The sequence below is a fragment of the Phyllobates terribilis genome, unplaced genomic scaffold (assembly GCF_046119375.1).
Source record: "Phyllobates terribilis strain yellow unplaced genomic scaffold, ASM4611937v1 Scaffold_36__1_contigs__length_13169755, whole genome shotgun sequence".
Classification (NCBI taxonomy): domain Eukaryota; kingdom Metazoa; phylum Chordata; class Amphibia; order Anura; family Dendrobatidae; genus Phyllobates; species Phyllobates terribilis.
The window spans coordinates 4,313,764-4,385,852 of record NW_027362796.1 but is presented as its reverse complement, the minus strand read 5'-3'; the positions used below and the strand labels follow the sequence as shown (position 1 = coordinate 4,385,852).

At 45.2% G+C, this 72,089-nt stretch overlaps 1 protein-coding gene across 1 annotated transcript; it reads left to right on the top strand.

The window, feature by feature from the left end:
• The first annotated feature begins 20,701 nt into the window (after positions 1-20,701).
• On the top strand, positions 20,702-61,626 carry LOC141182797 (uncharacterized). The gene is made up of 8 exons (XM_073660909.1): positions 20,702-20,787; positions 25,225-25,321; positions 49,774-49,923; positions 50,053-50,232; positions 50,315-50,438; positions 50,522-50,619; positions 50,818-50,908; positions 57,699-61,626. The coding sequence occupies exons 3-8, from the start codon at positions 49,846-49,848 to the stop codon at positions 58,706-58,708; spliced, it is 1,581 nt and encodes a 526-aa protein (XP_073517010.1). The 5' UTR covers positions 20,702-20,787; positions 25,225-25,321; positions 49,774-49,845; the 3' UTR covers positions 58,709-61,626.
• Positions 61,627-72,089: the final 10,463 nt, after the last annotated feature.

The window sequence follows — 72,089 nt, the reverse complement described above, 5'->3', positions numbered from 1 at the left end:
AGGAGCTGTGGGGACCATCATACAGTGTGTAGGGAGCTGTGGGGACCATCATATAGTGTATAGGGAAGTATGATGACCATCATACAGTATCTAAGGAGCTGCGGGGACCATCATACAGTGCATAGTTAGCTGTGGGGATCATCATACAGAGCGTAGATAGCTGTGGGGACCATCATACAGTGCATAGGGAGCTGTGGGTTCCATCATACAGAGCGTAGATAGCTGTGGGGACCATCATACACTGCATAGGGAGCTGTGGGTTCCATCATACAGGGCATAGGGAGCTGTGGGGACCATCATACAGAGCATAAAGAGCTGAGGGGACCATTATGCAATGCATAGGGAGCTGTGGGGACTATCATACAGTGCATGGGGGAGCTGTGGGGATCATCATACGGTGTCTAGTGAGCTGTGGGGACCCTCATACAGTAAGGAGCTGTGGGGACAATCATACAGTGTGTAGGAAGCTGTGGGGACCATCATACAGTGTCTAGGGAGCTGTGGGGACCATCGTACAGTATCTAAGGAGCTGTGGGGACCATCATACAGTGTGTAGGGAGCTGTGGGGACCATCATACAGATCGTAGGGAGCTGTGGGGACCATGATACCAGTGCATATGGAGCTATGGGTACCATCATACAGAGCAAAGGGAGCTGTGGGGACCATCATACAGTGCATATGGAACTGTGGGTACCATCATACCGGGCATAGGGAGCTGTGGGGACCATCATACAGGGTATAGGGAGCTATGGGGATCATCAGACAGCGCATATGGAGCTGTGGGGATCATCATACAGTACGTAGGGAGCTGTGGGGACCATCATACAGTGTCTAGGGAGCTGTGGGGACCATAATGCAGTTTATAGGGATCTGTGGAGACCATCGTACAGTGCATAGGGAGCTGTGGGTACCATCATACAATATACAGGGTGCTATGGGGGCACTCAGGACATTATTTCTTTTAAATGGGTGCATCATCAGAAATTTCTTCTTTCACCACCCCGAAATCATTGTCCATAGACTTGAAGAAGAACTTTGTAGTTGGGTGCAGTTTGATTGTGGCTTTAAGGGGGCATTATTACTTAAAGGGGATACTCAACGGTATTTGTTGCTTGGAGGGAACACTTCAGATATTGAAACTTTCATAAGAGCATATCTGGCATTATTACTTGCTAGGCAGCACAGTGGGGTCTTTACTACTTTCTATGGGACGCTATTATTTTTATAGGTCCCCTCTATCTGGCACACAGTCTTTGTAGCATTAATTGGTGGAGGGTAATCATAGTAATGACATAATTTTTGAAGTATTGAGGTTCCTATTCCACGTCGGAGGAGCAGGCAGCATGGGGAGGTTGTGCAGGGTGGGAATAGATGGGGACGGTGCTGGAAATGTGAGAAGTCAGATGGTCTTTGTACAGGGTGTTTTTTTATGTAAAGGCAATGGTCATATCATAATACTATGTACTCACTGTACACAGAAAGGCCTTCATATTATATATAGTCGTGGCAAAACGGCAATTAAAAAATACATGGCTAATAATTGCCACAAGCCTACTCAACATAAGATGTAATAACAGGAGAAACAGAGTACGTATGGGCATAAAAACATAATAACTTTATTAGATAGCAAATATAAAAGCAACCACTGAAGGTGGTAGCATAGAACAAACAATAGAGTTACAAGGTGCAGCACATGGTAATGTATATACGGAGTGTATATACCAAAAGAGATTCCCTCAGAGTGGAGGGAAAAGAGGCAAGCACAAGAGGTACCAATAGTACACACCATACATATGCACAGATCAGCACGGATACACAGGTGAGTATACAATGACAATATAGATACAAGATATCGCTTACCAAATATAAATATAGATACAAGTAATAGGCAGGCCAGGGGCCAGAAGAACTGGGGATACCAAGTGGCCCTAAATAGAGGCAATGGTCATATCATAATACTATGTACTCACTGTGTAGTGTTGATGGTAGAGGGCATTATTATTGCCTTGTATAGAAGTAATTTTGGGAATATTGGTCTTTCAGTTGTGTATTTTAGGTTAGCAACAATGGTGTACTGTAATTATATATGTATAGGTCCTCTTTTAAGTGGCGCGGAGGTTGTATGGGGAAACACCTACTTTGGGGCTTTGGCCCCTGATCTTTTAGGACCCTAGCAACGTCCCGGCATACAAGGGATATCGGGGGGCACAAAGTGTTCTGGATGTTTCCTTTACAGTATGAAGCATTTTCCACACTGTCTCCTTCCTCTGTAATATACTCCAGGACTGGTGAGGCGCACTGTCGCTCCCTATTTCGCCATAACTCGGCCTCAGCTCTGCAGTGCTGATCAGCAGGTCGGCTTACTTGTTCTTCGGTTTCGCGCACTATGTCTTCCACTACTGGCGCCCTTGAACCCTTGCACTCGTGACTCCCACTAGTACATCATATTCAGTGCTGCTTTGGGGTCCATAACTCGGCATCCAATCCAAGGACCCTTCTCTGTAAGGCCACTCTGTCTCATCGGTCCAAAAAAGTCGGGCGCACTTCATGGCCGCCTCATAGAAGGAATGGAGCAGCATTTTAGCATGCGGACCACCGTTCCAATCTAAAGGGGATGAAGGTTCCTGTAGATTGGAGCTTGTTTTCATTGGACAACCCCTTTAATTTTTCACACCCTGTTTCTGCATTTAAGTCTATTTTTTGGTAAATATTCGATGACCTGGTGTAATTTGTGATATGTTGTTGTTCACATGAGGTTGTATTGACCTCATTTTATAACTTCTAAGGACCAGACTTTTTTTTAATATATCCTGAATAGAACACAATAGAATTGTATGGAAAACATTATTGTGTTCTTCACAATTCAAGGCAACGTGTCCTTATGAGATCTTTTTCTTGAAGGTATATGGCCCTCAGGTTCTTTATCACCATGCAATCTGAAGAGCCAACTTAGACTAAGAGTGGCCACCACTGGGCATACACCATGGTGCAGCAAGGACGAGCAATCTGTCCCTCCAATTGTGTGGGTACTTATTGCTTAGGGAATGTCAGTCCAATTCTTCTTTTTAAGAGGGTTCACTGTCTGTGCATCTCTGTGCCCGAAGAATATTAACCTGGTGTTACTGTATTACTGCTGTTCCAAGTGGCAAGCACATGGTTCTCTTAGAGACAGGACCCTTGTTTAACCCCAAGTAGACTTGAATTGGAAAGGCCACTGGTCTGGACCAGGACTCTGGTTGTGGACGGTGATGGCGGCATGCACGGTTTCTATGTACGTGTCTGTGTGTAGTCAGAAAAGCATCTCAGTGGTGGCCTAATAACTGCAAGGAGCGACGGAGGTGTTGGAGAAAGGTAAACGAGTGGCTGCAGAGCGGTTGGTAAATGTGGGCCACTTCATGGGAATATTGGCCACTGATGACTGAGGCCCCCCTCCTGGTTTGGTCCTGGAGCCCCCCGGCCACTTGTTGAGCATCTTTCCTGTTTTTTACTGTTACACAAGACCCTGTGTCTCCTGTATTCTGCAGCTGCGTCCCGCTCTTCAGTCTTCTTTCTGTAGCATGGTGTGTACGACGTCCTGGATACAATGTTACTGCTCCATCACAGACTGAACCCCAGAACAATTGTCATGGAATTTGGTACCAGAGTTCTCTCTGTGTATGGAGCCCCCATATTTTGTGATTACTCTTATCATTCTCACTGTGTAAGGTGAAATCCAGGAAAAAAAACACAAAACAATATATATATATAATTATTTTTTTTATTGAAATAGCAATAAGCAACATTGTAATGAAAATATTACTGGTCCTTTAAGAAATTAAACTATGGTCACAGTCACTCTCAGATTGGCCCCAGTGGAGACCACAAAACGAGCTGCGGTCATTGGGGACCACCTGAGAGTCATTGGGACCCAAAGATCCAGAAGAAGGCAAAGAAACCCCCCCAAAAGAATTCTGATTCAGGGGGGAAAAAAATTCCTTCCTGACCCCATTTCTGGCGATCGGATATTTCCCTGGATCTCGTGTATCCTGCTGCATATTGCTGTATATAACATAGGCTTACGTCATGTGAACAATGGCCAAATAGCTGTTGGCTGAGAACTCGTCCTGTATGATAAAATCTGCGATGGAGGTTCCTAATACGGCTTCCAACGAAGATGTGACATCATCCAAATGTGTATAAGAACTAGCGAGTGATAAAGGAGACAATGGCTGGTAGGTAATAAGTCATTACCTGTCTGCCAATATCTTCTTCTGGAAGACTTCAAGATATCATGTATTACATATTACATATTATTCTGAAAGAGCACCATGTAATACCACATGTGTCCTGGAGAGGCCACTACGTCCAGCAAAACACAGCTGATTGCTGAGGGGGTTCACTGCCGGACCCCCGACTATCAACTGATCGCCTGCAAGTCCTCATTTGGGGACAGGAGTTGTTCACACTTGGCATATTTTGTGATTCATGAGGGGGGGACAGTAGCCGGATATAGACTTTTTCTATAAAGTCAGATTAAAGGGGTTTTCAGGAATGTTTTTATGTAATATATAGGAGGTTCCCAGTGGTAGAGAAAACACACAGAGCTTTACTTTCTCCTGCTGCTCCAGCTCTGGATCTTCAGCGCTTCCTGTGCTCTATTGTGACAGGCTGCAGGGGTGATGGCTCAACTTCAGCACACATCATTGCTGCAGCCAATCACTGAGCTTAGAAGCTCTGTCAGCGTGGGCCACTGAGCCTAGTGATTGGCTGCAGAGCTGCAGTCATGATGTCACCCTTGAAGCCAGTGACTAAAGATCAGCGGCAGCGGTGAAGTGCTGGAGCTGGAGCAGGAGGTAGTAAAGCTTCATCTGTTCTACTTAAGTGACGATTTATAGGATTTATATTTAAGTGATGAAAAAAAAATTCAGAAATTTGTAAAAATAATTTGCTTGTGTCGCCACTTTCCGAGATCTGAAAGCCGCGGTGTTTTCATGTTTCGGGAATGGGGCTGCGTGAGGGCTGTTTTTTGCACCACAAACTGATGGTTATATTGATATATAATAACAGACAATCAAAACATTGTATATACCGCAAAATGATATTTTTTTCTTGTTGCAACGACTGAAAATCTGTAATTCTGGCATTTTATTTAATGTTCTAGTTACGCCGTTTACTAAATGGATTAATTTATTTTATATTTTGATGGATCTGACTTTTACAAGCGCAGCGATACCAAATATGTGTATTTTTTAAATGTTTTATATTTCTTAATTTTTAATGGGGGAAAACTGGGATGGTTTGAACTTTTATACTTTTTTCATTTTTTTTTTACTTTTCACTGTATTTGTTCGTCTCTTTAGGGGGCTTGAACCTGCTATCATCTGATTGCTTGTGCTATATACAGCATTGCTATATATAGCAGAGATCACGGTCTCCTATGAACACTAGCAACAGGCTGGCTGTCACAGGAATCCAGTGATGACAGACACAGGGATCTTCAGAGATCAAGTCACGGGTGCGCCAATGAAGAGATGGAATGGTGCACCCCCTGCTGGCGCACATTAAATGCCGCTGTCACACACTGATAGCAAGATTTAATAGACTAACTGTCGTGGGCAGAGCTCCGCTCAACCTGCGACTGTTAGAGGCATATGATTGCTGAATAACACAGCCATCATCTGCCGAGAAAGATGCAGACTCGGCGTGTGAGCCTGCAAGAAATGCGGGGAGCAGAATTATGACGGATATAGTCCTTCATAAGTTAAGATGCATTTCTTAGTTAAAGAGTGACCGTCATTAACTGTATTTTCTAGACTATATGACGCACTTTTTAACAACAAAAAATCTTGCTCAGTATTATGTGCGTCCTATAGACCAGAAGCAGCGTCCTATCAAGTATGCTTATCATGTGTCTGGCAACTGCCGGAGCAGATTTCAGCTGATCGTGGGGGTGCCAGGTGTCAGACCCTCCGATCTCATACTGATCAGCTATCTTACAGATAGGTCATCAATTCTTAAGTCCCAAATAACCCTTTAAGGGGACTGGGAATGAAATCACCACCAAGGCACCAACAGAATAATAAATATGTCCTTGTATAAACTGTTGGTTCATTATAAGCTCATTTTCTACACAATGCAGAAATTAATGATTTATACAGGGGCATCTTTATAAACTCATTACACAGTGGTATTTCACAATGGTGGTGGTTTAGGGGCCTGAAATGAAGTGATGGGTTACCTTAAATACATATATGAACATTCACACACATACACACTCACCTCAACACACACATACATACACACACAGACACAAATACACACTCACCTCTATACACATACAATAAACACACGTGCACACACCCCTTCAGTGCTGCAGTGCTCGGTACACAAACACACAGACCAGGGACACACAAACCATCACACAGCCTCCCCGTTATTGATGGGGTCACAGAGACACCCCTTCATTTCTGGGGTCACAGACACACATCCCTTTGGTGCTGAGGTCATACAAACAGACACAGACACACACCTTCAGTGCTGGGGCCACACACACAGCCCTTCAGGTGACATGTACACGTGTGCCAAACACATGTGCACACACCCCTTCAGTGCTACAGTGTTGAGGACACAAACACACACCCCATTAGTGCAGGGACACGCAAACCATTACACAGCAACCCCATTATTGATGGGGCCATAGAGACACAGCCCTTCATTGCTGGGGTCACAGACACACATCCCTTTGGTGCTGAGGTCACACAAACAGACACAGACACACACCTTCACTGCTGGGGCCACACACACAGCCCTTCAGTGCTGAATTTAAGGTGACATGTACACATGTGCCAAACAGACGTGCACACACCCCTTCAGTGCTGCAGTGTTGAGGACACAAACACACACCCCATTAGTGCAGGGACACACAAACCATCACACAGCCACCCCTTTATTGATGGGGTCACAGAGACACCCCTTCATTTCTGGGGTCACAGACACACATCCCTTTGGTGCTGAGGTCACACAATCAGACACAGACACACACTTTCAGTGCTGGAGCCACACACACAGCCCTTCAGTGCTGCATTTCAGGGGACATGTACACGTGTGCCAAACACACGTGCACACACCCCTTCAGTGTTGCAGTGATGAGGAAACAAGCACACACCCCATTAGTGCAGGGACACGCAAACCATCACACAGCCTCCCCGTTATTGATGTGGCCATAGAGACATACATCTTTATTGCTGGGGTCACAGACACACATCCCTTTGGTGCTGAGGTCACACAAACAGACACAGACACATACCTTCAGTGCTGGGGCCACACACACAGCCCTTCAGTGCTGCATTTCAGGGGACATGTACACTTGTGCCAAACACACGTGCACACACCCTTTTAGTGCTGCAGTGTTGAGGACAGAAACACACACCCCATTAGTGCAGGGACACGCAAACCATCACACATCCACCCAATATTGATGGGGTCACATAGACACCCCTTCATTTCTGGGGTCACAGACACACATCCCTTTGGTGCTGAGGTCACACAAACAGACACAGACGCACACTTTCAGTGCTGGGGCCACACACACAGCCCTTCAGTGCTGCATTTCTGGAGACATGTACATGTGTGCCAAACACACGTGCACACACCCCTTCAGTGCTGCAGTGTTGAGGAAACAAGCACACACCCCATTAGTGCAGGGAGACGCAAACCATCACACAGCCTCCCCGTTATTGATGGGGCCATAGAGACACACATCTTTATTGCTGGGGTCACAGACACACATCCCTTTGGTGCTGAGGTCACACAAACAGACAAAGACACACACTTTCAGTACTGGAGCCACACACACAGCCCTTCAGTGCTGCATTTCAGGGGACATGTACACGTGTGCCAAACACACGTGCACACACCTCTTCAGTGTTGCAGTGATGAGTAAACAAGCACACACCCCATTAGTGCAGGGACACGCAAACCATCACACAGCCTCCCCGTTATTGATGTGGCCATAGAGACACACATCTTTATTGCTGGGGTCACAGACACACATCCCTTTGGTGCTGAGGTCACACAAACAGACACAGACACACACCTTCAGTGCTGGGGCCACACACACAGCCCTTCAGTGCTGCATTTCAGGGGACATGTACACATGTGCCAAACACACGTGCACACACCCCTTCAGTGCTGCAGTGTTGAGGACACAAACACCCACCCCATTAGTGCAGGGACACACAAACCGTCACACAACCACCCCTTTATTGATGGGGTCACAGAGACACCCCTTCATTTCTGGGTCACAGACACACATCCCTTTGATGCTGAGGTCACACAAACAGACACAGACACACACCTTCAGTGCTGGAGCCACACACACAGCCCTTCAGTGCTGCATTTCAGGCGAAATGTACATGTGTGCCAACACACGTGCACACACCCCTTCAGTGTTGCAGTGATGAGGAAACAAGCACACACCCCATTAGTGCAGGGACACGCAAACCATCACACGGCCTCCCCGTTATTGATGGGGCCATAGAGACACACATCTTTACTGCTGGGGTCACAGACACACATCCCTTTGGTGCTGAGGTCACACAAACAGACACAGACACACACCTTCACTGCTGGGGCCAAACACACAGCCCTTCAGTGCTGCATTTCAGGGGACATGTACACTTGTGCCAAACACACGTGCACACACCCTTTCAGTGCTGCAGTGCTGAGGAAACAAGCACACACCCCATTAGTGCAGGGACACACAAACCATCACACAGCCACCCCTTTATTGGTGGGGTCACAGGCACACATCCCTTTATTGGTGGGGTCACAGACACACATCCCTTTATTGGTGGGGTCACAGACACACATCCCTTTATTGGTGGGGTCACAGACACACATCCCTTTAGATCTGGGGTCACACAAACCTTCAATGCTGTGCCTACACACACAGTCACATGCACGCACACCTACCTTCTTGCTGAATCCCAAAAAGTCTTCTCAGTTGATAATTACCGGACGTATGATAGTTACTCCACAGATCTGAGAACAGCCTTGAGGAAGGTCAGGAAGAAAGAAAACAATGCAGCTAATAATCATCTGGAAATATCATGGGGATGAGGACACAGTCCATACAGCGCACACTGCAGATCTCTTCCTGATCCTACTCTGCTGTTTGTGCTGTGACACAATGCTGTGCAGCCAGTCCTCCTCCCTTTCCGATGTGACCCGATCCCCAGCGTTCAGTGATGAGCTACTTACCTGGACTGGTCCTCTTCAAGCTGTGACACAAGATGGCTCAGGAATAGAACTTTGTACATTCTGTAGCAGTTATGATGTCATGTGAGGTCTATGATGTCATGTTCTCGGTGCTGTCATGTGCTTTGTGATGTCATCATAACGGACACTGCTGTTTTATGTATCAAGTTTACACTTCAGGAAATAAATTACTAAACAATAAAGTCACAGACTGCAAATATCCCACAGCCCCATGTTATAATTCATGACAGCTATTTAAATGAACCTTTATTTTAATCCATATAACCTACTGCTATATGAAAAATCCTCGAGACCTGAACTGGAATTTAAATTGTCGTGCATGCAGCATGTAAGAGCATGTTCACACATGGCCACTAACCAGAAAAAAAACTAAGACAGAAATACAATACACAAACACCCTGCAGTAAATAAATAAATCGCAATAGTGCATGAAAAAATAAAGCGTGCTTAGTTAATAGAATTTTGATCGAAATAATGCGAAAGCCATCCTGCATCGTCACAGCGACCCTTATGGGACAGTCCTAACTCTAATATTTAAAACTTTACCGTTTGTCAAGTGACGTACATGTGGATAAGGGACGAGAGACTGAACCAAAACAGTGGACACGGAGACATGGGGGCAAGATGAATAAGCTTTCCAGCTCAAAGAAAGCATCTTGCGCCCCATGTCTCTATGTCCACTTGACAAACGGTAAGGTGTTAAATATTAGAGTTAGGACTGTCCCATAAGGGTCGCCGTGACGAGGCGGGATGGCTTTCGCATTATTTTGATCACAATTCTGTTAACTAAGTCCCCTTTGTTATTTTCATGTACTATTGCGGTTTATTTACTGCAGGGGATTTGTGTATTGTGTTTCTGTCTTTGTCTTCTACTGCTATGTGAGTTACAGGAAAACACTGGACTAAAATCACTGACTGCGGTGGAATCCCCAATAAAATGTACATTTTATTTCCTTAAATAACATTTTCCTATACACACCTTACCTAATAATCGTGACATTTTGTGGAGCGTGCCAAATATTACCCTCCATTTAAAGTCTGCCAGCTGTGTTTTGTTGAACCTATTCACACTTGGTCGCAGACCAATACCACACTACAAGGCCAGTGCCTAAAACCGTGGTCATCAGACGTGATCCCATATCACTGCCGTAAAAATCCTGAAATTTTTGGGAGCTGTCAAATATTATACTCCATTTAACCCCTTTAACCCCTTAATAACATCTGACGTACTAATACGCGTCTGTGCCCTGGGACTTAAGAGCCAGACCCGTATTAGTACGTCATCGCAATCGCGCGCGCACACAGGCTGTGCGGGCGCGATCGCCGCCGGGTGTCAGCTGATTGTCACAGCTGACACCCGGTACTATGTGCAGGGAACGGTCCTGCACCGCTCCCAGCACATTAACCCCCGCGATGCTGCGATCGAAGTCGATCGCGGCATTGCGGGGGCAAGGGGAGGTGATCGGCGATACTCACCTCCTCTTCCGGCTTCCAGCGCAGTCTGCAAAGGCTTCCCGGGTGTTGCCATGACGACCCGATGTCGTCATGACAACATCCGGGTCACCAGAGAGCAGGAAGATTGCTTGGACATGCGCAGTGCATCTCCAAGCAATCTTCACACTGTGCACTTCTGACAGCCTTCATGGCATAGGGATGGTGCTCCATTCCTGTGCCATGCAGGCGATCAGAAAAAAAAAAGTGAAAGTCCCAGAGTGGGACAAAGTAATAAAGTGTATAAACTGTGTGAAAGTGGAAAAAAAAAAAAAAAAATGTGCAAAAATATTATAAAAAAATAAAAAAAATAATACACCAAAAATAAAAATATAATGTACCCATCAATAAATATTATTATAAAAAAAATAAAAAAAAAAACAATAAAAGTACACATATTTGGTATCGCCGCGTCCGGAACAACCTGACCTATAAAACTGTCCCACTAGTTAACCCCTTCAGTGAACACGGTAAAAAAAAAAAAAAAAAAAAACGAAGCAAAAAACAATGCTTTATCACCATACCGCCAAACAAAAAGTGGAATAACACGCGATCAAAAAGACGCATATAAATAAAAATGATACCGCTGAAAACGTCATCTCGTCCCGCAAAAAACAAGCCGCCATACAGCTCCATCAGCCGAAAAATAAAAAAGTTATAGCTCTCAGAATAAAGCGATACTAAAAAATATTTTTTTCTATAAAATAGCTTTTATTGTGTATAAGCGCCAAAACATAGAAAAATGATACAAATGTGTTACCGCTGTAAACGTACTGACCCGAAGAATAAAGCTACCTCATCAATTTTACCACACGCGGAACAGAATAAAAAAAAAAAAAAAAAACAATTCCTGAATTGTTGTTTTTTGTTTATTCTGCCTCCCAAAAATCGGAATAGAAAGCGATCAAAAAATGTCACGTGCCTGAAAATGGCACCAATAACAACGTCAAGTCATCCCGCAAAAAACGAGCCATCACATGACTGTCTGCCAAAATCTGGAAAAATTATAGCTCTCAAAATATGGCGATGCAAAAACTAGATTTTACAAAAAATGCGTCTTTTAGTGTGTGACAGCTGTCAGTCATAAAAACCCCATATGATTCTGGCATTGCTGTAATCACACCGACCCGAAGAATAAAGTCGTCTAATCACTTATACCGCACAAGGAACGGCGTCAAAAATAAACTCTTGGGTTAGGATTGGGCTAAGGTTAGGGCTGGGTTTGGGGCTAGGGTTGTGCTGGGGCTAGGGTTGTGCTGGGTCTAGGGTTGTGCTGGGGCTAGGGTTGTGCTGGGGCTAGGGTTGTGCTAGGGTTAGGGCTGGGGTTGGGATTTTTTTCAAAAGTAAGAAAAAAAGATGACGATATGGCGACTAGTGTTGAGAGCAAGTGCTCGCTACTTGAGTTTGCATCGGGTGCTCTGGTATGCATTGAGTATCGTGGGTATTTGAGTGACATGCTCGAGTCTCTGCCCCATATGCTTCGCGGCCAAAAAACTTTACGGGGATTGCCTGCTATGCACGAGTGATCCCCGCATGGTTTTTTTTGGGTGTCTAATAACCGTGAAACATGCGGAGCAGGGACTCGAGCATGTCACTCGAGCACACGCTGTACATGGTGCATACCTGAGTACCCGATGCAAACTCAAGTAGCGAGCACTTGCGCTCAAGAATAATGACAACTTATTCAATATGATGACCTAATGTAAACAAATTCTGTGCTCAAGAATAATGACAACTTATTCAATATGATGACCTAATGTAAACAAATTCTGTGCCGTACCTCTGGGTTCAAAATGTTCACTATACACCTTAATAAAATCCTTGAGGGGTATAGTTTCCAAAATGGGGACACTTGTGGGGGAGCTCCACTGTTTAGGCACATCACGGGCTCTCCAAACGCGACATGGTGTCTGCTAACAAATTGAATGGAAAATCGGCTCAAATTGTTAGCGGACGCCATGTTGCGTTTGGAGAGCCCCTGTGTGCCCAAACATTGGAGCTCCCCCACAAGTGACCCCATTTTGGAAACTAGACCCCCCAAGGCACCTATCTAGATGCATAGTGAGCACTTGGAACCCCCAGGTGCTTCACAAATTGATTCGTAAAAATGAAAAAGTGAAAAAAAAAACACTTTTTCATTTTTATGAATCAATTTGTGAAGCACCTGGGGTTCCAAGTGCTCACTATGAATCTAGATAGGTGCCTTGGGGGGTCTAGTTTCCAAAATGGGGTCACTTGTGGGGGAGCTCCAATGTTTGGGCACACAGGGACTCTCCAAATGCAACATGATATCCGCTAACAAATTGTCGGCTCAAATTGTTAGCGGATATCATGTTGCATTTGGAGAGTCCCTGTGTGCCCAAACATTGGAGCTCCCCCACAAGTGACCCCATTTTGGAAACTAGACCACCCAAGGCACCTATCTAGATGCATAGTGAGCACTTGGAACCCCTAGGTGCTTCACAAATTGATTCGTAAAAATGAAAAAGTGTTTTTTTTTTCACTTTTTCATTATTACGAATCAATTTGTGAAGCACCTGGGGGTTCCAAGTGCTCACTATGCATCTAGAAAGGTGCCTTGGGGGGTCTAGTTTCCAAAATGGGGTCACTTGTGGGGGAGCTCCAAAGTTTGGGCACAGAGGGGCTCTCCAAATGCAATGTGGTGTCCGCTAACAATTTGAGCCGATTTTCCATTCAATTTGTTAGCGGATACCATGTTGCATTTAGAGCGTCCCTGTGTGCCCAAACATTGGAGCTCCCCCACAAGTGACCCCATTTTGGAAACTAGACCACCCAAGGCACCTATCTAGATGCATAGTGAGCACTTGGAACCCCTAGGTGCTTCACAAATTGATTCGTAAAAATGAAAAAGTGTTTTTTTTTTCACTTTTTCATTATTACGAATCAATTTGTGAAGCACCTGAGGGTTCCAAGTGCTCACTATGCATCTAGAAAGGTGCCTTGGGGGGTCTAGTTTCCAAAATGGGGTCACTTGTGGGGGAGCTCCAAAGTTTGGGCACAGAGGGGCTCTCCAAACGCAATGTGGTGTCCGCTAACAATTTGAGCCGATTTTCCATTCAATTTGTTAGCGGATACCATGTTGCATTTAGAGAGTCCCTGTGTGCCCAAACATTGGAGCTCCCCCACAAGTGACCCCATTTTGGAAACTAGACCCCCCAAGGCACCTATCTAGATGCATAGTGAGCAGTTGGAACCCCCAGGTGCTTCACAAATTGATTCGTAACAATGAAAAAGTGTTTTTTTTTTCACTTTTTCATTTTTACGAATCAATTTGTGAAGCACCTGGGGGTTGCAACTGCTCACTATGCATCTAGATAGGTGCCTTGGGGGGTCTAGTTTCCAAAATGGGGTCACTTGTGGGGGAGCTCCAATGCTTGGGCACACAGGGGCTCTCTAAACGCAACATGGTGTCCGCTAATTATTCAAGCAAATTTTACAATCAAAAAGTCAAATGGCGCTCCTTCCCTTCCGAGCCCTACAGTGTGCCCAAACAGTGTTTTTTCCCCAAATATTGGGTATCTGCGTGCCCAGGGGAAATTGCACAACAAATTTTGCGGTCCATTTTTTCTTGTTACCCCTGTGAAAATAAAAAAAATTGGGTCTAAAGTAACATTTTTGTGAAAAAAGTTAAATGTTCATTTTTTTCTTCCACATTCAAAAAATTCCTATGAAGCACCTGAAGGGTTAATAAAGTTCTTGAATGTGATTTTGAGCACCTTGAGGGGTGCAGTTTTTAGAATGGTGTCACTTTTGGGTATTTTCTGTCATAAAGACCTCTCAAAGTGATGTGGTCCCTAAAAAAATGGTTTTGTAAATTTTGTTAGAAAAATGAGAAATCGTTGGTCAACTTTTAATCCTTATAGCTCCCTAACAAAAAAAAATTTTGGTTCCAAAATTGTGCTGATGTAAACTAGACATGTGGGAAATGTTATTTATTAACTCTTTTGTGTGACATATCGCTCTGATTTCAGGGCTTAAAAATTCAAATTTTGAAAATTGCAAAATTTTCAAAATTTTCGCCAAATTTCCATTTTTTTCACAAATAAACGCAAGTGATATCGAAGAAATTTTTCCACAATCATGAAGTACAATATGTCACGAAAAAACAATCTCAGAATCAGGGGGATCCGTTGAAGCGTTCCAGAGTAATTACCTCATAAAGTGACAGTGGTCAGAATTGTAAAAATTGGCCCGGTCATTAACGTGCAAACCACCCGCGGGGCTTAAGGGGTTAAAGCATGGGGCGTAATAGTACGCACCAGGCTATCACCCCTGGTTCAGTGAGGGCTCCGGCGCTGAGCCCGCACAGAACCGGGCACATGTCAGCTGATTTATACAGCTGACATGTGACCCCAACAGCCGCGGGTGGACTCACGATCCACCCACGGCTGTTAACATGTTAAATGCCACTATCAATCTCTGACAGCGGCATTTAACAGCGCCGCGCCGGAAGTGCGTCACTTATCCCGCCCATCGGTGACCCCGTCACGTAATCGCGAGTCACTGATGGGTGGGCATGACAACCCTGGGTCTGCAGCAGACCCCAGTGATTGTCATGTACTGATGCTATGAGCGCCACCTAGTGGTCGGCGCTCATAGCACAGGAGCATTTCTGATACATAGAGCTGATCTGCTCATCACCTCTATGTAGCAGAGGTGATTGGACAGTTGCTGCTTCTAGCCTCCTAATGAGACTATAGAAGCAAGCAAAAAGTGTAAAAAAAAAAAAAGTTTTTAAAAATATAAAAAAATTTGAAAATATATAAAAGTTTAAATCACCCCCCTTTCGCCCCATTCAAAATAAAATTATAAAAATACCACCCACATACACATATTTGGTATCGCCGCGTTCAGAATCGCCCGATCTATCAATATAAAAAAAGAATTAATCCGATCGGTAAACGGCGTAACGAGAAAAAAAATTCCAAACGCCAGAATTACGTTTTTTTTGTCACCGCAACATTGCAATAAAATGCAATAACGGGTGATCAAAACATCGGATCTACCCCAAAATGGTATCAATAAAAACTTCAGCTTGGCGTGCAAAAAATAAACCCGGCCCCAGATCCCGAAAAATGGAGACGCTACGGGTCTTGTAAAATGGCGCCATTTTATTTTATTTTTTTTAGCAAACTTTTAGATTTTTTTTTCACCACTTAAATAAAAAGGAACCTGTACATGTTTGGTATCTACAACCTCGTAATGACCTGGAGAATAATAATGGCAGGTCAGTTTTAGCATTCAGTGAACGTGGTAAAAAAAAAAAATAAATAAAAACATCTGTGGTATTGCACTTTTTTTGCAATTTCACCGTACTTGGAATATTTTTCCCGGTTTCCGTACATGATATGGTAAAACCAGTAATGTTGTTCAAAAGTACAACTCATAACGCAAAAAATAAGCCCTCACACGGCCATATTGACCAAAAAATAAAAACGCTATGACTCTGGGAACAAGGGGAGCAAAAAATGAAAATGCAAAAACGGAAAATCCCAGGGTCCTTAAGGGGTTAAAGTACAGCGTATATAGTGTGTGTGTGGTGCGTACGGCATATACAGTGTGTGTGTGGTGCGTACAGCATATACAGTGTGTGTGTGGTGCATACGGTGTGTGTGTGTGGTGCGTACAGCGTATACAGTGTGTGTGTGGTGCGTACGGCGTATACAGTGTGTGTGGTGCATACAGTGTGTGTGTATGGTGCGTACGGCGTATACAGTGTGTGTGTGGTCTGTACGACATATACAGTATGTGTGTGGTGCGTACGGCATATACAGTGTGTGTGGCATACGGCGTATTTGCATATAAAGGATGTGATGTGATGTCATGTTTTGTGTGTAACACAGACCTGTAGACGCGTCTTCACGGGAAACAGCTGTTGTCGGCTTTTTTCTTCCCCGCTCGCCGGACTTTTTATCCTCATGGAATAAAGATTCTGCTTTTAAGGACTGGTGAGTGCAGCTCATTTTTCTTTCTTATGGTTATTTTGGAATTATTGACAAGTTTATTATGACATCATAAAGGTGAGTGCAACCAGCACTTATGTAATATAGATTTGAATCTTGATACTGCACTCACAATCTGTGTTCTCTCCCCTCTACTTATTTTATAGTATGTTTTTGGAGTGTGGGAGGAAACTGGAGAACCCGGAGGAAACCCACACAAACACAGGGAGAACATACAAACTCCTTGCAGATGTTATCCTTGGTGAGATTTGAATCCAGGACCCCAGCGCTGCAAGGCTGCAGTGCTAACCACTGAGCCACCATGCTACCCTACCTTTCCACACCTCTTTGTTACTTCGGGAGCCGGGCTAACTATGGGGCAGCCCCCACTGGCCGTTGAGCACTGGTCAGCTGCCCATATATTGATAGATTGGATGATTCTAAATGCAGCGACACCAAATATCTGTATATTTTAATTTTTTTGTTATTGTTTTGAATGTGGTGAAAGGGGGCGAATTAAACTTTTATATTTTTTTAATATTTTTATAAACATTTTTTTTTACTTTTCACTTCCTTCAATAGTCTCTATGGGAGAGTAGAAGCTGCGATCATCAGATCACCTGTGTGTAGCAGAAATGCTCACTGGCTATAAGCGCCGACCGCTAGGCGGCGTTCATAGCATCCTGGCAATGACAACCGCAGGGGTCTCCTGCAGACCCCAGGTTGTCATGCCAACCCATTGGCGATTCACGGTCATGTGAACTGGTTTTAGCTCCCATTCTTGAGAAAAAATACTGACCAAAAACTGATAGTGGGGCCATAGCCTTAATTTGAGGGTATTCACATCCTAATTGAAGGGTTTAGGAATTACAGCTCTTTAATATGGAGCAGTATCTTTTTCATGGGACCAAAGTAATTGGACAATTATCTCAAACGCTCTTTCATTGACTACATGGGCTCTTCCCTCATTAATCCATCATCAATTAAGCAGGTAAAAGGTCTGGAGCTGATTCCAGGTGTGGCATTTGTATTTGGAAACTGTTGCTGTGAACCCATAATGCGGAAAACAGCTCTCATGGAAGTGAAACAGACCATCATTATATTATATTAATATTAAAGTGTAAGAAATGCACAGTGGCATAAAGTAACCTCACCAGTCAAAAGGGAAAAACATACCCGACGCACGTTTTGCACCTGGCTTCGTCTTGGGGAGATGGTGGACTGAACAACCAGGCTATTTACATGTAGGACCCAATCAAAAAAGTTGTAACGCATGTGGATTCCTGCACATACAAAATGAATGGAACATCATCCAAGAAGCGGTAGTGACTTCAGACGCTATCTTCAGATGGCCCGCCCACTGAAAACAAGGTGCCTGTGCGCATGATTGATGGTGCTGTTTTCATGTGATGCGACAAACACATGAGAGGAAGCAGTCATCTCACCGGTGACGCGCCAATACTGGAAGTGCTGACGTAATCGGCACATAAAAAAAAAAATAACATGATAATGAATAATGTGGTGGCAGAACGGGAAGTGATGTACGATCACATCATTATAGTCACGGTCATGTGGCTGGGCGGAGAAGATCACATGGACAGCAGTCACATGATCAGTTCTTCACAATACAGATGGACAATGACCCAAAACATAGTGCGAAAGCAACCCTGGAGTTTTTTACTGTAAAGAAGTGAAATATTCTGCAATGGCGCAATGGTCACGTCAGTCACCAGATCTTGACCCCATCGAGCTGCATTTCACAGGCTGAACACAAAACATAAGGGAGAAAGACCCACAAACAAGCAACAACTGAAGTCACTGCAGTAAAGGCGGCAAAGCCTCACAAAGGAGGAAACCCAGCGTTTGGTGACGTCCATGGCTTCCAGACTTCAGGCCGTCATTGCTGCAAAGGATTCTCTACAAAGTATTAATGAGCATTTTATTTATGGTAAAGTTAATTTCTCCAATTACTTTTCAGCCCCTGAAATGAGGAGGCTTCGTAGAAAAATGGTTGTAATCTCTAAACGTTTCACAGGAGATTTTTGTTTAATCCTTTTAATTAAACCTGAAAGTCTCCGCTTCAATTACATCTCAGTTGTTTCATTTTAAAATCCAAATTAGTGGCCTGCAGAGCTGAAATCACAAAGATTCACTGTCCAAATATTTCTGGACCGAACTGTATTCATATATTTACACTATATGGACAAATATTGCATCTCTTGCCCCCAAAACAAAACCCAAAATGTTCTCCTGCCCCTTTTCCTAACTCCTAATCCCCAAATAGACAAGGACATTCGGAGTTTCCAATCCTCCCTCTTTGGTCACGGCCCCACTATCAGTATTCGGTCAGTATTTTTTCTCAGGAGTGGGAGCCAAAACCAGGTGAGGAACAATCAGAGAAAAGGTATAATAGAAACAAGTCACCAATTCTGCATTTATCACCCACTCCTGAGAAAAAATACTGACCAAATACTGATAGTGGGGCCTTTTGTAGATAAAGCATCTTCAGCCTCGGCTCTTTACCTCCTACAGACAAAATGGTGGGAAAACGAAACACTTTTTATTAATCCGTTATATTTTATTACTGGGAAATTACAATAAAATGTCCCCAATCCCTTTTCCCTTCTCCCGATCCATAATGCTGGGGTAAGATTATCTCTACAGAGACCCCTGTACAGGAATATTAGGGCTCCAGCGACATCACATCTATTATACAGAGAATAGCGCTATCTCCATAGCTCTGTACACAAGGACATAGAGATCAGACAAGGTCCTCATATTCAGGCAGCTTCTATTTTACTCCAACCCTCTTTATAAGAACAAGATCAGAGTCTCATTATACCGAGCAGAGAAGCTCCAGGGACAAAGACCCCGTCTGCTCCTAACACGCTGGGGGTCCGGAGTATCCAGCCACGGGGCCCGGATTCTCTCATTTGTGGCTCCAGCGTTTCTTGTAGAATAAATCCCTTTCTCATCCAGTCCTGTAGTAATGACTTTGTTATCAGGTTTTGTAGGAGGGTTCGTCTGACTCCATCTTATGTTATCAATATCTGTGCGAGAAACAAGAGACGTCCGAGCGCAGTTTTACCGAGTGTCCAGCGTCAGTTCTTCTACAGTCTGATAAAGAGCCGCGGTGTCTGCAACCGAACTTGGGGAGTATACAGCTGTATACAGCGTACACACACGGCTCTGTACACACACGGCACTGTACACACACGGCTCCGTACACACATGGCTCCGTACACACACGGCTCCGTACACCTCGTACACGCGCGACTCCGCCCCGTACACCTCGAACGCGCGGCTCCGCTCCGTACGCCTCGTACACGCGCGGCTCCGCTCCGTACGCCTCGTACACGCGCGGCTCCGCTCCGTACGCCTCGTACACGCGCGGCTCCGCTCCGTACGCCTCGTACACGCGCGGCTCCGCTCCGCACGCCTCGTACACGCGCGGCTCCGCTCCGCACGCCTCGTACACGCACGGCTCCGCTCCGTACGCCTCGTACACGCGCGGCTCCGCACGCCTCGTACACACGCGGCTCCGCTCCGTACACCTCGTACACGCGCGGCTCCGCTCCGTACGCCTCGTACACACGCGGCTCCACTCCGTACACCTCGTACACACGCGGCTCCGCTCCGTACAACTCGTACACGCGCGGCTCTGCTCCGTACACCTCGTACACACGCGGCTCTGCTCCGTACACCTCGTACACACGCGGCTCCGCTCCGTACACCTCGTACACACGCGGCTCCGCTCCGTACACCTCGTACACACACGGCTCTGCTCCGTACACCTCGTACACACGCGGCTCTGCTCCGTACACCTCGTACACACGCGGCTCTGCTCCGTACACCTCGTACACACACGGCTCTGCTACATCCACACTGTAAACCCCTCCTGACCCCACACATAAACTTCAGCTCATCCAGCACCATGACAACCAGCACAGCAGAGTCCTGCATCCACTGAGGCCCCTGATCATGTGACCCCTGACTCCTCCCCTCCTGTGACCTCATCACAGCTCCTGTGCGCACAGAGCAGCCATATATGTGGAGGCGGCTCTGCAGGTGGAGGTATGTGGAGACCCCCATTACTGGGCGCAGGGGGCATTAACCCCTTCAGCACGGAGACTCTTTTGGGGTCTTGTGTTGCCCCTTTATAAGAATCATAAGGTTTCTGTTCTGTTTCCTGTAATAGATACATACGACCCAACTATGGAGACAGGAAGGGAGGAAACGTATTGTTCTCATAGTACAGGACCCCTTTACTGCCCCACAGTGTAATGCCCCCATTATGCCCCTTATGCAGGATGTATGATGCCCCCACACAGTGTAATGCCCCCATTATGACCCTTATGCAGGATGTATGATGCCCCCCCACAGTGTAATGCCCCCATTATGCCCCTTATGCAGGATGTATGATGCCCCCCACAGTGTAATGCCCCTTATGCAGGATGTATGATGCCCCCACACAGTGTAATGCCCCCATTATGCCCCTTATGCAGGATGTATGATGCCCCCACACAGTGTAATGCCCCTTATGCAGGATGTATGATGCCCCCACACAGTGTAATGCCCCCGTTATGCCCCTTATGCAGGATGTATGATGCCCCCATACAGTGTAATGCCCCCATTATGCCCCTTATGCAGGATATATGATGCCCCCACACAGTGTAATGCCCCCATTATGCCCCTTATGCAGGATGTATGATGCCCCCACACAGTGTAATGCCCCCATTATGCCCCTTATGCAGGATGTATGATGCCCCCACACAGTGTAATGCCCCCATTATGCCCCTTATGCAGGATGTATGATGCCCCCACACAGTGTAATGCCCCCATTATGCCCCTTATGCAGGATGTATGATGCCCCCACACAGTGTAATGCCCCCATTATGCCCCTTATGCAGGATGTATGATGCCCCCACACAGTGTAATGCCCCCATTATGCCCCTTATGCAGGATGTATGATGCCCCCACACAGTGTAATGCCCCCATTATGCCCCTTATGCAGGATGTATGATGCCCCCCCACAGTGTAATGCCCCCATTATGCCCCTTATGCAGGATGTATGATGCCCCCCCACAGTGTAATGCCCCCATTATGCCCCTTATGCAGGATGTATGATGCCCCCACACAGTGTAATGCCCCCATTATGCCCCTTATGCAGGATGTATGATGCCCCCACACAGTGTAATGCCCCCATTATGCCCCTTATGCAGGATGTATGATGCCCCCACACAGTGTAATGCCCCCATTATGCCCTGTAATCAGGTGACTGGATACAACGCACAGACATACACAATGTGGGAGTAACAAATATAATTATTTATGTCCCTGATATGGGGGAATTGTGATAACTATAGCAACAGTGAATAATGCAGAACAGGGAGATTACAAGGTGAAATCTAGAATATCAGATATACAATGAAATCTCCGGCTCACTCTAACTGTAATCGCAGCCTCTGACCGTATGTTACTTTAGCTATCGACAAGGGTGATGGTCCCGACAAATATATATATATATATATATATATATATATATATATATATATATATATTTACACACACACACTGGGTATGGAAAGTATTCAGACCCCTTTAAATTTTTCTTTCTTTGTTTTATTGCAGCCATTTGGTAAATTCTAAAAAGTTCATTTTTTCTCATTAAAGTACACTCTGCACCCCATCTTGACTGAAAAAAAGACAGAAATGTAGAAATTTTTGCAAATTTATTAAAAAAGAAAAACTGAAATATCACATGGTCATAAGTATTCAGACCCTTTGCTCAGTATTGAGTAGAAGCACCCTTTTGAGCTAGTACAGCCATGACTCTTCTTGGGATTGATGCAACAAGTTTTTCACACCTGGATTTGGGGATCCTCGGCCATTCTTCCTTACAGATCCTCTCCAGTTCCGTCAGGTTGGATGGTGAACATTGGTGGACATCCATTTTCAGGTCTCTCCAGAGATGCTCGATTGGGTTTAGGTCAGGGCTCTGGCTGGGCCAGTCAAGAATGGTCGCAGAGTTGTTCTGAAACCACTGCTTTGTTGTTTTAGCTGTGTGCTTAGGGTCATTGTCTTGTTGGAAAGTGAACCTTCGGCTAAGTCTGAGGTCCAGAGCACTCTGGAAGAGGTTTTCATCCAGGATATCTCTGTACTTGACTGCATTCATGTTTCCTTCAATTGCAACCAGCTATCCTGTCCCTGCAGCTGAAAAACACCCCCATAGCATGATGCTGCCACCACCATGTTTCACTGTTGGGATTGTATTGGGCAGGTGATGAGCAGTGCCTGGTTTTCTCCACACATACCTCTTAGAATTTTCACCAAAAAGTTCTATCTTCGTCTCAGACCAGAGAATCTTATTTCTCATAGTCTGGGAGTCCTTCATGTGTTTTTGAGCAAACTCTATGCAGGCTTTCATATGTCTTACACTGAGGAGAGGATCCGTCGGGCCACTCTGCCATAAAGGCCCTACTGGTGGAGGGCTGCATTGATAGACTTTGTGGAACTTTTTCCCATCTCCCTACTGCATCCCTGAAACTCAGCACAGTGATCTTGGGGTTCTTCTTTACCTCTCTCACCAAGGCTCAGTTTGGCTGGATGGCAAGGTCTAGGAAGACTTCTGGTGGTCCCAAACTTCTTCCATTTAAGGAATATGGAGGCCACTGTTTTCTTAGGAACCTTGAGTATTGCATAAATTCTTTTGTAACCTTGGCCAGGTCTGTGCCTTGCCACAATTCTGTCTCTGAGCTCCTTGGGCAGTTCCTTTGAGCTCATGATTCTCATTTGGTCTGACATGCACTGTGAGGTCTTATATAGACAGGTGTGTGCCTTTCCAAATCAAGTCCTATCAGTTTAATTAAACACTGCTGGACTCCAATGAAGGTGTAGAACCATCTCAAGGAGGATCACAAGGAAATGGACAGCATGTGACTTAAATATGATTGTCTGAGCAAAGGGTCTGAATACTTATGACCATGTCATATTTCAGTTTTTCTTTTTTAATAAATTTGCAAAAATTTCTACATTTTTTTTTTTTTTCAGTCAAGATGGGGTGAAGAGTGTACTTTAATCAGAAAAAAAATAAACTTTTTTAGAATTTACCAAATAGCTGCAATGAAACAAAGAGTGAAAAATTTAAAGGGGTCTGAATACTTTCTGTACCCACTGTATATAATATTTTCCCTAGCGGGGGTTTCCGGTTCTTCCCCGTAGGATGCAAGTCCTCCTGACAAAGTTTATCAAGGCTCGCTGGGCCGCCATCACTTCAACCAGCCTTGCCCTGCTTGTTGTAGTAGCCTGGACCAACCCCTGTAGCATACGTCAGTGCTGGAAGCAGCAGCCTGGCTCACTTGCGCCTCCCACTCTTAACTGTAGCCGTATACTCCCGAGAGGAATCTCCTCGCGGATCTTCGGTGCTTATCCAACTGTGGGCATTTCTCATACCCGAAGTACTGGGGTCTAGTTCTCTGGCCTTGACTGGCGTAGCTGCGACTTCGGCTCTTGACCGGCGCAGGTCTGGTTCTTGGGCTTTAGCTAGCATAGACTGGATTCTGGGACTCATCTGGCACCGGCCGGGTTCTGCTTCCCGGCGCACCACAACGCGCTGCCTTGGGTTTTACCACGGCCTGGTTCCTCGGCTTCAGATTCCCCTGCACATATCGTGCTCGATTCTTTGCTTGGCAACAAATCTGCTCCCATTTTGGGGAGCTGGCCTTTTATGTCAAGAAACTGTGTCATCAAAGTCACTTTACCCGGTGAACCATCTAGACTCCTTCCTGAAACTCGACCTCTTCCCATTGGTTCTGGAGGGTTCCGCTTGGACGACAGATGGCAATCTTCTTATACAAATGCTGCACAACACTGAGGATTTTCTCTTTTTATGGCGCACAATCTTACACTCCTTATGCAGTATGTATGATGCCCCTCACACAGTATAATGTTCCTACAGTACTGCCATCTCTCATACAAAAGATAATATTTCCATAGTTCCACCATCCGCCCCACACACAGTATAATGTTTCCACTGTACCACCATCCCTCACACACATTATAATATTCCCACTGTACCACCATTCCCACCACACACAGTATAATGTTCCCACAGTACTAGCATTCCCCTAGCACAAAGTTTAATGTTCCCACAATACCACCATCCTTCCATGCACATTATAATGTTTCCTGAGGACTGCCATCCCCCACTAACAGTGTAATGTTCCCACAGTACTGCCACCTCCCAACACACAGTAAAATTTTCCCACAGTACTGCCTCCTACATACACAATATGGTACTATCTACCCCACGGCTAATTAATAAATACTTACTTAGCCCCATTCTTGGTGCAGATGCTAATAAACCCAGGACCTATGAGATATTTGCGTATTACCAAATTACTGTAGGGGTAAATAAACCCTAAATAAAGGATTAAAAGCATTAAAACATGATTTATCTTTAAAAGTGGTAGATCAATTTAAAATTTCGCCATATCTCCACTATGACTGCAGGAAGAAAGAGCAAGAAGCTGTTAAGATTTTGGACATAGAAGTGGCCAATTTATTGGTACCTATTGGACCTATGGTGCTAAAGCAAAGGCTTTAAAAGGTAAGTGACTCCATTTTTTATTGCATTATAACTAGTGTTGAGCGATACCTTCCGATATCGGGAAATATCGGATCGGATTGGATCGGACCGATACCCAAAAAGTATCGGATATCGCCGATTCCGATACCGGAAACCAATGCAAGTCAATGGGACAGAAATATCGGAATGAAAATAAACCCTTTCTTTCCTTGTAGGTTAATTCTACATGAAGGAAAACAACTAAGAATAATGTAGAATGTATTGGGGGAGGTGGGGGAGACAATAAAGGCATGGAGGTTTAGCCCAATCAAATGGAATAGCAGGAATTAATATATTTTTTAAGACGTTCTGAGTTACGAAATATTGACTATGTTAAGTATTTTTATATTTTGTCAGATATTTATGTTTCATTACTTCCATGCTCTTCACCTTCTTTTTTAGTTCTCCCACACTCTCTCCTTCATCATCCTCAGCATCAGCATCTTTTTCATCTTCTTCTTCTTCACCTTCTTCATCTTCTTCTTCTTCACCTTCTTTTTATTATTCTTTTTTTTTACATTCTTCATATTCTTCTTATTCAACTATTAATCTTCTTCATATTCTACTTCTTCATCTTCATCATATTCTTATTTGTGGCAGGCATTCCTGTAGTTGTTATCTATAAAAGTTTGAACATTACACCTTTCGTTCTGCGTGTCACAAAAGATTTACAACAGGATTTGTCTGCGTTCAGTTTGGCCTGCAGCAGCAGGTCTTTTCCAGGGGCACCACGAGGAGAAACGGACTCACCCCCATACACTGCTTAGTCATCTTCTGCTTATAATTTAGATATTATCTTTTGTTCTGATTTTTTGTCTTATGCTTAATGTTCTTCCGCTTTTTGTTCTGCAGCTTCTTGTACTTCTGCTTCTTGGTTTTCTGTCTCTTGTTCTTCTGTATCTTGGTGGTTGTCTTCTTCTTCTTTATCCTCTTGGTCAACTTCTTCAGGGTCATCTTCTTGGTCTTCTTCGGGGTGGTCTTCAGGGTCGTCGTCTTCGGGATCCTCGTCTTCAGGGTCGTCGTCTTCGGGGTCCTCGTCTTCTTCGGGTTGGTCTTCAGGGTCCTCGTGTTCAGGGTTGTCGTCTTCGGGGTCCTCGTCTTCTTCGGGGTCGTCTTCAGGATCCTCGTCTTCAGGGTTGTCGTCTTCGGGGTCCTCGTCTTCTTCGGGTTGGTCTTCAGGGTCCTCGTCTTCAGGGTCCTCGTCTTCAGGGTCCTCGTCTTCAGGGTCCTCGTCTTCAGGGTCCTCGTCTTCAGGGTCCTCATCTTCGGGGTCCTCGTCTTCGGGGTCCTCGTCTTCGGGGTCCTCGTCTTCAGGGTCCTCGTCTTCTTCGGGTTGGTCTTCAAGGTCCTCGTCTTCGGGGTCCTCGTTTTCAGGGTCCTCGTCTTCGGGGTCCTCGTCTTCTTCGGGGTGGTCTTCAGGGTCCTCATCTTCAGGGTCCTCGTAAGGGAGATCCAGAGTGATTACCAAGAACCATTTCAAAAAGCTTGAACTTGGAAATGTAGCAGAAGGTACAGCTACCGAGGACCAGCTGACGGTACTGGAATTCAGTTACTAAGCAGGAGGTACCTGTGCCAGAAAGCACTACCAAGGGCCAGCAGACGTTGGTGGAACTTGGATACCGAGAAGGAGGCACCTAAGCCAAAGGCACTGCCGAGAACCAGCTGACGGTACTGGAACCCGGATGGGTAGTAGAAGGTACAAGAGCAAATGGAACTAACGAGGACCAGCTGACGGTACTGGAACCCGGATGGGTAGCAGAAGGTACAAGAGCCAATGGAACTACCGAAGACCAGCTGACGGTACTGGAACTCGGTTACTAAGCAGGAGGTACCTGTGCCAGAAAGCAGTACCAAGGACCAGCAGACGTTGGTGGAACTTGGATACCGAGAAGGAGGCACCTAAGCCAAAGGCACTGCCAAGAACCAGCTGACGGTACTGGAACCCGGAGGGGTAGCAGAAGGTACCCATGTAAAAAAAAAGTTTCAAGGCCGCAAGCCGGCCGCAGTTACCAAAACCCACAGTCCTACAGGGGGTGCTTGTCCTATTGGCACTATGGAACCAGCCTTCATTGCCAGATCCCGCAGCCCACATAGGAGTCACCTAAACTGCAGGCACCATAGAGTCGGCTAACCCGACCGCAACACGACAGGACAATGCATTGGAGGCAAAGTGACGTTGACACTACCCGGAAACAGCTGGCGTGCTGGAACCAGGCTGGGCAGGAGGGAGTACCCGTGCCAAAGACACTGCTGGGAAACAGCTGGAACCCAGGGTAAATAATAAAAACAGAGTGGAGCCAGAGGCGTAATTGGAGCAACTTTAAAATCTGTAGTAGCGTGAATGTGGACAGAGCAGGAGAAATTGCCGGACACACAGCTGGGGATCAGCTGACGTTACTGAACCCCAATAACACTGGAGCAAGCGTTGACTGTGCAGACGGCACTTCTGAGCAGCAACTAGCGGTATTGGAGCCCAGGGTAAATACTAAAAACAGAGGAGCCAGAGGTGTAATTGGAGCAAGTTTTAAATCAGTAGTACAGTGGATGTGGACAAAGCAGGAGAATTTGCCGGACACACAGCTGGGGATCAGCTGACGTTACTGAACCCCAATAACACTGGAGCAAGTGTTGACTGTGCAGACGGCACTTCTGAGCAGCAACTAGCGGTATTGGAGCCCAGGGTAAATACTAAAAACAGAGGAGCCAGAGGTGTAATTGGAGCAACTTTAAAATTTGTAGTAGTGTGAATGAGGACAGAGCAGGAGAAATTGACGTCCGCACAGCAGGGGTACAGCTGACGTTACTGAACCCCAATAACACGGCAGCCAGTGTTAACTGTGCAGACGGCACTTCTGAGCGCCAACTGGCGGTGTTGGAGCTCAGGCATAATACTGAAAACAGAGGAGCCAGAGGAGTAATTTGAGCAACTTTAAAATCTGTAGTAGTGTGATTGTGGACAGAGCAGGAGAAATTGACGTACGCACAGCAGGGGAACAGCTGACGTTACTGAACCCCAATAACACGGTAGCCAGTGTTGACTGTGCAGACGGCACTTCTGAGCGCCAACTGGCGGTGTTGGAGCTCAGGGATAATACTGAAAACAGAGGAGCCAGAGGTGTAATTGGAGCAACTTTAAAATTTGTAGTAGTGTGAATGAGGACAGAGCAGGAGAAATTGACATCCGCACAGCAGGGGTACAGCTGACGTTACTGAGCCCCAATAACCCGGCAGCAAGTGTTGACTGTGCAGACGGCACTTCTGAGCGCCAACTGGCGGTGTTGGAGCTCAGGGATTACAGTTCAGGTGGTAGAAACATGAACACAACAGGAGACCTGGATACTGTTGCCAACCAATTACTTATTCTGGAAGAGGACTGGCAAATTCATGAGAGATCCAGGCCTTGTTCATTTTGAGAAAAGTAAGCCGGTCAACGTTATCGGAGGATAGTCGCATGCGACGGTCTGTTAGTACACCACCTGCGGCACTAAAGACGCGTTCCGATAATACACTAGCAGCAGGGCAAGCTAGCACCTCCAATGCATACTGACTAAGCTCTGGCCATGTATCCAGCTTACAGACCCAAAACTTGAAGGGAGAAGAGCCGTCTGGGAGTACACTGAGAGGGCAAGACATGTAGTCTGTCACCATCTGACGAAAACGTTGCCTCCTGCTGACTGGAGCCGTCTGTGATGGTGTAGACATTTGTGGCGGTGGGGACACAAAACTTTGCCACATTTGGGCCATACTGGTCTTGCCTTGTGCTGAGGCTCTGCTTCTGCTCCCTCTTTGTGCAGAGCTTCCTCCACTGCCTCGAAGCACTGAGCTGCTTTGTAAAGCACTAGCAGCACTGCTCTCGGTTGGAATGGAGAACATGATGGAATGCACCAGTGCGTCTTGGTACTCCCGCATTTTACGCTCCCGGTTCAATGGTGTTATGAGTAGTGTTGAGCGATACCTTCCGATATCAGGAAATATCGTATCGGATTGGATCGGCCGATACCCAAAAAGTATCGGATATCGCCGATTCCGATACCGGAAACCAATGCAAGTCAATGGGACACAAATATCGGAATGAAAATAAACCCTTTCTTTCCTTGTAGGTTAATTCTACATGAAGGAAAACAACTAAGAATAATGTAGAATGACATGAAAAGCCGGCAATTCATCAGCGGCATACACCGGTACCCGACAATTTACAACAGAAAGAATAGAGCTTCACACATAGATTAGATAGATAGAAACATGTCAGTCACATATATATGAAGTACAGTGACAGTGTTGCTTACTGTACTTGTCATTTAGTGTAAAGGATTTATTAAAAAAAATATTAGTGTTTTCGTGCACCGTCTCTTTAAAAAAGCCGGCCGGCAATTCAGCAGCGGTACCCGACAATTTGGAATAGAAAGAATAGAGAATCACACATAGATTAGATAGATAGAAACATGTCAGTCACATATATAAGAAGTACAGTGACAGTGTTGCTTACTGTACTTGTCATTTAGTGTAAAGGATTTATTTAAAAAAATAATAGTGTTTTCATGCACCGTCTCTTTAAGAAAGCCGGCCGGCAATTCAGCATCTGTACCCGACAATTTAGAATAGAAAGAATAGAGAATCACACATAGATTAGATAGATAGAAACATGTCAGTCACATATATATGAAGTACAGTGACAGTGTTGCTTACTGTACTTGTCATTTAGTGTAAAGGATTTATTAAAAAAAATATTAGTGTTTTCGTGCACCGTCTCTTTAAGAAAGCCGGCCGGCAATTCAGCAGCGGTACCCGACAATTTATAACAGACAGAATAGAGCTTCACACATAGATTAGATAGATAGAAACATGTCAGTCACATATATATGAAGTACAGTGACAGTGTTGATTACTGTACTTGTCATTTAGTGTTAAAATAAAGGATTTATTTAAAAAAAAATTGGCGTGGGGTTCCCCTTAATTCTAGGCTCTAGCGGAGGTTAAGCAGACAGCTGGGGCAAATGTTTGAAGCCTGGGAAGGGGGTAATACCCATGGAGCTTCCCAGGCTACTAATATCAGCCCCCAGCTGAATACCTAGCCTTTACTAGCTATTAAAATGGGGGACCCCCCCAAAAAAAATAACGTGGGGTCCCCCCTAATTTAATAGCTAGCACAGGCTAGGCAGACAGCTGGGGGCTGATATTAATAGCCCAGGAAGGGTGCCATGAATATTGGCCCCCTCCCAGGCTAGAAACACCAGCCGTCAGCCGCCCCAGAAATGGCGCATCCATAGGATGCGCCAATTCTGGCACTTAGCCTCGCTCTTCCACGCTGCCCTGGTGCGGTGGCAGGGGGTAATAGGGTTGGGGTTGATGTCAGCTTATAATGCCAGCTGACATCAAGCCCAGGTTAGTAATGGAGAGGCGTCTATAAGACACCCCCATTACTAACCCCATAGTCAAAGTTAAAAGAAAACACAAACACCCAGAATAAAGTCCTTTAATTGAAATAAAGACACAATTCTTTATTGTTCTAAATTAAACCATACTTACCATCACGCCCATTCCAGCTGAAGCCAACGATCTCCTGCAATAAAAGTAAAGTAATAAAGCAACCTCATCCTTACCTTTCCATGGTTCCCACGACAGCTTCAGCTCTGCTACATCGAGATGACAGGCTGGACCGCAGCAGAACTCTGCCATCCAGCCTGTCATCCCGCAGACACTGAGAAGCGCAGGCATGCTTGCGCTCCTCAGTGTCTCTCTGTGACGTCATCCAGATGAGCCGAGTTCATGTCCAATGAACTCAGCTCACCTCATGCACTTCACTGACAGCGTGGGAAAATTCTCCTGCACTCAGCGCTTCAGCGTGAGAATTCTCCCACGCTGTCAGTGACATACATGAGGTGAGGTCATGTCCAATGAACTCAGCTCACCTCATGCACGTCACTGACAGCGTGGGAAAATTCTCACGCTGAAGTGCTGAGTGCAGGAGAATTTTCCCACGCTGTCAGTGACGTACATGAGGTGAGCTGAGTTCATTGGACATGACCTCGGCTCATCTGGATGCCGTCACAGCCAGACACTGAGGAGTGGAAGTATGCCTGCGCTTCTCAGTGTCTGCGGGATGACAGGCAGGATGGCAGCGTTCTGCTGCGGTCCAGCCTGTCATCTCGATGTAGCAGAGCTGAAGCTGTCGTGGGAGCCATGGAAAGGTAAGGATGATGTTGCTTTATTATTTTACTTTTATTGCAGGAGATCGTTGGCTTCAGCTGGAATGGGCGTGACTGTAAGTATGGTTTAATTTAGAACAATAAAGAATTGTGTGTTTATTTCAATTAAAGGACTTTTTTCTGGGTGTTGTGTTTTTTTAAATACTTTACTAGAAATTCATGGTGGTCATGTCTAATATTGGCGTGACCCCATGAATTTCGGGCTTAGGGCCAGCTGATAATGCCAAGCTGGCCTTAACCCCTTTATTACCCAGTGAGCCACCGCACCAGGGCCCTGGATGAGTTGGGTACAGCGCCAGAAGATGGCGCTTCTATGAACGCGCCATTTTCTGGGGCGGCTGCGGACTGCAATTTGCAGCGGGGGTGGCCCAGAAAGCTTGGGTCTCCCTGCGCTGCGGATTCCAGCCCCCAGCTGCCTAGTTGTATCTGGCTGGGCACAAAAATAGGGCGAAGCCCCACGCATTTTTTTTTTTAATTATTTCATGAAATTCATGGAATAATTAAGAAAAAAAGGGCTTCCCTATATTGTTGTGTCCAACCAGGTACAAATAGGCAGCTGGTGGTTGGGGGCAGCCCATTCCTGCCTGCTGTACCTGGCTGGACACAAATATAGGGCGAAGCCCCACGTCAATTTTTTTTAAAATAAATCCTTTATTTTAACACTAAATGACATTTGAGGAGTTAATAAAGATGCAGTCCCTAAATTATTATTTATTTTTTAATTAATTTTTCCCAAAACTTTTGACGTGGGCTTCGCCATATTTTTGTATGCCAGCCAGGTACAGCATCCAGCTTCTATGAACGCGCCATTTTCCGGGGTGGCTGCGGACTGCAATTTTCAGCGGGGGGGGGGGGGGCAGAAAGCTTGGGCCTCCCTGCGCTGCAGATTCCATCCCCCAGCTGCCTAGTTGTACCTGGCTGGACACAAAAATAGGGAGAAGCTTCACGTATTTTTTTTTTTTAATTATTTCATGAAATTCATGAAATAATTAAGAAAAAAAGGGCGTCCCTATATTGTTGTGTCCAACCAGGTACAAATAGGCAGCTGGTGGTTGGGGGCAGCCCGTTCCTGCCTGCTGTACCTGGCTGGACACAAATATAGTGCGAAGCCCCACGTCAATTTTTTTTAAATCATTTCAGGAAATTCATGAAATAAAAAAAATTGATGTGGGGCTTCGCCCTATATTTGTGTCCAGTCAGGTACAGCAGGCAGGAACGGGCTGCCCCCAACCACCAGCTGCCTATTTGTACCTGGTTGGACACAACAATATAGGGACGCCCTTTTTTTCTTAATTATTTCATGAATTTCATGAATTTAAAAAAAAAAAAACGTGGAGCTTCGCCCTATTTTTGTGTCCAGCCAGGTACAGCTAGGCAGCTGGGGGCTGGAATCTGCAGCGCAGGGAGGCCCAAGCTTTCTGGGCCCCACCCGCTGCAAATTGCAGTCCGCAGTCGCCCCGGAAAATGGCGCGTTCATAGAAGCGCCATCTTCTGGCGCTGTACCCAACTCATCCAGGGCCCTGGTGCGGTGGCTCACTGGGTAATAAAGGGGTTAAGGCCAGCTTGGCATTATCAGCTGGCCCTAAGCCCGAAATTCATGGGGTCACGCCAATATTAGACATGACCACCATGAATTTCTAGTAAAGTATTTAAAAAAAACACAAACACCCAGAAAAAAGTCCTTTAATTGAAATAAACACACAATTCTTTATTGTTCTAAATTAAACCATACTTACCATCACGCCCATTCCAGCTGAAGCCAACGATCTCCTGCAATAAAAGAAAAATAATAAAGCAACCTCATCCTTACCTTTCCATGGCTCCCACGACGGCTCCAGCTCTGCTACATCGAGATGACAGGCTGGACCGCAGCAGAACGCTGCCATCCAGCCTGTCATCCCGCAGACACTGAGAAGCGCAGGCATACTTCCACTCCTCAGTGTCTGGCTGTGACGGCATCCAGATGAGCCGACAATGAACTCGGCTCACCTCATGTACGTCACTGACAGCGTGGGAGAATTCTCCTGCACTCAGCGCTTCAGCGTGAGAATTTTCCCACGCTGTCAGTGACGTGCATGAGGTGAGGTCATGTCCAATGAACTCGGCGCACCTCATGCACGTCACTGACAGCGTGGGAAAATTCTCACGCTGAAGCGCTGAGTGCAGGAGAATTTTCCCACGCTGTCAGTGACGTGCATGAGGTGAGCTGAGTTCATTGGACATGACCTCGGCTCATCTGGATGCCGTCACAGCGAGACACTGAGGAGCGCAAGCATGCCTGCGCTTCTCAGTGTCTGCGGGATGACAGGATGGATGGCAGCGTTCTGCTGCGGTCCAGCCTGTCATCTCGATGTAGCAGAGCTGAAGCTGTCCTGGGAACCATGGAAAGGTAAGGATGAGGTTGGTTTATTATTTTACTTTTATTGCAGGAGATCGTTGGCTTCAGCTGGAATGGGCGTGACTGTAAGTATGGTTTAATTTAGAACAATAAAGAATTGTGTCTTTATTTCAATTAAAGGACTTTTTTCTGGGTGTTTGTGTTTTTTTTAAATACTTTACTAGAAATTCATGGTGGTCATGTCTAATATTGGCGTGACCCCATGAATTTCGGGCTTAGGGCCAGCTGATAATGCCAAGCTGGCCTTAACCCCTTTATTACCCAGTGAGCCACCGCACCAGGGCCCTGGATGAGTTGGGTACAGCGCCAGAAGATGGCGCTTCTATGAACGCGCCATTTTCCGGGGCGACTGCGGACTGCAATTTGCAGCGGGTGGGGCCCAGAAAGCTTGGGCCTCCCTGCGCTGCGGATTCCAGCCCCCAGCTGCCTTGTTGTACCTGGCTGGACACAAAAATAGGGCGAAGCCCCACGTATTTTTTTTTTTAATTATTTCATGAAATTCATGGAATAATTAAGAAAAAAAGGGCTTCCCTATATTGTTGTGTCCGGCTAGGTACAAATAGGCAGCTGGTGGTTGGGGGCAGCCCGTTCCTGCCTGCTGTACCTGACTGGACACAAATATAGGGCGAAGCCCCGCATAATTTTTTTTTAATTATTTCATGAATTTCCTGAAATAATTAAAAAAAAATTGACGTGGGGCTTTGCACTATATTTGGGTCCAGCCAGGTACAGCAGGCAGGAACGGGCTGCCCCCAACCACCAGCTGCCTATTTGTACCTGGTTGGACACAACAATATAGGGAAGCCCTTTTTTTCTTAATTATTCCATGAATTTCATGAAATAATTAAAAAAAAAAAAACGTGGAGCTTCTCCCTATTTTTGTGTCCAGCCAGGTACAACTAGGCAGCTGGGGGATGGAATCTGCAGCGCAGGGAGGCCCAAGCTTTCTGCCCCCCGCTGAAAATTGCAGTCCGCAGCCGCCCCGGGAAATGGCGCGTTCATAGAAGCTGGATGCTGTACCTGGCTGGCATACAAAAATATGGCGAAGCCCACGTCAAAAGTTTTGGGAAAAATTAATTAAAAAATAAATAATAATTTAAGGACTGCATCTTTATTAACTCCTCAAATGTCATTTAGTGTTAAAATAATGGATTTATTTTAAAAAAAAATGGCGTGGGATCCCCCATAATTTTAGTCTCTAGCGGAGGTTAAGCAGACGGCTGGGGCAGATGTTTGAAGCCTGGGAAGGGGGTAAAACCCACGGAGCTTCCCAGGCTACTAATATCAGCCCCCAGCTGAATACCTAGCCTTTATTAGCTATTAAAATGGGGGACCCCCCCCAAAAAAATGACGTGGGGTCCCCCCTATTTTAATAGCTAGCAAAGGCTAGGCAGACAGCTGGGGGCTGATATTAATAGCCCAGGAAGGGTGCCATGAATATTGGCCCCCTCCCAGGCTAGAAACACCAGTCGTCAGCCGCCCCAGAAATGGCGCATCCATAGGATGCGCCAACTCTGGCACTTAGCCTCGCTCTTCCACGCTGCCCTGGTGCGGTGGCAGGGGGTAATAGTGGTGGGGTTCATGTCAGCGCCAGCTGCCATGAAGCCCAGGTTAGTAATGATGGGCGTCTATAAGACACCCCCATTACTAACCTACAAAGTGTTAAAAAGAAAAAACACACTACACCCAGAAAAAAATAATTTATTTGAAATAAAACACACAATTTTATTTAATTCTTAGTTTACTAAAAATAATAGTTACCTGTCCACGTTCCTGCGCTGATCTCCCATGCACAGCTGTCACATCTGGAGATGGTGACAGCTGTGCATGGCTGCTGTAAGCTCACGCTGCCGGGAACACGTCCGCTCCCGGCAGCGGGAGCCACTGACTGAGGTCACCGGAGTGCATTCAGGCAGCGCAGCTCCGGAGACCTCCTTTACGGCACTGCTGTACCGTGGGAATTTCTCACGATACAGCAGGGCCGTAAAGGAGCTAACCGGAGCAGCGCTGCCTGAACTCCGGTGAACCCTTACGGCCCCGTCATTCTAGCGGCGGCAGCGGTTCAGAGCGGTCACATTCTATGTGGCTGCTCTGAACTGGAGATCTTCGTGGGACACTCGTGGACTGCTACGGAGGGGTAAGGATAAGGTTGTGGTTTATTATTTTATATTTTATTACAGGAGATCGATGGCTTCGGGGAATTAGGTGTCTAGGTGAGTATAGGTGTAGTTTTTTATTTTTTACTTTATTTTAGGTGGCGATCGGCGGGGACAGGTAATGTATGAACTAATTTCTTTTAGGTAACCACTGGCCACCAATGACATGTATTTAACATTTATTGGGGACACAGTAGGGCAATTTAAATAGCAGGATCAGTCTGATGGGAACTACTGCTCCCATCGAGCTGATCCTGCTGGCAGGAGTGGACGGGGGACAGACATAGGCCGATGGGAGTAGTAGTGTCACATCGGCCTATGTCTGCCTGCACGCACACACCCGCACACACACCGCACACACCCGCACACATCGCACAGACACCGCACACACCCGCACACATCGCACAGACACCGCGCACACCCGCACAAACATCGCGCACACACCCCGCACACACACTAATCATGACGGTCTGATCGTCTGGGAGGTGAGGCTGACCTGTGCGGCCGTGGGAAAGTTCATGTGAGTTCATGCAGTCAAGCATGAACTCACATGAACCCTCTGAGGGCACCGCGGCTACTTCAAATGAACAGCTGATCGGCATCAGCTGATACCTCAGCTGTTCATTTGAAATAACCGGCGGGAAAGCGCAGCACAGAACGGGAAAGCCGGCGGTGAAGTCTTTTCACTGCCGGCTTCCCCGCCCGGGTCCTTCGCTCCCCGCTCCTTGGAGCTGCGCTCCCCGCCCGGTCCTAACTTACGATCGGGATGGGAGGTGGCGAGGGGAGCGGAGGATCGGGGTGGGAGGCTGCGGGGAAGCAGTATGGGGCTGTGTGATTGTTTAAAAGCCGGCGGCTTTATACCGCCCGCCGGCTTTTAAACAATCAGGAGAATTCTCCCCCGCTGGGATGGCATTCTGATGACAGGCTGGATCGTGCTGCCATCCAACTTGTCATCCTTCACAGACACTGCAGAGCGCAGGCATTATGGGAACTTCCGATTCCGGTATCCGATATTGTAAAAGTATCGGAATTAAGTATCGGAATTCCGATACCGCGAATATCGGCCGATACCCGATATTACAGTATCGGAATGCTCAACACTAGTTATGAGGCTTTGTAAGTTGTCCCGGTAGCGAGGATCTAGGAGGGTGGACACCCAATAATCAGCCGTGTTGAGAATGTGGGCGATGCGGCGGTCATTTCTCAGGCACTGCAGCATGAAATCAACCATGTGCTGCAGACTGCCAACTGGCCAAGAAACGCTGTCCCCTGCTTGAGGCGTGATCTCTGCCTGCTCTGCATCACCCCACCCTCGCTCTAGATACTGACTACTAGAGCATTGTGTACCTCCCTCCTCTGGACAGATGTCTTCCTCATCCATTGACTCCTCCTCATCCTCCTCACAAAGTGTCCCCTGCCTAGGTCTTTGTGAGGAACCACGTTGCGCAGACTGTAGAGAATCAGATGGCATTTGTGACTCCTCATCCTCCACTTCCAAAACCTTGTCCCTTAGTGCTTGCAGTGTTTTTTCAAGCAGGCAGATAAGGGGGATAGTCATGCTGACTAGTGCATCATCTGCACTCGCCATCCTTTTGGAATAATCGAAGGCATGCAAAACGTGGCAAATGTCCTTCAAAGAGGCCCACTCAGTGGTGGTGAAGTGTGAACGGCGCGCACTGCGACTTTTTTGCGCCTGCTGCAGCTGGTACTCCATTACTGCTGCCTGCTGCTCACACAACCTCTCCAACATATGTAACGTTGAATTCCACCTGGTGGGTAGGTCACATATGATGCGATGTTCCGTAAGACGTAATCGGCGCTGCAGAGCTGCAATGCCTGATCTTGCGTTGCTGGAACGCCGCAAGTGAGCGCACTCTATGCGGACCTTGTGAAGCAGTGCATCAAGATCCGGATAGTCCCTCAAAAAACTCTGCACAACCAAGTTGAGCACATGTGCCAGACATGGGATGTGAGTGAAGTTGCCTAGGCCCAGAGCTGCCACCAGATTTCGGCCATTGTCACACACTACCATGCCTGGCTGGAGATTCGCTGGCACAAACCACACGTCGCTCTACTGCTTGATGGCATTCCAGAGCTCCTGTGCTGTGTGGCTTCGATTCCCCAAAGAAATTAATTTTAATACGGCCTGTTGACGTTTGGCCACAGCTGTGCTCATATCGGTCATCATAACAGGTAACCGTTCACGGGTCGATGTGGAGGTAGACCGTGACGGCTCCTGCAGCGCTGATTCAGAGGAACTGGAGTATGAGGAGGAGTCAATGTGTACAGACTGGATTCCTGCAGTCCTTGGAGTTGGCAGAACACGTACAGCGCCACTCTCAAGATCTGTACCCGGCTCCACAACATTTACCCAATGGGCAGTGAGGGAAAGGTATCGTCCCTGTCCATGCTTACTGGTCCACGCATCGGTGGTCAGGTGGACCTTGCTACTGACGGCGTTTTGTAGCGCATGTTTAATTTTTCCCTCCACATGATGTTGCAGGGCAGGGACGGCTTGCCTGCTGAAATAAAAGCGGCTGGGCACGTTGTATTGTGGGACTGCCAATGCCATAAAGTTACGGAAGGTGTCAGTCTCCACCAGCCTGAATGATAGCATTTCAAGGGCCAGTAGTTTAGCAATGCCAGCATTCAGAGCCTGTGCTCGGGGGTGGTTTGCCGAGTATGGGCGCCTTTTCTCCCATGCCTGTGCTAACGATGGCTGTAGACTGGCCTGGGAGTGTGAGGATGACAGGGAAAGTGGTGCTGTGGGTGGAATTACACTGTGTCTCTGTACAACAGTGCCAGAGATTCTTCCATGGCGATCCTGTGAGGAAGCCGAACCAGCTGTGTGTGAGCTGGAGGAAGAGGCTACAACACGAGCTGAAGAGGTATTAGGTGGCACTGTAGGTTGGCCTAGGTCTTCAGTGTGTTTTTGTAACTCCACCACGTGCTTGGTCCGCACATGTTTCCACATATTTGTGGTATTGAGGTTACTGACACTTTTCCCTCTTTTCACCTTCTGATTACACTGCTTGCATTTGACAAAGCAAATGTCATCTGCAACTGTGTCAAAAAAGGACCAGGCACTGCAAGTCTTGGGAGCGTCCGCTTTGGATTTTGGAAGAGCCATGCTCCTAATGGGTGCCTAAGTGGAGGCTACAGGCAACCAAGTCTGCCCCCTCCCTATCCCTCCTTTTTGGGCTGTTTGGGGAATCTCTTCCTCAGAGCTGCTCCCACCACCTTCCTGTCCCTCACACCATGATGGGTCAAGGACCTCATCATCTACACCACCCTCTTCAAACAACTGCTTCTCCTGGGTAGTCTCGACAGCACAGTACGCACCAGAAAGAGGCACCTGAGTCTCATCATCAGATGCATACTGAGGTGTGCTGCTGACCATAGGCACTGGCCCACCCGCCTCTTCAGATTCAGAGAGACAAAACGGTTGCGCATCACTGCATACTACCTCTTCTTCAAATTCTCGAATTCTGCTTGGCTGGCCCCCTCTTTCCAAGCCAAGAGATTCAGAGAACAGAAGTAGAGATGGCTCCTGTCCAGGGCTCTCTGACTGCCTGGGCAATTTGGCAGGTGGTGAAGAGACAGATGGGTGCTCTTCAGTGCTCTGGACCTGAGGGGATCTGGAACTAATTGAAGTCGATGCGTTAGCTGCCATCCATCCGACAACGGCTTCAATTTGGTCCTCTCGCAGTAGTGGGGTACGGCTAGCTCCTACAAAGCTGCGCATAAAGGACTGTTCCCTGGTAAAACTGGGGGATGCTGAGTCACTGGTGCCCGCAGCAGGCACAGAATCCCCACGTCCTCTCCCTGCAGGCACAGAATCCTCACGTCCTCTCCCTGCAGAAACTCCACGACCACGACCACTCCCTGCCTACTTCATCTTGGTAGTCTGATAAAGATAGGCAGAAAAGTACTAAGGCCTTAGTAAGCTTATTCCTGAACAGCTGCTAACATGTATAAGAAACACTAATTTTATAAAGTATGGACTAGACTTTAATATGAGCTAATGTGGCCTACACAACTGTAAAGTGGAGTGTTTGGTGAACTTTATTTAGTTTTTTTTGTCACAAAAAGACACTGGATGTGCCCAAAGATGTAATACCGATAGTATCACAAACTTTTTGTAGCTATTACAATGTAGGAAGGTAACCTACAATGCAATAGATGAGGCTACAAAAAATAGGCTAATACTAATCTGGCTAGGGCTGCAGGGCGCAATGCTGCAGAAAGGCTCCTCTAACTACTCCTATATAGTGTGTTTGGAACCAATTTAGCTGAATACGGATGGAACCACCACACTAATAGGAGATATCAGGAAAAATTATGAATTGTCAAAAAAGGACAATGTATGAGGCAGTGACACACACTGAGTGCACTACAACCAGACGTGGCTGAAGCACACACTGCAGGGTGAGCTGCACTCACACACACACACAGACCTTGCAGACAGCCGTGAACAGCGCAGAGAACTGTGCACTAGCGCTGCATGGCACAGCGATTTATAAAGTAGCTTGGGTAAAGCAGAATAGACCAAATAGGTAGCTAAAACTGTCCCTCAGAACAGCAGCGTCCTATGCCTAACTGAATTCACAGCAGAGTGAGCTCAAAATGGCGGCGGCGGCTTTTATAGTGCATCATGACATCATTTCAGCAGCCAATCACAGCCATGCCATTAGTTAAGATGCCTACATGCCTAACAGGATGTGCCCACACTTCTTAGGATCCTCATTGGCTGAATAAAATGAAACTGGCTCATTGCATTATGGGAACTTCCGATTCCGGTATACGATATTGTAAAAGTATCGGAATTAAGTATTGGAATTCCGATACCGCGAATATCGGCCGATACCCGATATTTCAGTATCGGAATGCTCAACACTAATTATAACCCCAGCCCCTGAGGAAGCCAGTCATCGAATGGACATAGAGAGTACTACTAAGAAGTTGTACCGATGGACCTCAGCCAGTGAGGTCCTCACAAATCAACTGGGAGCTTAGAGTAGCTCTCAGGGGCCGTAGTGACACAGGGGATGATGGGCCTTCCCATAATGGTTTGCTGGACTGTTGTGGCTTGTAACAAAAGTTATGTACTGCTACATGTAACCAGAAAGTTCCTGACTGCTTCTTCTGCATTATGCATTCATACGCTGCATTCAATCACGCAGTTAAATCTGCATGTGTTCATTGAACAATGCGGATTTACCACATCTAATACATTCTATTGTGGAAATTTCTGTTTGCGGAGACTAGTGTCTCCACAACAGAAATTAACATGCTGTGGCTCGTAAACCCGCACCACCGGTGAGTTTATGCAACGTCAAATAGAAGCACCTTGGGCATGGGATTTCTATAAATCCCATCTACTGTGCTTGTAATGTGGAATGTAGCGTTTTATACGCAGCGCAGGTGAGCTGCATCCAAAACTCTGCTATTCCTGATCGTGGGCACGTACCCTTGGACATTGTTCTTCCTCATTCATCTCCACATCATCTGGTCCAGGCTTGCAGAGTCAGGAGATATGAGTTCTCTATATATATATATATATTTTTTTTTCCTTTTGAGGTTGGGGGGTCCACTTATAGCTATTGTTGTTATGGACGTGACTTACCTAACATTGCGCAGTGAATCTGTTTTCACTATAGTGACTGATATTTCTTGTTGATAAAACTGTGATATTTTTTTCACTTTAAACTTTTTTTTAAACAACACTGATTAGTGTGATCATACAACATACAAACCTCTGATTGCTCCGGTGATGCACTGTACTACTGTAGTGCCGTGTATTATCCCTGCCTGTCAGTGTAATACTAACGACTCCATACATATGAGATAAGTGTTGCCTAAATGGTCATTTGGCAGATGGCTTTCTCTCCCAACTCTACCATACACACAAATATTCCAGCTTTCCTGTGGTTTGTATGAGAGCGTCGCCTCCAGACTCCTCTAGTCGAGGATTATCTACAGGAAAAACAAATGGATTAGCCTCTGAAATTCAGGATGCCAGATCCTTCCCTGCCCTGACATCATCTGTCCGTAGGCCCCGAATACATTGTATAGTCGACTAAACCCCACTGAAATCAGTGCTTTAATGTAACTTTAGTCTAATGTGTATGGGGGTGTTAAAAGGTAACTTATTACTATCGAGTACTTGGGTGAGGAGGGGAATTGAGCCGAACATTGTCAAACCTTCATAGATGCCATGTTTCCTTTTGACAGCAGCAAGTGGTTAAACTGCCAGGGTTTCTGTTGCAGACGCACCTGTGCCATCTCTGCAGTGTACATCTATGTTCTGGTGCCCTAAAGAGTTATTTTTTTTTTAAAAACAAATGTTTAACCTCTTAAGAAATAACAATGGGCCTAATACGTTTTGCAAGTTTCTTTCTTTTTACAAGAATTGTTGGTGCCAGTTTTCTTTTGAAACATTTTAATATCTGATTTTTTTCTGGTGTATTTCTTGTAATATAGGAAAGCCTGAGTCCAGAAATAAACCCCATAAAAAACTGTATATGGAGACTTTGGTATCAAGTAATTTCTGTCCGCGGTGTTTGTGCAAACAAAAAAGCTTTTATAAAAGCCTCAAACTTCTGTGTGTGAATCAGTCATGAGATCTAACATGGTAGAGCCCGGGGAAGACGGGAAACATTCATATAGATGGCTGGTGGTGATGTAGTAAGTGACAGACTCTGGCCAAAAATGTTTCTGGAGCTGTAGTAGAAGATGAAGATGTCGTCCTCATCATGAAGTAGTTATTTCTCATGTCACGTGTAGTGTTGAGCATTCCGATACTGTAATATCGGGTATCGGCCGATATTCGCGGTATCGGAATTCCGATACTTAATTCCGATACTTTTACAATATCGGATACCGGAATCGGAAGTTCCCATAATGCCTGCGCTCTGCAGTGTCTGTGAAGGATGACAAGTTGGATGGCAGCGCGATCCAGCCTGTCATCAGAATGCCATCCCAGCGGGGGAGAATTCTCCTGATTGTTTAAAAGCCGGCGGGCGGTATAAAGCCGCCGGCTTTTAAACAATCACACAGCCCCATACTGCTTCCCCGCAGCCTCCCACCCCGATCCTCCGCTCCCCTCGCCACCTCCCATCCCGATCGTAAGTTAGGACCGGGCGGGGAGCGCAGCTCCAAGGAGCGGGGAGTGAAGGACCCGGGCGGGGAAGCCGGCAGTGAAAACACTTCACCGCCGGCTTTCCCGTTCTGTGCTGCGCTTTCCCGCCGGTTATTTCAAATGAACAGCTGAGGTATCAGGTGATGCCGATCAGCTGTTCATTTGAAGTCGCCGCGTTGCCCTCAGAGGGTTCATGTGAGTTCATGCTTGACTGCATGAACTCACATGAACTTTCCCACGGCCGCACAGGTCAGCCTCACCTCCCAGACCCGTCATGATTAGGGTGTGTGCGGTGTCTGTGCGATGTGTGCGGGGTGTGTGTGCGATGTTTGTGCGGGTGTGCGCGGTGTCTGTGCGTGCAGGCAGACATAGGCCGATGTGACACTACTACTCCCATCGGCCTATGTCTGTCCCCCGTCCACTCCTGCCAGCAGGATCAGCTCGATGGGAGCAGTAGTTCCCATCAGACTGATCCTGCTATTTAAATTGCCCTACTGTGTCCCCAATAAATGTTAAATACATGTCATTGGTGGCCAGTGGTTACCTAAAAGAAATTAGTTCATACATTACCTGTCCCCGCCGATCGCCACCTAAAATAAAGTAAAAAATAAAAAACTACACCTATACTCACCAAGACACCTAATTCCCCGAAGCCATCGATCTCCTGTAATAAAATATAAAATAATAAACCACAACCTTATCCTTACCCCTCCGTAGCAGTCCACGAGTGTCCCACGAAGATCTCCAGTTCAGAGCAGCCACATAGAATGTGACCGCTCTGAACCGCTGCCGCCGCTAGAATGACGGGGCCGTAAGGGTTCACCGGAGTTCAGGCAGCGCTGCTCCGGTTATCTCCTTTACGGCCCTGCTGTATCGTGAGAAATTCCCACGGTACAGCAGTGCCGTAAAGGAGGTCTCCGGAGCTGCGCTGCCTGAATGCACTCCGGTGACCTCAGTCAGTGGCTCCCGCTGCCGGGAGCGGACGTGTTCCCGGCAGCGTGAGCTTACAGCAGCCATGCACAGCTGTCACCATCTCCAGATGTGACAGCTGTGCATGGGAGATCAGCGCAGGAACGTGGACAGGTAACTATTATTTTTAGTAAACTAAGAATTAAATAAAATTGTGTGTTTTATTTCAAATAAATTATTTTTTTCTGGGTGTAGTGTGTTTTTTCTTTTTAACACTTTGTAGGTTAGTAATGGGGGTGTCTTATAGACGCCCATCATTACTAACCTGGGCTTCATGGCAGCTGGCGCTGACATGAACCCCACCACTATTACCCCCTGCCACCGCACCAGGGCAGCGTGGAAGAGCGAGGCTAAGTGCCAGAGTTGGCGCATCCTATGGATGCGCCATTTCTGGGGCGGCTGACGACTGGTGTTTCTAGCCTGGGAGGGGGCCAATATTCATGGCACCCTTCCTGGGCTATTAATATCAGCCTGGGAAGCTCCGTGGGTTTTACCCCCTTCCAGGCTTCAAACATCTGCCCCAGCCGTCTGCTTAACCTCCGCTAGAGACTAAAATTATGGGGGATCCCACGCCATTTTTTTTTATTTAGTCCCTAAATTATTATTTATTTTTTAATTAATTTTTCCCAAAACTTTTGACGTGGGCTTCGCCATATTTTTGTATGCCAGCCAGGTACAGCATCCAGCTTCTATGAACGCGCCATTTTCCGGGGCGGCTGCGGACTGCAATTTTCAGCGGGGAGCAGAAAGCTTGGGCCTCCCTGCGCTGCAGATTCCATCCCCCAGCTGCCTAGTTGTACCTGGCTGGACACAAAAATAGGGAGAAGCTCCACGTTTTTTTTTTTTTTTTTTTAATTATTTCATGAAATTCATGGAATAATTAAGAAAAAAAGGGCTTCCCTATATTGTTGTGTCCAACCAGGTACAAATAGGCAGCTGGTGGTTGGGGGCAGCCCGTTCCTGCCTGCTGTACCTGGCTGGACCCAAATATAGTGCAAAGCTCCACGTCAATTTTTTTTTAATTATTTCAGGAAATTCATGAAATAATTAAAAAAAAATTATGTGGGGCTTCGCCCTATATTTGTGTCCAGTCAGGTACAGCAGGCAGGAACGGGCTGCCCCCAACCACCAGCTGCCTATTTGTACCTAGCCGGACACAACAATATAGGGAAGCCCTTTTTTTTCTTAATTATTCCATGAATTTCATGAAATAATTAAAAAAAAATACGTGGAGCTTCGCCCTATTTTTGTGTCCAGCCAGGTACAACAAGGCAGCTGGGGGCTGGAATGCCGTCACAGCCAGACACTGAGGAGTGGAAGTATGCCTGCGCTTCTCAGTGTCTGCGGGATGACAGGCTGGATGGCAGCGTTCTGCTGCGGTCCAGCCTGTCATCTCGATGTAGCAGAGCTGGAGCCGTCGTGGGAGCCATGGAAAGGTAAAGATGAGGTTGGTTTATTATTTTTCTTTTATTGCAGGAGATCGTTGGCTTCAGCTGGAATGGGCGTGATGGTAAGTATGGTTTAATTTAGAACAATAAAGAATTGTGTGTTTATTTCAATTAAAGGACTTTTTTCTGGGTGTTTGTGTTTTTTTTAAATACTTTACTAGAAATTCATGGTGGTCATGTCTAATATTGGCGTGCCCCCATGAATTTCGGGCTTAGGGCCAGCTGATAATGCCAAGCTGGCCTTAACCCCTTTATTACCCAGTGAGCCACCGCACCAGGGCCCTGGATGAGTTGGGTACAGCGCCAGAAGATGGCGCTTCTATGAACGCGCCATTTTCCGGGGCGGCTGCGGACTGCAATTTGCAGCGGGTGGGGCCCAGAAAGCTTGGGCCTCCCTGCGCTGCAGATTCCAGCCCCCAGCTGCCTAGTTGTACCTGGCTGGACACAAAAATAGGGCGAAGCCCCACGTTTTTTTTTTTAAATTCATGAAATTCATGGAATAATTAAGAAAAAAGGGCTTCCCTATATTGTTGTGTCCGGCTAGGTACAAATAGGCAGCTGGTGGTTGGGGGCAGCCCGTTCCTGCCTGCTGTACCTGACTGGACACAAATATAGGGCGAAGCCCCACATCAATTTTTTTTTTAATTATTTCATGAATTTCCTGAAATGATTTAAAAAAATTGACGTGGGGCTTCGCACTATATAAAAAAAGGGAAGCCCTTTTTTTCTTAATTATTTCATGAATTTCATGAAATAATTAAAAAAAAAAAATACGTGAAGCTTCTCCCTATTTTTGTGTCCAGCCAGGTACAACTAGGCAGCTGGGGGATGGAATCTGCAGCGCAGGGAGGCCCAAGCTTTCTGCCCCCCCCCCCCCGCTGAAAATTGCAGTCCGCAGCCACCCCGGAAAATGGCGCGTTCATAGAAGCTGGATGCTGTACCTGGCTGCATACAAAAATATGGCGAAGCCCACGTCAAAAGTTTTGGGAAAAATTAATTAAAAAATAAATAATAATTTAGGGACTGCATCTTTATTAACTCCTCAAATGTCATTTAGTGTTAAAATAAAGGATTTATTTTAAAAAAAATTGACGTGGGGCTTCGCCCTATATTTGTGTCCAGCCAGGTACAGCAGGCAGGAACAGGCTGCCCCCAACCACCAGCTGCCTATTTGTACCTGGCCAGACACAACAATATAGGGAAGCCCTTTTTTTAAAAAAATTATTTCATGAAATAATTAAAAAAAAATTGACGTGGGGCTTCGCACTATATTTGTGTCCAGCCAGGTACAGCAGGCAGGAACGGGCTGCCCCCAACCACCAGCTGCCTATTTGTACCTGGTTGGACACAACAATATAGGGAAGCCCTTTTTTTCTTAATTATTCCATGAATTTCATGAAATAATTAAAAAAAAAAATGCGTGGGGCTTCGCCCTGTTTTTGTGCCCAGCCAGATACAACTAGGCAGCTGGGGGCTGGAATCCGCAGCGCAGGGAGACCCAAGCTTTCTGGGCCACCCCCGCTGCAAATTGCAGTCCGCAGCCGCCCCAGAAAATGGCGCGTTCATAGAAGCGCCATCTTCTGGCGCTGTACCCAACTCATCCAGGGCCCTGGTGCGGTGGCTCACTGGGTAATAAAGGGGTTAAGGCCAGCTTGGCATTATCAGCTGGCCCTAAGCCCGAAATTCATGGGGTCACGCCAATATTAGACATGACCACCATGAATTTCTAGTAAAGTATTTAAAAAAACACAACACCCAGAAAAAAGTCCTTTAATTGAAATAAAGACACAATTCTTTATTGTTCTAAATTAAACCATACTTACCGTCACGCCCATTCCAGCTGAAGCCAACGATCTCCTGCAATAAAAGTAAAATAATAAAGCAACATCATCCTTACCTTTCCATGGCTCCCACGACAGCTTCAGCTCTGCTACATCGAGATGACAGGCTGGACCGCAGCAGAACGCTGCCATCCATCCTGTCATCCCGCAGACACTGAGAAGCGCAGGCATGCTTCCACTCCTCAGTGTCTGGCTGTGACGGCATCCAGATGAGCCGAGGTCATGTCCAATGAACTCAGCTCACCTCATGTACGTCACTGACAGCGTGGGAAAATTCTCCTGCACTCAGCACTTCAGCGTGAGAATTTTCCCACGCTGTCAGTGACGTGCATGAGGTGAGCTGAGTTCATTGGACATGAACTCGGCTCATCTGGATGACGTCACAGAGAGACACTGAGGAGCGCAAGCATGCCTGCGCTTCTCAGTGTCTGCGGGATGACAGGCTGGATGGCAGCGTTCTGCTGCGGTCCAGCCTGTCATCTCGATGTAGCAGAGCTGGAGCTGTCCTGGGAACCATTGAAAGGTAAGGATGAGGTTGCTTTATTATTTTACTTTTATTGCAGGAGATCGTTGGCTTCAGCTGGAATGGGCGTGATGGTAAGTATGGTTTAATTTAGAACAATAAAGAATTGTGTCTTTATTTCAATTAAAGGACTTTATTCTGGGTGTTTGTGTTTTCTTTTAACTTTGACTATGGGGTTAGTAATGGGGGTGTCTTATAGACGCCTCTCCATTACCAACCTGGGCTTGATGTCAGCTGGCATTATAAGCTGACATCAACCCCAACCCTATTACCCCCTGCCACCGCACCAGGGCAGCGTGGAAGAGCGAGGCTAAGTGCCAGAATTGGCGCATCCTATGGATGCGCCATTTCTGGGGCGGCTGACGATTCTAGCCTGGGAGGGGGCCAATATTCATGGCACCCTTCCTGGGCTATTAATATCAGCCCCCAGCTGTCTGCCTAGCCTGTGCTAGCTATTAAATTAGGGGGGACCCCATGTTATTTTTTTTGGGGGGTTCCCCCATTTTAATAGCTAGTAAAGGCTAGGTATTCAGCTGGGGGCTGATATTAGTAGCCTGGGAAGCTCCGTGGGTATTACCCCCTTCCCAGGCTTCAAACATCTGCCCCAGCTGTCTGCTTAACCTCCGCTAGAGCCTAAAATTAAGGGGAACCCCACGCCAATTTTTTTTTAAATAAATCCTTTATTTTAACACTAAATGACAAGTACAGTAATCAACACTGTCACTGTACTTCATATATATGTGACTGACATGTTTCTATCTATCTAATCTATGTGTGATTCTCTATTCTTTCTATTCTAAATTGTCGGGTACAGATGCTGAATTGCCGGCCGGCTTTCTTAAAGAGACGGTGCATGAAAACACTATTATTTTTTTAAATAAATCCTTTACACTAAATGACAAGTACAGTAAGCAACACTGTCACTGTACTTCTTATATATGTGACTGACATGTTTCTATCTATCTAATCTATGTGTGAAGCTCTATTCTGTCTGTTATAAATTGTCGGGTACAGCTGCTGAATTGCCGGCTGGCTTTCTTAAAGAGACGGTGCATGAAAACACTAATATTTTTTTTAATAAATCCTTTACACTAAATGACAAGTACAGTAAGCAACATTGTCACTGTACTTCATATATATGTGACTAACATGTTTCTATCTATCTAATCTATGTGTGATGCTCTATTCTTTCTGTTGTAAATTGTCGGGTACCGGTGTATGCCGCTGATGAATTGCCGGCTTTTCATGTCATTCTACATTATTCTTAGTTGTTTTACTTCATGTAGAATTAACCTACAAGGAAAGAAAGGGTTTATTTTCATTCCGATATTTGTGTCCCATTGACTTGCATTGGTTTCCGGTATCGGAATCGGCGATATCCGATACTTTTTGGGTATCGGCCCGATCCAATCCGATACGATATTTCCTGATATCGGAAGGTATCGCTCAACACTAGTCACGTGTAATGAATATCTCCTGCAGTATTGCTAATGCCGATTCCAGTGTCGGTAAATGAGACGACAATTAGTGTTATGGAAGATGAGTCTATGAGAAACGCATTCAACTGGAGAGGAAGAAACTGCTTGTTTTCTGTGGCATAAAATATATAGGTTTTATTAGTAGATGTGAAGAAGAAAACTAAATACTGTAAAATAATAAATCTCCTCAAATGTTTCCCTTATTATCTCCAGTAATTGTATTATTACACAGGATTTTTATGATGTTACATCGGCTCATCTTCTTCTCATTCAGTTCTCTACAATATCAGATCCTCTCAGTGAAGATCTTCTAGATAAGAGAATTTTCTTGATTTACCCATCAAAGATGGATATGGATAGAGACAAGATGGCGGAGAGGATATTACACCTCACCCTAGAGATCCTCTTCCGGCTTACTGGAGAGGTGAGAGATTCTGATGACGTCACATTACATCATTCTTATCTATGGGAATAACAGATGGACAGAACTGGAGAGGTGAGGACTCTGGAAATGTCTGGAGTGAGATTTATTAATGTGTCTCTCCATAACCAGGATTACACAGTAGTGAAGAAGACCTCTAGTGAGCGCTGTCAGGACCCTGCGTCTGAGGGATGGAGAAGACCCCTGAGCCCAATCACGGGGCCTCCACCTTACACCCTGATACATGAGGACATCAATGACCAGAAGATCCTAGAACTCACCTACAAGATGATTGAGCTGCTGACTGGAGAGGTGACACTGCTGGGAATGCTGGGACATTATACAGTAATGCTATGAAGAGATCAGGGGATGACTGTATCATTGTATGTGTTAGGTTCCTATAAGGTGTCAGGATGTCGCTGTCTATTTCTCCATGGAGGAGTGGGAGTATTTAGAAGGACACAAAGATCTGTACAAGGACATCATGATGGAGGTTCCCCAGCCCCTCACATCGCCAGGTAATAGACAGGACTAAATACACATGGCCTATAATTATCTGTATGTAAAGGATGAATTCAGTCCCTGTATGTGTTTCCTCCAGATCTATCCAGTAAGAGAACAACACCAGAGAGATGTCCCCGTCCTCTTCTTTCACAAGACTGTAAACAAGAAGATCCCAGTGTTCCTCAGGATCATCAGGTAGATGAAGAGAAGGTGTCATGAAATCTCCCCTATGATGTATAGATGTCTGTGAAGGTCTTGTGCTCAATTTTGTTTTATCCCCCAGTATTACATGTTTTATACTTGTGAAATGAGAATGGTGGAGATGGCAGGATTAGAGCTGATCATGGATGTGACTTCTTCATCTGTCTGTGACTTTTACAATATTTGTTTCAGGGTGAAGATCTGACCCATATTAATACTACAGAGACATATGTGAGGGGTGATGAGCGGTGTAAGGAGGAGATTCCTACATATGACTACCCAGGTGAGTAGTGACCACTAAATGCAGAGAAGTCACAGATTCTTCTCAGTCACCGGCTGTGGCTGCTTTAATGGTGGTGTAGACCGGCCGTATCACAATCGTGTGATCACCATTTTGCCGCTAGACCACAACATTCTCCTCCATCCGAAAATGTTCAAATTACTTTGTGAATTGGGAAAGCCCTTTTCTAGAGAACTTACAACCTGGAGGATCCACCTACCCCCTGGGATTAGGAGACGCTGTCCGTTACCTGCCCAGATCTGTAAACTACAAAGTCAAATGACAGCGTACGTAGAATGTGCTGACAAGTTAGAAAATCACTTGAAGAAAAACATTATGATGGGCCGTAAGAGAAAGTGGAGGGTAATGATGCTGTTGGCTTCCTAGAACCCTGATATCTTATTGGATGAATCTACCTTCTCTCCCTTCTGTGTTGCTGAATGTCCTCATATGGTCCCTACAAGACCAGGTCCAGTCTTTCTGGCCAAACTTCACTTTTATTATCAACAACATTAAATGTGCAGTGAGGCCAAGTGTGAATTTCTGTACAATAACAACAGAGTTTCCCTTTATCTTGACTTTTCAAACCAATTAACTTCAAACAGGATCGTGATAAACTACATAAAAACATTACACCTGCGCCATGATATATCTCTAAGCTGTGCTTGGCTGAAGACTGTAATATACATATATTCACACCTGCAGAAGATGTGTTGGCTCGAGCCCTGGTTTCATGGATTCACTCCACATCATAAATTCCATGTTTTCAATCCTAAGGAATTCAGATTACTGCACAATCTCTCCTGAAATGGGGAGCTGTCACGAAAACACCAATTGGTCAGACCTTGCAGCTCTCTGGCGCCCCCTTATCCTGCTGGTCAAACACGGTATTGACCGAGGATAAGCACGGGCGCAGCTGCTCTAATTTATGTCGACTATTGCGGCACGTGATGTGACAGGACGTATATATACCACCAGTTCCTTCCAGGAACGTACAGTGCTGGCCAAAAGTATTGGCACCCCTGCAATTCTGTCAGATAATACTCAGTTTCTTCCTGAAAATGATTGCAATCACAAATTCTTTGGTATTATTCTCTTCATTTAATTTGTCTTCAATGAAAAAAACACAAAAAGAATTGTCCTAAAGCCAAATTGGATATAATTCCACACCAAACCTAAAAAACGGGGTGGACAAAAGTATTGGCACCATTTGAAAAATCATGTGATGCTTCTCTAATTCGTGTAATTAACAGCACCTGTAACTTACCTGTGGCACCTAACAGGTGTTGGCAATAACTAAATCACACTTGCAGCCAGTTAACATGGATTAAAGTTGACTCAACCTCTGTCCTGTGTCCTTGTGTGTACCACATTGAGCATGGAGAAAAGAAAGAAGACCAAACAACTGTCTGAGGACTTGAGAAACCAAATTGTGAGGAAGCATGAGCAATCTCAAGGCTACAAGTCCATCTCCAGAGACCTGAATGTTCCTGTGTCTTCCGTGCGCAGTGTCATCAAGAAGTATAAAGCCCATGGCACTGTGGCTAACCTCCCTAGATGTGGACGGAAAAGAAAAATTGACGAGAGATTTCAACGCAATATTGTGCGGATGGTGGATAAAGAACCTCGACTAACATCCAAACAAGTTCAAGCTGCCCTGCAGTCCAAGGGTACAACAGTGTCAACCCGTACTATCCGTCGGCGTCTGAATGAAAAAGGACTGTATGGTAGGATACCCAGGAAGACCCCACTTCTTACCCCGAGACATAAAAGAGCCAGGCTGGAGTTTGCCAAAACTTACCTGAGAAAGCCTAAAACGTTTTGGAAGAATGTTCTCTGGTCAGATGAGACAAAAGTAGAGCTTTTTGGGAAAAAGCATCAACATAGAGTGTACAGGAAAAAAAAAGAGGCATTCAAAGAAAAGAACACGGTCCCTACAGTCAAACATGGCCGAGGTTCTCTGATGTTTTGGGGTTGCTTTGCTGCCTCTGCCACTGGACTGCTTGACCGTGTGCATGGCATTATGAAGTCTGAAGACTACCAACAAATTTTGCAGCATAATGTACAGTGCCTACAAGTAGTATTCAACCCCCTGCAGATTTAGCTGGTTGACACATGCGGAATTAACTTGGCATTGTGACATTTGTACTGTAGATCAGCCTGGAAGTGGGAAATGCACTGCAGCAAATTTTTTTTTTTTTTTTTTAAAACGTAAAAAGTTAATTCAGAGTGTCATTTATTATTCAACCCCTCAAACCACAAGAATTCTGTTTGGTCCCCCTAAAGTATTAAGAAGTAGTTCAGGCACCAAGAATAATGAGCTTCACATGTGTGGATTAAAGATCTCTTTTGCCAGCCTTTTCTGACTATTTAAGACCCTCCCCAAACTTGTGAACAGCACTCAGACATGGTCAATATGGGAAAGACAAAGGAGCATTCCAAGGCCATCAGAGACAAGATCGTGGAGGGTCACAAGGCTGGCAAGGGGTACAAAACCCTTTCCAAGGAGTTGGGCCTACCTGTCTCCACTGTTGGGAGCATCATCCGTAAGTGGAAGGATTATGGAACTACTGTTAGCCTTCCACGGCCAGGACAGCCTTTGAAAGTGTCCTCCCGTGCCGAGGCCAGGCTTGTCCGAAGAGTCAAGGCTAACCCAAGGACAACAAGGAAGGAGCTCCGGGAAGATCTCATGGCAGTGGGGACATTGGTTTCAGTCAATACCATAAGTAACGTACTCCACCGCAATGGTCTCCGTTCCAGACGAGCCCGTAAGGTACCTTTACTTTCAAAGCGACATGTCAAGGCTCGTCTACAGTTTGCTCATGATCACTTGGAGGACTCTGAGACAGACTGGTTCAAGGTTCTATGGTCTGATGAGACCAAGATCGAGATCTTTGGTGCCAACCACACACGTGACGTTTGGAGACTGGATGGCACTGCATACGACCCCAAGAATACCATCCCTACAGTCAAGCATGGTGGTGGCAGCATCATGCTGTGGGGCTGTTTCTCTGCCAAGGGGCCTGGCCATCTGGTCCGCATCCATGGGAAGATGGATAGCACGGCCTACCTGGAGATTTTGGCCAAGAACCTCCGCTCCTCCATCAAAGATCTTAAGATGGGTCGTAATTTCATCTTCCAACAAGACAACGACCCAAAGCACACAGCCAAGAAAACCAAGGCCTGGTTCAATAGGGAAAAAGTCAAGATGTTGGAGTGGCCTAGTCAGTCTCCTGACCTTAACCCAATTGAAAACTTGTGGAAGGAGCTCAAGAATAAAGTCCACATGAGACACCCAAAGAACCTAGATAACTTGGAGAAGATCTGCATGGAGGAGTGGGCCAAGATAACTCCACAGACCTGTGCCGGCCTGATCAGGTCTTATAAAAGACGATTATTTGCTGTAATTGCAAACAAGGGTTATTCCACAAAATATTAAACATAGGGGTTGTATAATAATTGACCCACACTTTTATGTTTAAAATTTAATAAAATTCAACTGAGCAACATAACTTTTTGGTTTGTAAGATTTATGCTTCTGTTCATAAAACCTACTCTCGTTTGCAGTTTGAAGGCTCTAACTTATTTGCATCTTATCAAACCAGCTAAATCTGCAGGGGGTTGAATACTACTTGTAGGCACTGTAGGGCCCAGTGTGAGAAAGCTCACCTCAGAGGTCATGGGTCTTTCAGCAGGACAATGACCCAAAACACACTTCCAAAAGCACTATAAAATGGTTTGAGAGAAAGCAATGGAGACTTCTAAGGTGGCCAGCAATGAGTCCAGACCTGAATCCCATAGAACACCTGTGGAGAGATCTCAAAATGGCAGTTTGGAGAAGGCACCCTTCAAATATCAGGGACCTGGAGCAGTTTGCCAAAGAAGAATGGTCTACAATTCCAGCAGAGCATTGTAAGAAACTCATTGATGGTTACCGGAAGCGGTTGTTCGCAGTTATTTTGGCTAAAGGTTGTGCAACCAAGTATTAGGCTGAGGGTGCCAATACTTTTGTCCGGCCCTTTTTTGGAGTTTTGTGTCAAATGATCAATGATTTGATTTTTGCTTCATTCTCTTTTGTGTTTTTTCCTTGCAAGCAAATTAAATGAAGAGAATAATACCAAAGAATTTGTGATTGCAATAATTTTCAGGAAGAAACTGAGTATTATCTGACAGAATTGCAGGGGTGCTAATACTTTTGGCCAGCACTGTATATATACCTCCGACCAGCCGCCCTCAAACCACAATATCACATAAATACTGGTATACTGCCACCACCGATCGCTTAACAGGTGGATTGGGTACCCGTTAGGTAATGTGAATTAGCGGGTGAGGAACGTGTTTGCTCGACATAGGACAAGAAGAACGAAGCTGGTAAATAATAATGATTTACTCCCAAAAGTGGGCAGTGTTTACAAAAGATATACAAGATATTATAAAAGAGACAATGTACATATATGAATAAACAGTTATTAAAATAAAAGGGATAAGTAATAGCAAAACCTGTGCCACGTGGTGATGGTCTCAGATTCTGTGGGGGGGACGGCTCCCCGGAAATTAGATGTGATTCTTCCACGCAGCGTGGTGTGCATGCGTCTGACATCCCGGGGCAAGAATGACTTAAAAAATGGCCGTTCTGGTTTTTAGTAAAGGGGCCAAAACATTAGGAGACACCCATGGTGCTTACCTCACACGGGGACTCGGCTTTGTGAACCCACCCAGCTGCAGAAGACCTAAAACTCCTTCAGATTTCATATCTTGGTGTGGGGGGGGGGTCCCACATCCAAGATGGAGACATCATGTTTGCTGTCACCACTATTCATGAAGATGGATATCAAATATGAAATCTCTATGATGCTCAGAAGCTCAGAACCCATTTCCCGGGCTTCCGGTGGTCTCCTCGTCACGAAAACCACACCATCACAATTGGAAAAAGATGACCATCTCAAAAATGTGCTCCCTGTGTTTCTGACAGTCATGTGCATGATTAAAATCGACATTAAACATTTGTGCAGCTAAACAATAGGATTGGAGGGAAAAATCCAGGGTATACCAGTGCTTGCTCTGGGCTGAGGCTTTATGACGCTCATAAAAATTCCTGAGGTTTGGGGGAAAAGCAACAGTGAGTTCTATGTAAAACTCTTACAAATGGACAGGGGGGTGGAGATTTGAGACAGCTCTCATTTTTTAAAACTATGACCAAAAATACATTTTGCCTGACAGGAGCACTAATACTTTCTCTACTCTTCTCATCAGGACTCATAGTAGATCCAATGGTCCACCATAAATGACTGCAATTCCGGTTTAGTGTTGTAGTTCTCCCCTGATACATATATTGTTGTTGGGGATGTAACATATCTTTTATTCTGTCTTTTTTTACAGGTTCATTTTGTATGATAGTTTGAGTGTGGTGGAATCGGCCTGACTCACTTATGTGACTCTGTAACTCCCTCGTTGTCTTTAAAAGAAGGTCTCCATTATGTCTTCCCAATGCCCGAGGTCTAAATTTAAGACACCTCAGCTCTGCACTATTATAAAAAGTTCTCTTTAAATGTCTAATATTTCTTCTTGAAACTCCTCTGACAGAAAATATTGGCCCTTATCATAGTTTAGATTACGAAGAGCCACCGAGCCCCATACTCCAATTACCACAGAAAGGTTTCACCACTAGTTACTCGTTTTTAACTGATGGAGACTATTGAGTTTGATCATTTCAGTAGATGTGTTATTGTCTATAGTCACAGTTTTTGACTCAAGTGATCCTCTAATTTAACCTCTTCCTGCAGCCAGTTTTGTGTTCCTAGTCAGGCTCCATTTTCAAATCAGACGTGTGTCACTTTATGTGGTGATAACTTTGTAATTCTTCACAAAGGATAATAGGAAACAAATGGACCTTACAAATTATATTCCAACTTCTCTTGAATTTGACAATACCCTATATACAGCTGTACACTACTGTCTGGGCACATGGCAGGTTAAGAAGGGAAGGAGCGACATTTAGCTATTGTATTGCTGATCTTGCTGGAATAGTTTTCAGACACAATGTATTGGGGGCGCTGTTCATGGTCACCTGACAGCTCAAAAGATGGCCACCACTAACAGGCTTGGTGCTATATAATCCATTTTCCAGATCCCAGGGACTGCCTTGCTTATCCCCAGAGGAGATGGAACACACCATTTAAAGAAGCCTTAATATAATAAAATGACAGAAAACCAGAGCAGTAGAAATCACCATAAAGTAGCTTCATTTTGAAAATTATAACCCTCAGTGAATTAATCTATAGGAGAAGTGAATATTTTGACTCCACAATCACTTTCCAGAAATTAGCACGCAGTGGATGTTGAAGGGTGAAAATTACACATTTGCCATTTTATTACCCAACACATAGTGCCCAGATTGTGCTCTAGGAGACGCACACCGTAAATTAAGTGGGTTCTTCTCACTATAATAATGCCAAATACATGGTTGCTAAATATTGTTTAGGCACACTTCAAGGCTCAGAAGGAAGGGGGAGACCGGATTTTGCTGCATTGGTTTATGGATGAGTAGAAGTTTTTATTGGTATCATTTTTGCCTACATAACATTTTTTGATGGCTTCTTATTCCATATTTTGGAGACAGAATGAACAAACAGTTGAACACTACGCTCTACTGGTTCATTCTGTGAGGTTTTCACTTTTCACTGTCATTCTGTCAATAACTTGCCATTTCTACAGACATTTAAGTAGAAATGTTCAAAAATGTAAATTCAAGGATATTTCATTCAAAATTATTAATTGTTTTTTTTCTTGGCAGATGACTGTACCTGGAGATCAGAGAGACCGGAGATTTTTAAATCGGATGATCTTGAGATCTTACAGGATACAATTGAAGTTTATGCCATTTCTCCAGATATCCCATCTTCCCTTCAAAGCAAAGATCTGTCATCTAAGCCTATGGAACAGATCCTGTCTTCTGATTCATTACCGACTATGAAGGAAAAAAATCAAAATAAAAAAATAAGCATTAAAAAACGAACTGCTCCTAAAGGAAAGAGGTCATTTTCACTTTCAGAAAATGGAAATAGTTTTACCCTCGAAAAGTCTATTCTTAAACATCAAAAAATACACACAGCGGATAATAGATTGTTTTGTTCCAAATGTGGCCGAAGTTTTAACCAGAAATCAGTTTTTGTTGCGCACCAGCGAACTCACATAGCGGAGAAGCCTTTTTCATGTTCAGAATGTGGGAAATGTTTTAACCGGAAATCACTTCTTAATATCCACAAGAGAACTCACACGGGGGAGAAGCCTTTTTCATGTTCGGAATGTGGGAAATGTTTTAACTGGAAATCAGCTTTTGTTAGACACCAGAGAACTCACAGTAAGGAGAAGCCTTTTTCCTGTTCAGAATGTGGGAAATATTTCAACCAGAAATCACTTCTTAATATCCACAAGAGAACTCACACGGGGGAGAAGCCTTTTTCATGTTCAGAATGTGGCAAATGTTTTAACCAGAAATCAGATTTGATTAAGCACCAGAGAACCCACACAGGGGAGAAGCCTTTTTCATGTTCAGAATGTGGGAAATGTTTTAACCAGAAATCCACTTTGGTTAGTCACCAGAGAGCTCACACAGGAGAGAAGCCTTTTTCGTGTTCAGAATGTGGGAAATGTTTTAACCAGAAATCAGCTTTGGTTAATCACCAGAGAACTCACACAGGGGAGAAGCCTTTTTCATGTTCTGAATGTGGGAAAAGTTTTAACCAGAAATCAGCTTTGGATAGACACATGAGAACTCACACAGGGGAGAAGCCTTTTTCCTAATCTTTTTTTTTAATCCAATACATTTTTATAGATATTTTTTTATTAGTTTTTTTTTTTTACAAACCAAGAAACCAGTACATACAGTAATAAAATAACATACCATAGGATGACATACATGCATCTCTCCTATATATCCTTTCAGCTTGCCCATTACCGTCTGATAACTTGCAGTCACTATATCTTACAATTAACATTCCACATTCTTGAAATTTCTTATATAACCATACTATTGTATTAAACATTATGATCCTATACACTTATAGGTGTGCTATATTACTGTTAAATATGAATTATGGATATTCATTTTTTAATCTGAATTCTATATAGATCAGCCTCGAGCTAGGTTTTGCTGACAAGACATTCAGGCTATTCTTGTCTTTTTAGCTCAGTGTAAGTTAGTGCCATAAGCAGAACAACAGGTGCTGTGAGGGGCCAATATAACCCACACAGGGTGGGGGTCTCGGGGTCTCTTTTCCATTCTACATTACATGGCTCAGTCCTAGGATCTAAGAGCTGAAGAGACAGCTGATATGTAGGCCCTGACACACGTGCTGGACACAGACAGACGCAACCTACCATTCAGGATCCCAGGAAAAGATAGGTGAATCTCAACTAATAGGCTAATTATGGACAAATGGAAAATCACTTTGTAACTATTTCACCTATTTTATGTAACTGCTGGAATTATTCTTTTTAATGGACAACCCAAGAATAAATAATATATTCTTTGAACAATCGCATCTGATAAACAGTCCTATCTATATATAAATATACAAAAATAATTATATTTAACATTTTGGCGAGCCCCCAGTCCTGAGTTTTTTTGTGCTTTCAAGTGGCTTCCTTCTCCTTGAACAAGGTGGGGGAGAGGAGGAAAGCTTTTGCTGAACACCTGTTGTCCAAGTGTCGGGAAATCCACTAACTTTGTCACAAGAATCAGAAATAACCTACAGATGATTGAGGACTGATATATTCTCCAGATGGATTGACAGGCACCAGAAGTACTACAAGGATCAGAAGTACACTGATGACCAAACCCCAGTGTAAAGGAGAATCTGAGAAATCTGAAGTTAAGGAAAAATATGGATATTATTTCTTCTTTTCTAAGCAAAGTAAACTAAAATTAAAGGCTACTGACGAGACTGACTTAGAAGTTTTGTGGCTTAGCTTATGCGCAGAATGTGAAATGGAGAATTTAAAATTAGATTCTAAGCTGGTGTCCTTTTATAGAGACAAAGAGAAGTTGAAAAATATTTTACAATTGGTTGACATTTCACAAACTTGTGTCAGAAAAGTCAAAGCATGACTCTGTAATAGTGTAAAGGATACTAATGATGTTACTGATTCTGACTGTAATGTGGAAATTGAACAGGATAACAGCTACTGAAGGTGACCGTCTGGTGACAAAGAGACTGACATGGGAACGGACAAAAGAGAAACTGACATATTAAGTGATGTAGGAGGAGACATGATAATTGACTCAAGTGATGTAGGAGGAGCTTATGTACAAAGACCATTAAAACTAGAAGAAAACTTAAAAGCTACACAGGCCCAATTCCAAATTAAAGTTAGGAAAAATTTGTTAAAATTATAAAAAATCATGCCAAAATCCATGTCTGTACAGGGTGGGCCATTTATATGGATACACCTAAATAAAATGGGAATGGTTGGTGATATTAGCTTCCGGTTTGTGGCATATTAATATATGGGAGGGGGAAAACTTTTCCAGATGGGTGGTGACCATGGCGGCCATTTTGAAGTCTGCCATTTTGGATCCAACTTTATTTTTTCCATGGGAAGAGGGTCATGTGACACATCAAACTTATTGACAATTTCATAAGAAAAACAATGGTGTGCTTGGTTTTAACGTAACTCTATTCTTTCATGAGTTTTTTACAAGTTTCTCTTTGTTTACAGCCATTGATATGTCACAGAGGTTAACACTTGAGGAGTGGATAGAAATTGTGTTGATGTCTGGTGAACGCGCAGTACTCAGGTCATTGCAGCAGATTCAATGCAAGACACCCTATGAGACCACCCATCTCCCATGCTACAGTTACCAAACTGCTTGCCAAATTTCGTAAAACAGGTTCAGTGAACATCCCTTCAGCGGATATTAGCTACTCACAAATGGCACCCTTGCAAAATCCAGCTGCTGCAGCATCTCAACGAGGATGACCCAGATCAACGCACTGAATTTGCAGAATGGGCAAAACAAAAATTGGAACAGCATCCTCAGTTTACACAGAACATTATATTCAGTGATGAGGCAAACTTTTTGTGAATGGTGAAGTTAACAAACAAAACCACCGCTATTGGTCTGACACTAACCCACAGTGGATAGATCCCTCCAAGACTGTTGGAACACAAAAAATGATAGTATGGTGTGGTATATGGGGTACAAAGATAGTGGGGCCATTCTTCATCAATGGAAACCTCAATGCCACTGGATAGCTGAAATTGCTACATGATGATGTGTTGCTTTCTTTATACACTGAAGATGGCACGTTCCCTGAGTTTTTCCACCAAGATGGTGCCACCACCACATTATGGGTGTCAGGTCCAAGCATTCCTACATGAACAGTTTCCTGGAAAGTGGATTGGTCATCATGGGCCAGTTGAATGGCCACCAAGGTCTCCTGATCTGACCCCCTTAGACTTTTATCTTTGGGGTCATCTGAAGGCAATTGTCTATGCTGTGAAGATATGAGATGTGCAGCATCTGAAACAACTGATACTGGATGCCTGTGCTAGCATTTCTTCTGGGGTGTTGCTATCAGTGTGTCAAGAGTGGGAGAAGAGGGTTGCATTGACAATCCAACACAATGGGCAGCACTTTGAACACATTTTATAAGAGGTCATAAACTTGTAAATAACTCATGAAAGAATAAAGTTTTATGTTAAAACCAAGCTCACCATTGTTTTTCTTATGAAATTCTCAATAAGTTTAATGTCACATGACCCTCTTCCAACTGAAAAAAATAAAGTTGGATCCAAAATGGCCGACTTCAAAATGGCCACCATGGTCACCACCCATCTGGAACAGTTTTCCTCCTCTCATATATTAATGTGCCACAAACAGGAAGTTGATATAACCAACCATTCCCATTTTATTTAGGTGTATCCATATAAATGGCCCACCCTGTATATACAGTTGTGATCAAAAGTTTACATACTCCGGCAGAATTTTTCCTTTCTTGGCCTTGTTTCAGAGAATATGAATGATAACAAAAAAAACTTTTTCTCCACTCATGATTATTGGTTGGGTGAAGCCATTTATTGTCAAACTACTGTGTTTTCTCTTTTTAAATCTTAATGACAACCAAAAACATCCAAATGACCCTGATCAAAAGTTCACATACCCTGGTGATTTTGGCTTGATAACATACACGACTGTTGCTTAATGTGGTAATTATATTATGTGATTTGTTCCAACTGTTTTCATTGGCACATTTTTATTATTTTATAAAAACCTGTTCATTGTGTAGCTATGCAGTGATAAAGAACGCAAGTGAGCGTTCGAAACGCGTCTTGCTCCCCTTCCCTGTCTATGCAACCTTTGTAATTTTTGCAAGTTTTTAATGGATGAAAAATAAAGAAAGAATTATTTTACCAGACTCTGGAACAACTATCCCTTTTTTTAGCATATTCTGGTGTGGAATCACCTGGTTCCGTGCAAGCTAGATTATAAGTATTGGGTGAGCTGGCTTTCCTTTTACTATATGTGAATTCCTATTTTCAGTTGGTGTAACTTAAAGCTTGTAAGCCGAGTAGAGAGAATTTCCAAGACATTTCTATCTTTGCAAGTAAAGGAAATAGTTATATGTATGTGGGGAATATTCAAAGAAATATAAAGATATTAAATTTAATAGTTTACAATGCTCATTGATAATTAGGATATAATAATTTTGTGTTAAAAACATATGTATTCATACCTTTGCATGTTGAATGTATGGTTTGAATAGATCTAGGACAGAGTGAAATGACAGATGAGTACATGAGCAGCTGCAAAATCCCCCCCCCCAAAAAAAAGTTTTTATGTGAAGTAATAGAAATACATTTCATTCTGAGAATATTATGATACATAATTAAGTATTATCCACATTATATATATATATATATATATATATATATATATATATATATATATATATATATATATATAATCTTTAGTAATTATTATTTCTTGATTTAGTTTATAGTGGATAAGTGCAAGCACACATCAAAATGATTTATAAAGGAAATTTACATTTAGAATAATTTAGAATAATTTTCCACATTATAATTTTATAGTATTCAAGGTTAATATTTTTTAATGGTTACCTAGATGAGTACACACATCTTCAGACAAATATATGCTACACATTGATATGAAATGTATGCAAAATATTTATAAAATAATTATTTTTAATTTTGGTGAATTATTTTATAAAATATTTTTTGGGCATTAAGGGGGAAAATGTGTTTTTGATCCTGATTATATAATCACTTTTGATCAATACTTATTTTTCACACATTTTAATAAAGAAGAAATATTAATAAGGTACAATGGTATAACTAAGAAGGGTATTACATGCGAAGTTGCATAACTTACCGTAGTTTTCGGACTATAAGACACACCTAGGTTTTAGAGAAGGAAAATAGAAAAAAAAATGTAAGCTAAAAATGTGGTCACGATGCACTGTTAAGGGAGAGTGGGTCTGCTGCTGACACTGGAATAGGGGCAATGTCCCCCAATTCTGATAATATCCCCCATCCTGGTAGATATGCCCCCCCCTTCCTATTATACGTGGCTCCCATCCCCATCTTGATGTGCATGGCACCCCTCCATCCTGGTATGCATGGCACCCCTCATCCATATCCTGGTATGCATGGCACCCCTCATCCCTATCCTGGTATGCATGGCACCCCTCATCCCTATCCTGGTATGCATGGCACCCATCATCCCTATCCTTGTATGCATGGCACCCCTCATCCCTATCCTGGTATGCATGGCACACCTCATCCTTATCCTGGTATGCATGGCCCCCTCATTCTTATCCTGGTATGCATGGCACCCCTAATCCCTATCCTGGTATGTATGGCCCCCTCATCCTTATCCTAGTATGCATGGTCCCCCTAATCCCCATCAGGCTGCACATAAAAAATAAACACTCCTACTCACCTTTCTTCTCTTTCCTCCAGCGCTGCATCCTGTCTGCCCGCACTGATCTCAACATGTGACGTCATGCGCGGCTCACAAGGAGAGATCAGCTGCCGGAAGTCACTGCTCCCCACGTCGGGACTGTGTGCGTGGGGAGCAGTGACTTAAAGCTCCTTAATAGCCGGCACACAGCGTAGTCGCAGTTCATGCTCCTTAATAGCGGCACACAGTGTATCAGCAGCTCGGCTCCTGCTGCGGCCGGGCGATCGCGTGTGCCCACTGTTAAAGAGCATGAATATTCACCCCCTCTCCATGCCCATCAATATTTGATAAAGTAATGTCTAGTACAAGAATATTGCTTCATTAAATATAATGATATGGTTCCACTAAAAGAAAATATTTCAATTTTTTGAGTAAATACAAGTCATTCATTCATTCATATATTTATTCATTTTGGTTCAAGAGTATACATTCTTTGGTATTACTGGTTTAATCAATATCTCTAGTTAATAAAGATATAAACACTTGTTACATCAAAACACACTGACACCTATGGGTTGGAAAAGGAGGTAATTACACCTATGATATGAAAAAATGTTCTATCACATGAAGAACCTGATTAATAATTATTTTCTATTATTGTTTTATTATTCCAAACATCATTGATATTAATATTTTGAAAATAATTAGATGAATATTACTGATTGCTATGGTATGCTGTGATATTATAGGTTAGGAAATTGCCAGATTTGGTATTAGATTAGGGAATGAAGACTTCAATCAAAATACTGCAATTATTAATTTTATCTTAATAAAGACTTTCCATATTTCTAAATCTAAAGAGATTCTCAAAAGTTACAAGAAGAAACAGACGCTATCCAGAAGTATCAGAAGGTAAAATTGCTGAATGCTGAGTGATGATAGATGTGTCAATTCAATACATTCACACCACTGACCACCAGGATTACAGAGGACGATGATCCTAAATGAACTGTGTTGTGTTCAAGTTTTCATCAAGTTCCAGTGGTTTCTTATCTAGTGTTGAGCATTCCGATACTGAAATATCGGGTATCGGCCGATATTCGCGGTATCGGAATTCCGATACTTAATTCCGATACTTTTAGCATATCGTATACCGGAATGCAATGAGCCAGTTTCATTTTATTCAGCCAATGAGGATCCTAAGAAGTGTGGGCACATCCTGTTAGGCATGTAGGCATGTTGACTAATGGCATGGCTGTGATTGGCTGCTGAAATGATGTCATGATGCACTATAAAAGCCTCCGCCGCCATTTTGAGCTCACTCTGCTGTGAATTCAGTTAGGCATAGGACGCTGTTGTTCTGAGGGACAGTTTTAGCTACCTATCTGCTCTATTCTGCTTTACCCAAGCTACTTTATAAATCGCTGTGCCTTGCAGCGCTAGTGCACAGTTCTCTGTGCTGTTCACCGCTGTCTGCAAGGTCTGTGTGTGTGAGTGCAGCTCACGCTGTAGTGTGTGCTTCAGCCACGTCTGGTTGTAGTGCGCTCAGCGTGTGTCACTGCCTCATACATTGTCCTTTTTTGCTAATTGATCATTTTTCCTGATTTCTCCTATTAGTGTGGTGGTTCCATCCGTATTCAGCTAAATTAGTTCCAAACACACTATATAGGAGTAGATAGAGAATTTTTTTTTGTCTTGCAGCGCTAGTGCACAGTGCTCTGCATCTGCACTGTTCACGCCTGTCTGCAAGGTCTCTGTGTGTGAGTGCAGCTCACGCTGTAGTGTGTGCTTCAGCCACGTCTGGTTGTAGTGCGCTCAGCGTGTGTCACTGCCTCATAAATTGTCCTTTTTTGCTAATTGATCATTTTTCCTGATTTCTCCTATTAGTGTGGTGGTTCCATCCGTATTCAGCTAAATTGGTTCCAAACACACTATATAGGAGTAGATAGAGGAGCCTTTCTGCAGCATTGTGCCGTGCAGCCCCAGCCAGATTAGTATTAGCCTATTTTTTGTAGCCTCATCTATTGCATTGTAGGTTACCTTCCTGCATTGTAATAGCTACAAATAGTTTGTGATACTATCGGTATTACATCTTTGGGCACATCCAGTGTCTTTTTGTGACAAAAAAATCCTAAATAAAGTTCACCAAACACTCCACTTTACAGTTGTGTAGGCCACATTAGCTCATATTAAAGTCTAGTCCACACTTTATAAAATTAGTGTTTCTTATACCTGTTAGCAGCTGTTCAGGAATAAGCACACTAAGCCCTTAGTACTTTTCTGCCTATCTTTATCAGTCGACCAAGATGAAGAAGGCAGGGAGTAAGGCTTGTGGGCGTGGAGTTTCTGCAGGGAGAGGACGTGAGGATTCTGTGCCTGCAGGGAGAGGACGTGGGGATTCTGTGCCTGCCGCGGGCACCAGTGACTCAGCATCCCCCAGTTTTACCAGGGAACAGTCCTTTATGCGCAGCTTTGTAGGAGCTAGCCGTACCCCACTGCTGCGGGAGGACCAAATTGAAGCTGTTGTTGGATGGATGGCAGCTAACACATCGACTTCAATTAGTTCCAGATCCTCTCAGGTCCTGAGCACTGAAGAGCACCCATCTGTCTCTTCACCACCTGCCAAACTGCCCAGGCAGTCAGAGAGCCCTGGACAGGAGCCATCTCTACTTCTGTTCTCTGAATCTCTTGGCTTGGAAAGAGGGGGCCAGCCAAGCAGAATTCGAGAATTTGAAGAAGAGATAGTATGCAGTGATGTGCAACCGTTTTGTCTCTCTGAATCTGAAGAGGCGGGTGGGCCAGTGCCTATAGTCAGCAGCACACCTCAGTACGCATCTGATGATGAGACTCAGGTGCCACTTTCTGGTGCGTACTGTGCTGTCGAGACTACCCAGGAGAAGCAGTTGTTTGAAAAGGGTGGTGTAGATGATGAGGTCCTTGACCCATCATGGCATGAGGGACAGGAAGGTGGTGGGAGCAGCTCTGAGGAAGAGATTCCCCGAATGGCCCAAAAAGGAGGTAGAGGGAGGGGGCAGACTTGGTTCCCTGTAGCCTCCACTTCGGCACCCATTAGGAGCATGGCACTTCCAAAATCCAAAGCGGGCGCTCCCAAGACTTGCAGTGCCTGGTCCTTTTTTGACACAGTTGCAGATGACATTTGCTTTGTCAAATGCAAGCTGTGTAATCAGAAGGTGAAAAGAGGGAAAAGTGTCAGCAACCTCAATAACACAAATATGTGGAAACATGTGCGGACCAAGCACGTGGTGGAGTTACAAAAACACACTGAAGACCTAGGCCAACCAACAGCGCCACCTACCACCTCTTCAGCTCGTGTTGTAGCCTCTTCCTCCAGCTCACACACAGCTGGTTCGGCTTCCTCACAGGATCACCATGGAAGAACCTCTGGCACTGTTGTACAGAGACACAGTGTAATTCCACCCACAGCACCACTTTCCCTGTCATCCTCACACTCCCAGGCCAGTCTACATCCATCGTTAGCACAGGCACGGGAGAAAAGGCGCCCATACTTTGCAAACCACCCCCGAGCACAGGCTCTGAATGCTGGCATTGCTAAACTACTGGCCCTTGAAATGCTATCATTCAGGCTGGTGGAGACTGACACCTTCCGTAACTTAATGGCATTGGCAGTCCCACAATACAACGTGCCCAGCCGCTTTTATTTCAGCAGGCAAGTCGTCCCTGCCCTGCAACAGCATGTGGAGGGAAAAATTAAACATGCGCTACAAAACGCCGTCAGTAGCAAGGTCCACCTGACCACCGATGCGTGGACCAGTAAGCATGGACAGGGACGATACCTTTCCCTCACTGCCCATTGGGTAAATGTTGTGGAGCCGGGTACAGATCTTGAGAGTGGCGTTGTACGTGTTCTGCCAACTCCAAGGATTGCAGGAATCCAGTCTGTACACATTGACTCCTCCTCATACTCCAGTTCCTCTGAATCAGCGCTGCAGGAGCCGTCACGGTCTACTTCCACATCGACCCGTGAACGGTTACCTGTTATGATGACCGATATGAGCACAGCCGTGGCCAAACGTCAACAGGCCGTATTAAAATTAATTTCTTTCGGGAATCGAAGCCACACAGCGCAGGAGCTCTGGAATGCCATCAAGCAGCAGAGCGACGTGTGGTTTGTGCCAGCGAATCTCCAGCCAGGCATGGTACTGTGTGACAATGGCCAAAATCTGGTGGCAGCTCTGGGCCTAGGCAACCTCACTCACATCCCATGTCTGGCACATGTGCTCAACTTGGTCGTGCAGAGTATTTTGAGGGACTATCCGGATCTTGATGCACTGCTTCACAAGGTCCGCATAGAGTGCGCTCACTTGCGGCGTTCCAGCAACGCAAGATCGCGCATTACAGCTCTGCAGCGCCGATTACGTCTTCCGGAACATCGCATCATATGTGACCTACCCACCAGGTGGAATTCAACGTTACATATGTTGGAGAGGTTGTGTGAGCAGCAGGCAGCAGTAATGGAGTACCAGCTGCAGCAGGCGCAAACAAGTCGCAGTGCGCGCCGTTCACACTTCACCACCACTGAGTGGGCCTCTATGAAGGACATTTGCCACGTTTTGCGTGCCTTCGATTATTCCATGCGGATGGCGAGTGCAGATGATGCACTAGTCAGCATGACTATCCCCCTTATCTGCCTGCTTGAAAAAACACTGCAAGCACTAAGGGACGAGGTTTTGGAAGAGGTGGAGGATGAGGAGTCACAAATGCCATCTGCTTCTGCACAGTCTGCGCAACGTAGTTCCTCACAAAGGCCTAGGCAGGGGACACTTTGTGAGGAGGATGAGGAGGAGTCAATGGAGGAGGAAGACATCTGTCCAGAGGAGGGAGGTACACAATGCTCTAGTAGTCAGTATCTAGAGCGAGGGTGGGGTGATGCAGAGCAGGCAGAGATCACGCCTCAAGCAGGGGACAGCGTTTCTTGGCTAGTTGGCAGTCTGCAGCACATGGTTGATTTCATGCTGCAGTGCCTGAGAAACGACCACCGCATCGCCCACATTCTCAACACGGCTGATTATTGTGTGTCCATCCTCCTAGATCCTCGCTACCGGGACAACTTACAAAGCCTCATAACACCGTTGAACCGGGAGCGTAAAATGCGGGAGTACCAAGACGCACTGGTGCATTCCATCATGTTCTCCATTCCAACCGAGAGCAGTGCTGCTAGTGCTTTACAAAGCAGCTCAGTGCGTCGAGGCAGTGGAGGACGCTCTGCACAAAGAGGGAGCAGAAGCAGCGCCTCAGCACAAGGCAAGACCAGTATGGCCCAAGTGTGGCAAAGTTTTGTGTCCCCGCCGCCACAAATGTCTACACCATCACAGACGGCTCCAGTCAGCAGGAGGCAACGTTTCCGTCAGATGGTGACAGACTACATGTCTTGCCCTCTCAGTGTACTCCCAGACGGCTCTGCCCCCTTCAAGTTTTGGGTCTCTAAGCTGGATACATGGCCAGAGCTTAGCCAGTATGCATTGGAGGTGCTAGCTTGCCCTGCTGCTAGTGTATAATCGGAACGCGTCTTTAGTGCCGCAGGTGGTGTACTAACAGACCGTCGCATGCGACTATCCTCCGATAACGTTGACTGGCTTACTTTTCTGAAAATGAACAAGGCCTGGATCTCGCATGAATTTGCCAGTTCTCTTCCGGAATAAATAATTGGTTGGCAACAGTATCCAGGTCTCCTGTTGTGTTCATGTTTCTACCACCTGAACTGTAATCCCTGAGCGACAACACCGCTAGTTGCTGCTCAGAAGTGCCGTCTGCACAGTCAACGCTTGCTGCCGTGTTATTGGGGTTCAGTAATGTCAGCTGATCCCCAACTGTGTGTCCGATAAATTCTCCTGCTCTGTCCACATCCACTGTACTACAGATTTAAAACTTGCTCCAATTACACCTCTGGCTCCTCTGCTTTTAGTATTTACCCTGGGCTCCAACACCGCTAGTTGCTGCTCAGAAGTGCTGTCTGCACAGTCAACACTTGCTGCCGTGTTATTGGGGTTCAGTAACGTCAGCTGTTCCCCTGCTGTGCGTACGTCAATTTCTCCTGCTCTGTCCACATTCACACTACTACAGATTTTAAAGTTGCTCTAATTACACCTCTGGCTCCTCTGTTTTCAGTATTATCCCTGAGCTCCAACACCGCCAGTTGGCGCTCAGAAGTGCCGTCTGCACAGTTAACACTGGCTGCCGTGTTATTGGGGTTCAGTAACGTCAGCTGTTCCCCTGCTGTGCGTACGTCAATTTCTTCTGCTCTGTCCACATTCACACTACTACAGATTTTAAAGTTGCTCCAATTACACCTCTGGCTCCTCTGTTTTCAGCATTATCCCTGAGCTCCAACACCGCCAGTTGGCGCTCAGAAGTGCCGTCTGCACAGTCAACACTGGCTGCCGTGTTATTGGGGTTCAGTAACGTCAGCTGTTCCCCTGCTGTGCGTATGTCAATTTCTCCTGCTCTGTCCACATTCACACTACTACAGATTTTAAAGTTGCTCCAATTACACCTCTGGCTCCTCTGTTTTCAGCATTATCCCTGAGCTCCAACACCGCCAGTTGGCGCTCAGAAGTGCCGTCTGCACAGTCAACACTGGCTGCCGTGTTATTGGGGTTCAGTAACGTCAGCTGTTCCCCTGCTGTGCGTACGTCAATTTCTCCTGCTCTGTCCACATTCACACTACTACAGATTTTAAAGTTGCTCCAATTACACCTCTGGCTCCTCTGTTTTCAGCATTATCCATGAGCTCCAACACCGCCAGTTGGCGCTCAGAAGTGCCGTCTGCACAGTCAACACTGGCTGCCGTGTTATTGGGGTTCAGTAACGTCAGCTGTTCCCCTGCTGTGCGTACGTCAATTTCTCCTGCTCTGTCCACATTCACACTACTACAGATTTTAAAGTTGCTCCAATTACACCTCTGGCTCCTCTGTTTTCAGTATTATCCATGAGCTCCAACACCGCCAGTTGGCGCTCAGAAGTGCCGTCTGCACAGTCAACACTGGCTGCCGTGTTATTGGGGTTCAGTAACGTCAGCTGTTCCCCTGCTGTGCGTACGTCAATTTCTCCTGCTCTGTCCACATTCACACTACTACAGATTTTAAAGTTGCTCCAATTACACCTCTGGCTCCTCTGTTTTCAGTATTATCCCTGAGCTCCAACACCGCCAGTTGGCGCTCAGAAGTGCCGTCTGCACAGTCAACACTGGCTGCCGTGTTATTGGGGTTCAGTAACGTCAGCTGTTCCCCTGCTGTGCGTACGTCAATTTCTCCTGCTCTGTCCACATTCACACTACTACAGATTTTAAAGTTGCTCCAATTACACCTCTGGCTCCTCTGTTTTCAGTATTATCCCTGAGCTCCAACACTGCCAGTTGGCGCTCAGAAGTGCCGTCTGCACAGTCAACACTGGCTACCGTGTTATTGGGGTTCAGTAACGTCAGCTGTTCCCCTGCTGTGCGTACGTCAATTTCTCCTGCTCTGTCCACAATCACACTACTACAGATTTTAAAGTTGCTCAAATTACTCCTCTGGCTCCTCTGTTTTCAGTATTATCCCTGAGCTCCAACACCGCCAGTTGGCGCTCAGAAGTGCCGTCTGCACAGTCAACACTGGCTGCCGTGTTATTGGGGTTCAGTAACGTCAGCTGTTCCCCTGCTGTGCGTACGTCAATTTCTCCTGCTCTGTCCTCATTCACACTACTACAGATTTTAAAGTTTCTCCAATTACACCTCTGGCTCCTCTGTTTTCAGTATTATCCCTGAGCTCCAACACCACCAGTTGGCTCTCAGAAGTGCCGTCTGCACAGTCAACACTGGCTGCCGTGTTATTGGGGTTCAGTAACGTCAGCTGTTCCCCTGCTGTGCGTACGTCAATTTCTCCTGCTCTGTCCACATTCACACTACTACAGATTTTAAAGTTGCTCCAATTACACCTCTGGCTCCTTTGTTTTCAGTATTATCCCTGAGCTCCAACACCGCCAGTTGGCGCTCAGAAGTGCCGTCTGCACAGTCAACACTGGCTGCCGTGTTATTGGGGGTTCAGTAACGTCAGCTGTTCCCCTGCTGTGCGTACGTCAATTTCTCCTGCTCTGTCCACATTCACACTACTACTGATTTTAAACTTGCTCCAATTAGGCCTCTGGCTCCACTCTGTTTTTAGTATTTACCCTGGGTTCCAGCACCGCCAGCTGTTTACCAGCTGTGTCTTTGGCATGGGTACTCCCTCCTGCCCAGCT

Coding starts and splice junctions, on each gene's coding strand:
- LOC141182797 (XM_073660909.1), top strand. CDS start 49,846: ATGGATATGGATAGAGACAAGATGGCGGAGAGGATATTACACCTCACC. Junction 50,620..50,817: donor GTGTTCCTCAGGATCATCAG/GTAGATGAAGAG, acceptor TATTTGTTTCAG/GGTGAAGATCTGACCCATAT. Junction 50,909..57,698: donor TCCTACATATGACTACCCAG/GTGAGTAGTGAC, acceptor TTTTCTTGGCAG/ATGACTGTACCTGGAGATCA.